We start from the raw sequence: 52,643 nt of genomic DNA on the forward strand, positions 1-52,643 counted from the left end.
CCTCACCCCCTGTGGTCGCCGAGATCTTCTGCAAAGGAAACAAAACACCTTTTCCTGCATCTCCCTAACTTATCATAGTTGGGACTCTTTAATCAAAAGCCTTATCCTAATTATGTTCTTGACTTATAGACTTGTATTTATATATATTCTTCAACGTTACTCATCATTTTACCACTCTCTTAAAACGCTGACACTAACTTCATTTTAAAACCTCACATTTCCTATGTTATAACCTGTTTTTGATATAGCCTTTTTATTTCATTTTGCTCCTTTTAATGTAACAATACCTTATAATTCTAGTTTATCAGACTTAATCAAAACCTATGCTTTCCTTCCTTTGGTCCTTCTTTAAATCAGAACATTTTGTCTTCTGAAAGTTTTATTTCTGCTTCTGCCAACATGTTTAGTTAACGAGCTCGACTGGACAGAAACAATCACAACTGCTGAACCTGCACTGTGCTCATGGTTAAAGCTCCCACAACATTTTGTCTTCTGAATATTGTATTTTTGCTTCAAAACTGCTTCTAGCACAACAAGAGTCAGCGGAGGCTGGAATGACAACAACAACAACAATCTTGTGCTTAACATAAAACAAAAAATAACACAAGTAACAAAAATAACACAAGTAACTTAAAAAAGCTTCAGTCCACATTTCAGTTTGTTGAGCTCGCTGTTGCTCCAGAGGAGGCCCTCAGCTGGCCGGGCTGGAGCCGAGGCCCCGGGGATGCTGCTACGTGTCGCGCTGCTCTCCAGCTCCACTGGCTGGTCAAACACAGTCATTATCGAATAATTGTCCACCATGAGGCACGACGGGTCGTCCGACTGTCCAGGAACTTTACCAAGGTCATAGTTCTTCCATGTGACATTATCAGTGCACACCTGCCACGGAGAACCTCTGAGGGCAAGTGCTCTTTCAGCCTGCACGTCTGCCCATTTGCGCTCCTCACTTCTCTCCGAGTCCATCGGTGAGGAGTGTTGCATCTGGTCCAGCAGCATACTCACAGTATATATGGGCTGCTGCTGCTGCAGAGGTGTGCTGGCCTCTGAGCGCTCTGTCTGTGTGTAGATGGAGCAGAGCTGGAACAGCTTCTCTCTGGTTTCCTGAGGGGGGGGATGCTCCATGTCATCCAGGACTAGCTGGATCAGGTGAGGTGTGCTGATGCAGGGGGCATCCAGACATGCAGAGAGAAGCTGCTGCCACCTCAGCTTGATGCGGTCGATGAAAATCCTGTCCTTCATTCTGGCTTTCTTCTGCAACTTTGTCTCAAAATGATATTCAAATTTGTTGTTGTTGCAGAGGAAGACTTCTGAAATCCATGCAGAAATATAGAAACACCTGTGACCGTTGGGCTCTTTGCTGAGCAGCTTCAGTTCCACAAAGAGCTTCTCCAGGAAGAGGTGAATGAAAGACGAAGAGTTAAGCATCTTTAGCAGGGGCAGCCAAAAGCGCAGGAAGGTTTGTGGGACTCTGGGCTCAGTGGGACTGGCACTGTCAGATGTTGCACAGCCTAATGCTTCCAGCTGCTCCATGGTAGGAACAAGAAAACCGTCTTCCAGCAGCACATCAATCAACAGCTCCCTGGACCCCAGTGCAAACTGCTTGATCTCACCCAGCAAACAACTCATGTCTGCTAAGGGGGCCTGCCACAAGCTCTTCCCCTTGTCTTCAGGAGACCCATCATCAAAAGCTTGGTACTGGTCCTTCTGAAAAGAGATCAGCAGCTCCCGAGCGTTTCTGCAGGCATCCACTTCTTTCTGCCTGGCAACGAGCTGCTCATCGGGGCCTCCTCCCAGCTGTCTGGACCAAAACTCCTGCTGGAGCCACTCCAGGGCCACCTTACATCCCTTTCGGCACCATTTCAAAGAAGGAAGAGTCCCATGCATGATTTCGTGCCTCAGATCCACCACCCACTCGGGGATGTTCAAGTTTCCAGCCAGTTGCCTCAGCGGCCGGGCCTTTCTCCCCTGCTGGCGATCCGTGATAAGATTAACAAATCTTACCAGGGCCGCTGTTCCAGATCAACTGGCGTTTAGATCAACTGGCGTTGGTCGAACAGATGTGTGGCAGTCTTGCCTTTCAGTAGCTCCTACCGACAAACCAGCAAAAAAAACGGCAAATGTGTCACCTGTGACACTTGTGAGGTTATCTCAAACACACTCCGTCAGTCTTGATGCTGTTGAACAACAAAATGTTTAAAATGTGGCGAGTTTACCTGGTGATATCCTCATGCGCGACGCGATCGCGAAAACAGCAAACAATTAACACCACGCCGATGTTGTTCACAGGACAGCAAGAGTAAACGATCGGGAGACTCTTGTCGTCGTTATCGTTCCCCTCGCACGGTTTATTTCTCCGGTTTCAGCGTTTTTGCTTCACAACTACAGCGAGCAGTTTACTTTGTGCACTAACATGGACTCGAGTCAACCAGCGCCACCTCTGGCCAAGTGCCACAGCCTACAGCCAGATCAACCTGTGACACACATCTGCAGCACGTTTGATTTCGTTTCTTGCACAACACATTTGTACCTTTCAGTTGTGTCTGTTTGTGCGTCATGCAAATGAACCTTTGAAAAGAATGAAATGACACCAATATTTCACTAGTGTTGTAACATCACATGTCGTTAGCGTAGTCTGTCTGTGTCTTTTCTCTGAGAAAAAACATTTTAGAGTTGGTTGTTATATACAGTCTGTATAAGTGTGGTCAATCTAATGAACATTTGTAAGGAGATGGCAGTTACTGTGAATGTACAGCAGGTGATCAGTAATAAACAGTCAGACAATGACTCTGACAATCTCATTCAATCTTGCAGACTGAATGCACCTTCTGTGGAAAGTGGTACCACACAGTGTGTGTGGACTTTCCCTGTGCAGAAGGCGACTACAAATGTTGTGGGTGCTAAATAAACAGTAAAAAGTGATCCCTGTTGTCTTTGCTTACTGATTGTTTTTAGTGTTGACAATCCACATTGCTGCCATTGCATCTTTCAACATGTTTGTGGGTAGATTTGAATGTACCAGGGGTAAGTGCAGCCACTCAGCCTCTACTCAATGTCATCATAGCAGCAGGTGAAGATGTGTCACAAGTTAATCTAGTAGTGGGCTATGGTATTTGGCCACAGGTGGTAGCAGTGGACTGACCTCCATTTGAAACTGCTCTAGCTGCTGTGTGATAGCAGCTGGATCTGCTACAAATTGAAGATCATAGGCAAGTTTTGGAAATGAACCCTTGTATTATGTTGAAGAACAAAAAAATGACATTGATTTTGTTGCGGGTCATTTAGATCCGTACTGTGTAAATCCACTCAGAATTGTTCAAAAACTGCAATGAAATAATAGCAACTTTATTTCCCATCAGATAAACATGTAGAACACAGACATACAACAGTTAGACTTTCCATAACTATTTTAGGAACAATTTGGTTTTTCGTTCTTACAAACACATTTCTTTTGAACTTGCCCAACGTTCTCAGTTTTTCAATGCTCAACATTTTCAATTTTGTCCACATGATGGACAGAATGTAACTGTGTACTTTCTGCAGATGTACTTCTTGCATTTCTCACAATACGTGCTTGTTTTAAAACAGGAATCTTCCTAACTAAGATTTAAAACACAAGATTGCGTCTCCTCCAGTCTCACAAACAGATGACAAACCAAGCGACACACCTGAGTCACTGACTTTATATATAACTACCAACTCTCCAGCCATGTTGATGGATTGCCTATATTGGCTGGAAATATTAATTTCCAGGGAAAGGACACAGGCAGATGATGCTTACAGGATGTGATGTGACGACACTAATGAAATATCGATGTGTCATATTTGTCCAAGGTGTATTTCATTGTTATGGGAAAAGAGAATATCAAAATCATGATGACCAATTGGAGTGGTGATTTCTATGACTTTGTGTATATAATTTGGAATTTTGTACAAATGTAGGCTGATAATAAATACATGATATCATTTCATTCTTTCCAAAGGTTTATTTGCATGACGCACAAACAGACACAATTGAAAGGTACAAATGTGCATGACACGAATTCAAACGTGGTGCAGATGTGTGTCACAGGTTGATCTGGCTGTAGGCTGTGGCACTTGGCCAGAGGTGGCGCTGGTTGACTCGACTCCATGTTAGTGCACAAAGTAAACAGCACGCTGTAGTTGTGAAGCAAAAACGCTGAATTCGGAGAAATAAACCGTGCGAGGGGAACGATAACGACGACAAGAGTCTCCCGATCGTTTACTCTTGCTGTCCTGTGAACAACATCGGCGTGGTGTTACTTGTTTGCTGTTTTCGTGATCGCGCCGCGCATGAGGATATCACCAGGTAAACTCGCCACATTTTTAAACATTTTGTTGTTCAACAGCATCAAGACTGACGGAGTGTGTTTGAGATAACCTCACAAGTGTCACAGATGACACATTTGGCGTTTTTTTTGCTGGTTTGTCGGTAGGAGCTACTGAAACGCAAGACTGCCACACATCTGTTCGACCAACGCCAGTTGATCTAAACGCCAGTAGATCTGGAACACCGCCAGTCCGAGTGTCAGGTGAACTGAACTTCAGGTAAGAAGTTATGACCTGCAGTCTATCTGGGTCAGATATGAACTAAGTTTAGGTGGAGTTTATTTTCGTTGTGCTGACTTTTTACTGTCAGTTGCAATAACTCATACTGCGTTCTAGCCAGCTTGGAGTTTTTATACAGCTGTTCGGTTGCTATGATGTTACTGATAGTGAACTTTATTTTATTCATAAGGTTAGTTAGTAGAGTTGCCAACGGCTCCTTAAAAAAATGGAATGGTCCCTCAATCAGAGAAAATATTACACGTTTCGTATTGAGCTGAGAAGAGACGCAGTTTGTCCCGAACTTCAGCTAGAATGGAAAAAGACACAAAGCTGGATTTATTCTGTCTTTACGCTGCACAGCTGCCTCTTCTCTCATCCTCCCTCTCCTGTTGCTACTTCAATCATGAAACTGATCGATGATCAGCTGATCGGCTTTTCTCTCTTGTTTGTTTATCGCCCACTTTGCGCCAGAAAGACGAAACCAGCAGATGTCGCGCTAAACAACAGCAGCACGTTTAAGCTTGATCGGCTGTTGTTAGAATTTATTTAATATTAATTTCTAGTATCAGCTGATGTTTGCTGGAGCCACAGCTGTAAAGCTGCTGGTCATGATGTCGTTTGGATATCTGGTGAGAGGGAAACGTGAAGACCACCCACCAGGATCCTTTTTTATGTAGCTGACAGCTGGTAACTGTGCAGGGGCGGGTCTAGCAAAGTTTTGCCAGGGGGCCAGGTAGGGCATTAACAGGGAAAGGGGGCACAAAGAAATACTTTTCTTTCCTATTCTCATTTAAAATATCTAGATTTTATTAAATAATTATCTAAATCTTACAACCAAAGTTTTTATCTGACGTAAAATGTATAGAAATCATACATATACCAAAAAGACTGTACATCACTGTCACAACAGGGTTTGTTTTCATTCAAAGGCTTTATGGCTTTAATACCTGGTGGGTCGGTCTGTAGTCAAAATGCCCGATTTTCTGTCCCAGTCCAGCCCTGCAGGTTATACTGGCAGTGTCACCATGCCAGCTGAATGTATTTCATCATCAGCCAGTGTTGTTCTTTATCAATATTACCAAAGTTTACCATAAGGCAGCATAGAAAGTATTTACTTGCTTTCAGGTTTTATTCAAATATTAGTCTTTTCAGTTGTTTCTCCACTTTTTTCCTGTTTCAAAATCAAACACCAGTTTGTGAGAAGATTATCTTCTTTTTTTAACAGGCAGAGAAAGTTTTGCATTGGAATGGCTAATTTGTCAATTGTTTGCTACAAATGTTCGTATTTTAATATTCAAAAATGTTTTTGCCCAAAACATATGTGCAGTATATGTCAGTAAAAATACTATGCAAATATTGCTGTCCTTGAATGCTGAGTAAACACTGACAAAGCACTGATTGTATCTCTTGTACTTTATCAACGCAGTATCTAAAAACTTTGCACCGTAGTGGTTAAAATCTCATTCTAATAAGAGTTAAAAGTGCATTTGGTTATTAGGTTTATAGGATTATTGAATTATGGTTAAGGGTTGGTAGAATTTTTTTTTAAAACATTATCTGCCAATTAAATCTGCCACCCTTCTCCAAATCTGTGCCCCTACCTGGCCCCCCCAACAAAAATTTTCTAGACACGCCACTGCTCCTGTGCAGTACAGAATCGCTGATTCATTGATTCATTAATGATTCATTGATGTTGAATTATCTCTCAGCTGCTCTGTTCTCATGTGCTGGACCTGAAAACACGGTTTGATCTTTGGTTTCTGTAATACTGGACTTATTTGTCTACGAAGGTTTGAGCTTTGAGAGCTTAAACAGGAGAGAAACGTGTGAAAATGTTCATGTCGGTCTGAGTGTATAAAGTGTGTAGTGACGGGTTTTACAGCCTTAAAACATTGATAATAACTGTGAAAAATAAAGTTGGCTACTTCAGATTTCACCAATCGCAGGTTATTTTTAGAACGTAACTCCCGCGATAAACGAGGGAGCGCTGTTTACAGATACTGAGAAGTATAAAATCTGAATCCTTTCTCTCGTTTGCTCTGAGGCGCGGGGGGGAAATATCGACAAGTCGATCAACATCATCTACAGATACATTCGACATCTCGAAAAATGTAAATTGCCACTTGATTCGTCCATTTGGTTGAAAAACCCGACCGTGAACAAGGAGCGAATATCACACCGGAAACTAAGCGCTATGCGCCGGAAGTAGCATATGCTAAGGCGCACACAGGTCTAAGTTATAGGTCTAAGTTCCCCATAATGCACTGGGTGTTTCTTCTTCACTCAACATGTGTTAGTAGACCTCTCTGCATTCAGCCCGTCTGCCCCTCATCTATCGATGGATGTTTGTTAGAGGCTTTGGTTCCCACTGTCGCTCACAGACGGTCACCTAATGTTTCCCTGTGTAACTGCAGGGTCTTTGCCTTATAACATAGAAGTAGCTTGAGGTAACTGTTGTTATGATTTGATGCTGTGTGTGTGTGTAATAAAGCTCCCTTACTGACAGTGGGTCACCACAGCTTGTAGCTCCATGTATTTGATGTGGCACGTTTGCCCTCGCTGACACAACCCTAAAGGGATTTGTGTGTATGAATAAAGTTTATTGTTCATACAGTTCATTGCCGTATGTCTATGAAAGGCTGAATGAGGGTTGTAGCTCCCTCAGCAGCTGTGGAGCGATGGCTCGTGGTCACCTGATTCAGCCCTGGAGATGTGGTTGGTTAGACACGCTGCTTTAGTTGGACACTACAAACCACACTCACCTGTTTACACAAACACATACACACCTTTTGTGTTACAACCACCTTGTTACACTCAAACACCAGATGATGCATCTGAGCCAACTAAGGATTCACTGAGACTGAAGCTCGAGATCATAAGAATTTGAGGCTCAGCTGATACAGTATCATAGGACAATCCAACCATTGTATGTCAAGAGACTATAGGCAGTAAAAGCTCCATCTGGAGGAGGAACGACGTGGTTCAGAGCGTTGCCTCCTGCAGCTGGTGACATGTTCAGATTTCAGCTCTGTCGGTTAGAAAGTCTGTTTTTGTTTTTCATCTGTGTGTTGCTCTTTCATCCTTTTGTTCTTCCTCTTTCTTGCATCAAGCTGGCTGACTTCACCACTGATGAGGTAACCATGAGCAGTAAGCCTCGTGTCGCTCACAGTTACATTTAACATAGTGCGATAAACACACTCAGTCTTTATAAGGTACATCCTCTAAAGCTTCACATAACAGACAAACAGGATAATAAAAATAATCTGGTTCTCTGCTGCGTCCTCAGATGAACAACACACAACATTATTAGACGTCTCAGTATTTGTTACACTGAACACAAATATAAACACAACACTTTTGTTTCCATGAGCTGAACCGGATCCTGACTGGTTTTGCGACATGTGTGTCATTGTGCTACACATGTACGGCATATTTCAGAGTGGCCTTTTATTGTGGGCAGTCTCAGACACACCTGTGCAATATTCATGCTGTCTAATCAGCACCTTGACATGCCACACCTCACAGGTGTGGCATGTTAGACTACTTTTAATTAACTGCTTCAGCCCACTTACAATGAAAATGTAACAAAAAATCTTGTTCCTGACCTGTGCAGTATGTTAACACTATTGGAAGTAAAAATAACTCTAATTTTGAAAACACAACTTTCTTTCTTTCTTTTTTTTTTAATAAAGCTCTGACTTGTATTATGAGTCTGTGGTCTGGGAGAGAGTCTGTAACTCTGTCTGCAAAATACAGGATATAATGACCAATGTTGGGCAATTAATTATATAGTTACTTCTTCAAAAAAGTAACCGAGTTATGCAAACAAAGTTTTTTGCAGCTGTTTACCTAAAAATGTAGCCAAGGCGTTTTTTAATTAAACATTTCAAACTATTTACAGAACAATCAGCTGTTCTGCATCAAATCTGATGCCACACAAATTATTTGTGCCACTCCAAAAAATAATTTGTGTCCACTATGAGATGAAGGAGAACAACAGCCTGATACCTGCAGGACAACAGCAGATGTATCACTGCTGTAACACCTGTAACATTCAGCAGTCGCCTCATTGTTCTGACACACACAACAAAACTGCTGACTACACTACACACTCACTACATAAGATTTGCGCTAAACGTCGCAAATCTCTCACATCTCCAAGCACCGCCGTCACTCCTAAAACTTCCTCCCGTTTCTAACCCTTGCCATATAATTTTTGATTGGTCCACATGGTACATTTTTCCACCAATAGGAAAGGGTGGTGGGGTGTTGTTTTTGCTCACAGGCTTTCGAGCGTTTTCCTTATAAAACGGCGTTTTCACCGTTTCTTCCCGCAGTAAATATAAACAACGACAGTATTCAGGAAGAAAACCAAACATTGCAGATATTTTTATCATAACTCTGGTTGTACGCGGCCGATCAACACAATTTAAAAACTGGTATAAAGTCCACACTTTTCCCGTCAGTTGTTCCGTCGGTCCTGCTCACATCTCCAATGGTTGTACACGTTGTCATTAACGTGGCTTCACTCCACATCAGCCGCTTTGCTAAAACACCGGTGTCGGCGCATAAGGACGCGTCAGAGCCTGACAGCGACGTTGATTAGCTGCGTATATACGAATGTGAATCGCGTGATTGGCTGGACTACGGGATAAGGTGGCCTCGTTCTAATCCTATACGGGAGCAGCCAGTCACTGACTAACACTGCAAAACAGGATTGTTAAAGTTTTCATTTTAATTTCAATTCAGGTGAATTTTTTTTTTTTTTTTTTTGTGCGCGCAACGCAGATTTTCTGTGCAGAGACCGTGCCAGCAGTGCGCAATTGTGTACGCGCGCAGCTTAGAGGGAGTGTCGGGTCTTTTGTGTTTGTAGAAAATGTTTCATATCTCTGAGTTCAGCTCATGGAAAACAGGAGCAAAAGCAAAAGTGTTGCGTTTATATTTTTGTTCAGTGTAAATGATAAAACATCAGGTTTGACCCAGAATACAGTTTGGTCCACATGGTGGCGCTGTGAAAAGTGCGCGCTGTACTGGTGGCACCAGTGTCCCCAGCCCACAGACCAGTGCTGCCACTAATCGAGTTTCATTAGCAGCATCTAAATGCTGTTTAAAGGTGGACTTCATCTGTCACACAGGAGCAGTTTGGCTTCGCTTTGCTTAAATAATGACCTGGTGTATTTCTGTATACACACCTGCTAAGGATCAGGTGACTTTTATAATAAAAGGTTAATACGTGAAACCTTAAAAATAAAAAGAGCTGTTTTTAGCAGTATTTAGGCTGCAGTCTGTGTATTATGTCCATGATATTCTACATTACAGTAAAAACAGTAATTATATAAAGAACAGATGGATCAGGATCCTGTCTGTGTCTTTACTATGATCTCAGCTGATAATGAGGCTTGAAAGAGACATGTTTGAACTTTTGCATTGATCAGACAAATAAGCCTGCATGTTTGCATGAGCTTTACCTTTAACTGTAAAACATGAAGCCTTTATTATTAAAAAAACAAAACCCTTTTGGTGTCATACAGGTAAGAAAGCAGCGAAGCGTTTTTCTCTCTAACAGACCTTTCATCTGTTTTCTCTGCCGTTGCTCTGATGGGACCTGCAGGGTGTTTTTGGTGACGTGGAGGTTTGCACAGTTGCTGCCTGTGGTGTGTGTAGAAATGTTCATGTTCTAGTCCCACTGTGAAGCACATAGACGTGTCCTGACTTCCTGTCTGTCCCACACTCTGTTGTCTCTGTTTGTTGCTGCCAACAGTACAAGTCATCTTTGCAGATTTTACTGAATTAACAAAAACATTTTTACTGAAAGACTTATTCAGTAAACACGTTTGTTACACTGAGACTGAAAAAGAGATCCCTGTTTACGCTCATAGAAAACGAGCCTCTGTTTTACTTTATTGAAATCATTTCTAATCACAGACAGGATCAACAGCGTGCAGCTGCAGTGAGGTGTTAGTAGAGGAGCTGTGTTTGTGAGCTGTAGTCTGGATCAGGTCTCTGTGGGAGACTCGGGTTACAGTACTTCTGAATATCACACAGCACATTTCTTCAGAATCGGTTGCTGTTTGCTAACATTTGACCTTTGCCCTTTTAGGCTGCCCTTCTGGCGCCCGTCGATGAGGACTTGGGATCTGACAAGAAGCAAACTGGGGGAAGCAGCAGAGTACCAGACTTCCCTCCTCCAGCAGGCCGGGAGATCTTGTTGCGCACCTGTGTGCCGCGACCAGCAGCGTACTCCAAGGCGCTGCCTCAGCGGCTCTTCTGTGTCCTGATGAGGGAGGAGTTTAGGTTGGCCGGAGCCTTTTCCACAGACACGTCCTTCTTTTAAGTCCTGTGAACAATTCACACCTGGGATAAAGATAAGTGAAGGACACAGGATGGAGACTTTCACATAAAACAATAAAGCTGAATTGAACTAAAGTGAATAATTTGAAAATGACTCAGTGTTTTATCAGCGACACGTTACCGCAGCCTTTTAAGATCACTGAACCTGTTACTTCAAAAAACAACATGTAATGTTGAAGGGGACAAAGAGTTAGTTCATGTTTGACACTGATGTTAATCAAAACTTCCAAGATCCAGGTTGAATAAAACAGCATTAGGTGTGTGATTTCACTCTGCTCCACACACCTGCGTGCTCCAATCAGAGACACCAGAGGAACAGGTGATGAATGTGATGGGGAAGCATACGCAGGTGTGACATACAGAGCCGTGGGAATTACAGGACATTATTACTGTTGATATATTCTCAGCGATCAGCTGTTAGTGAAGAGCATGAAAACCTTACTGCACGTCGGTCAGCTCAACTTAGCTCGCTGGATAATTTACTTGTCAGCTTGAAAACATTTAACTTTAACAAAATGTTCACCAACACGGGTCAGTGTAGGTCACTGAGTCATCCTGCACACTAGCCCTGCCCCGCCCACCTGTGTTTATACACCTCTGCAGCCCCTCCTCCTTCAGCCGGGACATTTGTTCTAGCCTTCATTCATAAACTCGGCTTTCTAACATGCAGCTAAAGTTCAGTCTGCATGCTCGACCCACATACTCCTGGTAGCTGAAGTGAAATACTGCTGTGCGTAAGGGTCGGGCGGGTGACCACGTCACCTGGTCATGGGGTAAATGCTGCGGCCGGGTTCAACTCTGACCTGAGGCCCTTTATTTCTCCCTCCCTGCTTTGCTGTCTGGTCTTCATTGTGCTATTAAATACAGACAAAAAAGTTTGTTCTCCTCCTTCCATCACCACCTTTGTTGCATGTAGAAAAGTGTCATATAGAACCAGTCGTTACTTTAATGGTCTGAACTAAACGGTCGGGTGGCGCCAACAGCGACTAAGAATTTTCTGGGCCAACAGGATTTGTGTTTCAGTCCCTGATAAACTGACCCATCCTCTAAAAAACAAAACCCAAAAACTATATTTACAAGATAAATGATCAGAAATAGTAACGACAACAAAAGCACAGGAATCATAGATCCAACGGGACAGGCTCGTTACAATGAAGGAAAACACTGAGCGACTGTTGAGGCCCTTATTAGTCCTACAAAACATAACAGAAATGTTACAATAAAACACAGAGGCCTTTATTGTCACGTCCATCGTACTGTGACTCCTCAGCACATTCATCTCCAATCAGCAGCTTCCTTCACTGACCCAATCACAGGTCTCAGGCCAGCTGTTGTACTCAGGTTTGGATTATTTGCTGAGGTTTTAGATCTCTGGACCAAAGCCTTTAAAAGGAAACAGTTTCTCAGAGGTTACATCAGTAAATATGATCTCACTGTTACAGTGATCATTCACATCTCTGATTAACCTCTGAAGAGACACATTTGGTCCTTAGCGACGCCTCTGTCACAGGCGTCTGTCAGAACAACAGCGTGTGTTTGACACAGTCCATCATGAAGAGAAGCAGTTTTTCTTCTGAATTAGTGAAATAACTGGTCTGTAAATTACAGTAACACGAGTGTCATTGTTAAAACACAGTTTATGAAACACTTAATTTGTTGTTAACTTATTGACAACGTAAACATTTGCTGGTTGCCACTGTAACTGATGACTGTGTGGTCACATGACTGAAAAGTAAACAAATATCACAAAATAAAGAAATGCCTCCAACTTGTGTTACGAGTAGTTAGTGTGCAGAAACACGGCTGCAGGGTCAGCCCTCCCTCCACAGTCGCTCATCAGGCTGGTCGCAGCGCGTTTGCCTGTCTACTGATGTCTGCATGAGCAGAAACACCAATTTGAGTGATGTTATGTAATTCAGGATTCAATCAATGTGTCAGTGTTTGTTACTTTGTTACATTCATTTTTTAACCACGTTATTTTGTTGTGGGATGAACTTCTGCAAACAACAACATATGGCAACAAAAAACAAAACTTGCAGTTGGAATCGATGGAGCTGTGAGATGATGGGATGTCGACTGGTTCACTAACCATTAACATTTGGGATATTAGGATAACAGTAGCGTGTAAACATAAGCAGTGCAAACACTTCCTATAACGACACATTTACAGTCTAGTTTGGGGAAAGCTGAGGAATTAGGGTGAAGAGATGGTGGATGTTTAACCCTCCCTTGGTTTGACAGCTCGCTCAGCCAGCGAGTTATGAATGATGTTCTTGATAGACTCCGCCCCCGCGCCTTCTAGGAAAGTGTGGTGATCTCCCTTGATGACGTGGACCGACACCTCGCCATCACAGACCTGAAGAAAGACGCAGTACACAGTTTGAACATTGGAAGGCTCAGACAGAGTTTATAGAAACACACACAAGCGCACACACGCACAGTGAAGATAAGTACTACAGACTGATGTAAATGTGCATCGGTACCTCGCTGAGCTTATAGTCAGCTCCCAGGTTTTGCTCATATTCGCTGCTGGTTTCGGCGCGCAGCAGCTTCACGCTGCCGTGGTATTTTGCAGTAGGTACATATGCATCAGCAGCCTTTAGCTTGTAGTAGAAGGCGGAGGCTGCAAAGTGCAGTGAGTCTCGGTCGATGTCCTTGTGAGCGGAGGTGATTAGGTCCACGGCCACACTGACGCGTGCATTCAGGTCTGACAGCGGGAGCAGAGTCTCCAAAAGCTGTAGGATGTAACCATGGAGACGACTGTAAGTTCATAGCAAACGTTACCGCGTGCTCGCGGAGATATTGTTGTTTTCAGAAAAGTAAGTGACACATAATTAATGAACATCACAGATCTTATGTATATGAAAATGCAAAATGAAGATGTTTTGATATTCAGGAGTTACAAATGTCAGCTTTCAGTGAGAAACTGTACGAAGGTTTGATTTAACCGCATGTTTTACTTTAGTCTCCATAACAGCTCCAAACATCACATCATTGTTGAGTCAAACCTGCACCACACACAGACTGTGCTGGAACAGCAGCTCCAGACTGTGTTACAGTCACCATCTTTACCTTACAGGCGCCGTGAGGCAAAAGCTCAGGTTGTGTGGCCTTTAACGCTGATGCCACATAAAGGAATACTTGTGTGTGAACCTGTGGGTCAGAGACAGTATACCTTGTTGTATTCAATGCCAGTGAACTGCTGGATGAAGGCACACAAGGCTTCAGTCTCAGCCTCAGACTCGTTGCCGGGTGTTAGCTTGGCTCTGTAGCTCTGCAAATCAAAAACACAGTTAAACCTGTTCACATGCAGATCATGTGACCAGAGCTCATCCTTCAAAACCAACATCACACACGCTATACAGCATATACATGAAATAAAGATGCGCGAGTGTTTCTCTGACCTGTGTGTACGCTGCCACATATGAATGTGAGCCATCAAAGAGAAACAGGAACTCCACAGGCTGATTCTGGGTCTGCAGCTGAGAGCACATTTCAAATGCTACACAGGCACCAGAAGAATATCCAGCGACTCTGTACGGGCCGTCCGGCTGCACCTGCCTGACGCAGCTCACGTAGTAGGCAGCCAGGGACTCAATGCTATCCAGAGGAGCAGCTGCAAAGGAAACACATGAGGGGAGTTAGTTTGGCTGCACAGTGACATAAACAGCTGATGCACAACATGTGAGTGACAAAGGTCTGAGAACAGAACCACAAACTTTTAAACTGTGAAACAAAGAAAACATGAAATCACATCAGGTCTTTGGTTTTCCTCAGGCCATTATGGAGGGAGCTGTATATGTACAAGTGTTTGTAGTTTCACCTTTGAACAGTCAGACTTTCAGCTTTAACACATTTTGCTGTTTAACAGTTACACACGTTTTGATACACATGATTGTGACACCTGGTGAGGACGCACACTCATCATTTGATGACAAGTAAGGACACGTAGTTTCCACGATGGTTCAAAGTGTTGATTTTGTGTTTTAAAGTTTTTCTCTGTGACTGTAAAGTCATTTTAATATGAGCCCCATTATGCTGACAAACCCACGCAGACGATGCACACAGCTCAGCAACACCAACAAACCTGAAACTCAAATGACATGAAAAGTTATCCATGAGGCGCCAAAACACAACAACAGCTGCAGCAAAGGCTCTTTGTACTGTAAGATGAAGATCCTACAAAAGTAGAAGCCTCACAAACCACATGTAGACTGGTTGTGCAAACTCCCACAGACCCTGCAGTCGAGAGGATAACAAGCTGCTCCAGTGATCATGACCAGGACACAAACTGCTTCCTCCTGAATCAGAGGCCTGACTGACAGACACACCCTGGCATAGAGGAGGCTGAGGAGTGTGACAGTTGGAGCACACGCTCAGGTCTAGGTCTTTAAACAGGGGAACCACCACCCCAGTGTGCCAGTCCAGAGGCAGCATCCCAGAGCTTCACGCAGCGCCGTGTCAGCCAGGACGGCCCTGCAACACCCAGATCCTTCTCATCAGCCTCAGGTCTGTCCTAAATCCTAGCAGGAGCTACCACGACGCGTACCACAAAATGCATCGCACTGGTTCTTCCCAGTAGTTGGAACTGGTTGTCTGCTTGCCAATGAATCCTGCTTATTGGTTCCACTTGTGCTACAATCAGGACGAATTGTAGTGGGTTAGGGTTAGCTGGATATGTGCTGGATATGTGGTGGAGGGTAACTGCAGGAGAAGAAGCTAGTGGGGGAGTAGAGCAGGGGAGGATGTGGGTCCCCGCGGCCTGCTGGAGGGCAAGGGCCATGCCCGATGTGAGTAGCAGCAGGGCCAGTGCGCCCAGGAGCACATCTTTTTCGACCGTAAGGGAGACAGGAGGCCGACTCACTGCCTCGGCTAAATGGAGAGGGAATTTCAGAAGGGCCAGGGCACAAGCATGGACCTTTTTCAGCTGTAAGGGAGACAAGAGCAAGGTGTGACGTAGGTCCCCGGGGCCTGCTGGAGGTCCAGGTCCACGCTCGATTTGAGTAGCAGCAATGGCCAGTGCACCAGGAGCACATCTTTTTCGACTATAAAGGAGACAGGAGGCCGAACAGGTCTCTGACCCTTCAGCATAGACAGGTGGCTGAATGGGCCCCTTGGGCCCTCCAGCCGAGACAGACAGCTCAAACGGGTTCCTCTGACCCTTCAGCGGAGACAGACACCGAACCAGCATGTGTGGAGACCTCTGGCAGTGTGGACACTGGCTGGAGCTTAGTGGCACATTGGCTTGGCTCAGGCAGTGGTATGCAGTCCTCAGAGGGCTGAAAGTGTTCTCCAACACATCCAGCAGAGGACAGAGGACTCTACTAAAAAATCCGACTCTACTAACCTATCAGAGGCTGCTTAAGATCAGAATGCAATCATCTGCAGTTTTCTTCTTAATTAACAATAAACTTAGTGTATATGTACTCCTAAATTTGATGAAAGTGATAAATAATAGACAGCTCTCTCTCTATATATATTCTGACATTTAACTAATTCAAAAGATATTTCAATATTTATTTATCTAAAACAAAACAAGTTAGAATAGCCTTTATTGTCATTGTACAGAGTACAACGAAATTGGAGTGCCACTCCCTTGGTGCAAGTTTCAATAATAAATATAAATGTAAAATATAAAAAGTACAAAAAAACAATCGTAAGTACTCAAACAATAGTTTGTACAATATATACAGGATAGCAGCATTAATATAATGACAGTATGAATAGCAGCATAATATAATGACAGTGACGGTATGGAATAGGTTCAATTGTTTTTGTTCTTATTTACTACGGTGATAGCTCTGGGAAAGAAGCTATCCCTGAATCTGTTTGTCCTGGTTTTATGTGACCTGTACCGTCGGCCTGACGGTAATAGTTCAAACAGTTGGTTGCTGGGGTGAGAGTAGTCCTTGATGATATTGCCAGCTCTGCTGAGGTACCGAGAGTTTGCAGTGACCTCCATGCTGGGCAGAGAGCAGCCAGTGATCTTCTAGTTGCAAGTTCACTCTAAATTGATGTTTAACAGAAAAAAAAAATGTTTTTATGTTTTTTCCCTAAAGTGTATGTAAATATCTGGTTTCAGCTGTGAATATACTGCTGTGTATTGAAATTCCTCTTGTTTTGCATAGAAATATACTGAACAACATACAAAGCATAATATATAAAATAAAATCTACCTGAGTTTTTTCTTTGAAAGAAGCCACTTATGTCAATTGTTGTGTTCATCAGTACATAACTGAAACCGATTACAGTGCTTTGTTTAGCCGTGGAGGGAAACAACTGAAAATATGAAATAAACACACATGTAAGCTAAGACTCTCTAAAAAAACATCATTGTTGTTGTTCGGATTTTCATTTCCCCATTTGTTGATTCACTCCAAGAGCAAGTAACGTAATATGGGTCAAGTGATCAGTTTGATATCAATCTTTTGTGATACACCGTCATATTTACATTATTTGTACAGTATGAATGATTTGCTTTGGTACCTGGTCAAACTTAAGCTCTCCTCTGTCTGCCTGTCTACGCTTCTCCTGCAGCAGTTTCTCCCCCCTCGCTCACATGCGTAAGTGCTATGCTCAGTCACCCAGTGCCTGAGCTCAGATCATACCAAAATTAGGGTGAATTTACGACTGTGCGCTATGTGCTTCGAATATTGTGTGTAGTTTTTTGTTTTATACAGTTGGCAGTCAGGCATCAGTAACAAAATCACCAGGCTCACAGTAGACAGATTCACAAGAAATTCATTTGGGCTTAGAAGGAATAAAACAAACAGAATCCTTAATTAAGCTTGCGTTAGATTGCAAAATGGTCCCAGATGAAACAGTCTTAACAACACGAAATGCACAGTTCTTTTGTAAAGGTTCTTTTTATTTGGAAGGAAAAATAAGCACAGACAGAGTCCCCAGAAGTGTCCAAAAAGTGATTTATTAAACACACACAGTTATACAGTGTGGGAAGCCGGTCTTCGATCTTCTCTGCTCGTTACAGAAAGCTTTATAGCCTAATATGACGTCAGAACATTTCCTAGAACTCAGCTTCTCAGAAACCTAACACTTTCTCAGGCTTTATGTTCCCAGATATGGATGAGGGAAAACATCTGGTCTAAACAATTGTGTGTCCGAGTGTGCAGTTTGTGAGATTGTCTGTCCAGGCCAACAAAAGGTCGCTGTCCTCATCTGACTTTACTTTGGGCCGCCTGGAGCCACAGAGATGCTGGTGGTTTTTGCATAATAGAATATTACAGAGGAATGTGTCTTATTCTGCGTGCTCTGGAATACAAGATTAAGCAGATTTACTAAATGATAAATGATACATGATAATGGTGATGATCAACTGATACTAAGTGATGCAGACTAATGAAATAATAATGAAATAATGGCAGTGAAATTACATGTTTTTCTTGACAACTCCTCCTCTTACACCAGGATTTGTCTCACTCCTCCGTCCAGCCTACAATCTCCCTCAAAGGCATCATGGACTCCGGCGCAGCTGAACCTGCTGAGCCTGAGCTCAGGGCTCTCTCCAGCATCTTTACTAAAAGCCGCCGGACCAGAGGGATGAGACAACATCCAATCATCAATATGACAAGAAAAACAACAAAAGAAAACATGGCAGACATAACAACACTCTTCCATTGCCCAAAGACAGACGTGAACCAGTCTCCCGGTCCAGTGTTCACACCTGATTGCTCATGCATGGTTTTAGATAACATTTTCAGACTCTCAAGCGCCCTAGTAACCGTACCGTCTGGTGCAGTATTGTTGGGTATGAACGTGCAACACATGTCCCCAAACATGGCACAGACACCACCTTTCTCAGCCAACAACATGTCCAGGGCCATTCGATTCTGGATTCCCATTAACGACGTCGGGCCTAATTGTTCCGCAAGGCCTTCTACCGCGTCCCTAGTGAGATTAGAGAGTCTCAACACATTATAATGGACATAGTTAATGCGATCGACATTTTTATTCGGAGTTATCCATAGAAACACACTTTCAAAGCCGGCCGCTATCTGATTAACTAACTTATACTCATCTGGAACTCCCCTGGGAACTCCTATTGAGTCAATCCAGGTTGGCGAGTCCCATCTTGGGTCATATTTGTGCATACTGTTGCGAAATCGATCAACTTCAGACCAGACAAAAAACAACGGAGGCTCCGGAAAAGTGCAATCAAACGATGAGTTTTATTATCACAGGAGAACAACCAACCGTCAGCATACAGAATGGGTTGCTCTGACAAAAATACACTGGGTTCTGGTTTTATAGGATAACATATCACACCTACGTCAATACAGTTCAAAAATACAGGGTGACAGATGGACAAAAGTTCAATTCGTGCAAACAAGGGTACATCACATTATATTATATTATATTATAATATGTTATATTATATCCCCTTTCACATTAGAGCCACAACAGGACCCACTAGAACATGGGAACAAGTAAAAGTGAAATATAAGAATATTCTAGAGATTGGTAGTATTTATCACTTATATTGCTTGTCGTCTCTTGGAAAGAGACCCTGGAATACTCTGTTTGTTTGTTCATAACAGCAACCAAGAAAAGGGCAGAGCAAAAAAAGACAGGTGGTGGTCCTGCACCCCCTCGTCAACAAGTTGGTTAAGTAAATAATACCCTCACGGGAAAATCGATATCTCTCTATGAGCACACTGTCACGCTGAGCTAAAGGATCCTGTCTGTCCCGCAATATACGCTGAATTCTGAGGACTCTCCTTATCAATCTTGCACCTTCCGCAATGGGTTGCTCGCGTAAACGGACAGGATATGACTGCGACAGACTTCCCAAATCCACCTTCGCTTTTATAGCCGTGGTCTCTCATCTTGATTACACGAAGTAATTTACAATTACTACTCTGAAATATGAATTACATCTGTAATAATCACATACATGTAATAGAATGTTAATAGTACATTTCCCTTTTTTAGGGAATGACCTGTATGTATCTGTGTGAAATCAATAAAAGGATCAAGTGCTGCATTATCTTTAGTTACATTGATGTTATTTATTTATGGTGAAACAGTGGTGGAATATCGCTGTTGCTTTCGTATGAATGACGCGGACATACCTGCGTGGCCGCGATCTAATCCTGTTTACATAAAGTAAACCTGCTCCCCAGCAGGTTTACGCTTACGGCTCTGTTGCTATGACAGCAAGTCCCGGATGGGCTTCGGGGAACCGAACGATCCAGGATCACGCGAAATCGTCAACAATCTCATCCAGCTAACTCACTTAGCGCGGTACGAAGAACAGGCCCCTGAGTGCTCATGCATGGTTTTAGACAAAGTTTTCAGGCCCTGCAGAGCTCGGGTTACTGAGCCACCTGGGGCAGTATTATTGGGGATATACGTGCAGCACATATCTCCAAACATCGAGCACACACCTCCCCTCTCTGCCAATAACATGTCAAGCGCCATCCTATTTTGAACTCCCATCAGAGAACTTGGACCCAATTGTTCTGCGAACCCCATCATGGCGTCCCTGGTTAGGTTAGAAAGTCTCAGCAGATTGTAATGAACATAGTTAATGCGGTCAACATTCTTATTAGGTGTTACCCAAAGGAATATACTCTCAAATCCTGCAGCTATCGGATTCACCAGCTTATATTCGTCTGGAACTCCCCTAGGCGAGTTCAGGCGAGGATCATAAGCATGTGTACCTTGGGTCCCTCTTTTGACCAAAACATGTCTCAGACGTCTGGCGGCCCCGTCTCTGGGCTGGGGCCCGGGCCGGGCCTCGGGGGCTTGGGTCCTGGTTGGTGTGCTGCCGGGGTTGTGGGCGGGTGGGTGCATGGGGGCCCGGCCCTGGAGCAGGGTGCCGCCGGTGCGTCGAGCCGCCTGGGGGGCTCTTCGACTGGTGGGGGGGATGGTCACATCTTGCAGGAGCTTTCTTCTCTTCAGGAACTCTCTGCAGGAGGGGGAGATACAGGAGAGGTGGAGGAAGATCTCAGCCTGGGCGTTTACCGTCTTATGTAGTCTGGAAGATGTGTGGATGGTGGGGTGGGTGCAGTTTTCTCTGTGGTGGGGTTGGGTGGACTGTCCAGGGCTCTGTGGAGCCGGAGGGCGCTACTGCACTGGGCCCCGGTCTGATGGGCCTGGGCCCCCCTTCCCTGGCGGGTCGCGGAGGGTGGGAGTGCCTACTGGGGTCAGCGGGGGAGCTGGCCCCAGGGAGGGGTTACCTGCCCCTCCCTTCCTTCCCTCCCCATCTCCAGCTGCCTCCCTCTTCCCGCTCCTCCACAACCACCCACACATGCAGGGCCTTGGAGTAGGGGTATGTCACCAGGGTGCAGAGGAGGCTACCCCCCCCGTCCCCTTCTGGCTGCCTCTGCCTCAATTTTATCCCACAACTTAGACATTCACATTATTCACACTCTCATTACACATACATATAGGATCTTGGGGGTGGGCACAATCACGGAGTCCAAATTACCATCAGGGTGTATACCTCACCCCTGACGTCGTTGCCCACCTCTCAATTTTAAATACACTTAGTCATTGAGGGCTAGCAGGAGGGACCATGCGCTTACCTGCTGCTCCTTGGCAGGTAGCTCCATGCCCTCCTGGGTTTTAATTACACCTTAGAACACACATGCATCAACACTACAATGAGCGGGTGGAGGGAGGTTTGGAGTCTTCTCTCACCCCCATTCTCTGCGGCCTGCTGGAGCGGGAGGGCTAGGTGGAGTTGGCCGTCCGACTGCGGTCTGGGGTGTGGGGCCTCCCTGCTGCTGCGGAGTCGGGGCGGTCTGCCTCTCCCCACCGCAGGGAAAAGGGTAACACCACCTGGGTCTGGGTGCAATTCCCCCCTCCAGGGGCAAGGGTACCTAGACCCGGTTTGTAGAGTACGCTTGGGGAGTGTGATTGTGTATACAGCGTCTCTTTATGTCTGTCTCCACGTTGGTTGAGTGTGGAGTGAGTGCATATGAGAGCATGAGGGTGGGAATGGATGTTTGTGTCTGTGGGTGCCTGTATGTCTGTGTCTATATGTCAGGTTGGGTATCAGACGCCACCTCTCTGGGGACACCTCAGGCCCTCCAAGGTTTGGAGGCCTATCTCCACCCACCACCACTTCCCCTGCCGGTGGCGGACTCCCTCAGGTGTCGGTGTGTTGGTGGTTCTTTGTGTCTGGGGGTGGGCGTCCGGGTACACACCGGCTCACTCCTTGGCGGCCGCTTGTCGGGGCCTGGGGCTCGCTCGGGCCCCTTTGGAGGTGGGGTGCCCCCGGCCTCTCGGCCTGGGGCTCGGTCACTCAGGCACAGCTGGGGGCCGGCGGAGCTCACGGGCGCGTCACTGCAACTCCCCCTGACTTCTGCTCCGCGGCTGCTGAGTGAACCCTCATCTGGGACTCTCCTCAGCTCTTACTGGAACAGTGGCGCGGCTGCCCCTCTGTTGGTCTTCCATGGTCTCTTGTGTTCTGGGGGCCTCTGGATGTCTGGAGTTTTGATCTCCTCCATACCCGCTTCACACCCTGGAGGACGGGGCTGTGGCCCCCCCACACTCCCTAGCAGATCATTACATGGAGAAACCTTTGGAATGCAAGCATGCTGATCCACACAGGTATGCACACATGGGTATTCACAGACGCGGACTAAAGCTTTCTTGGCTGCTGCCTCAAAGCACACTGTGCGCTGTCTATCTTGCGTGCTGCACAATATCGTTTATTATTTAGTAAATATTGATATCTATGACTAGCTAGTTTATTGTGATGGTGCTTTGTTTTCTCTATTATTATGTTGCTCTTTGTTGTTTGCTGTCTCCTCTGTTTGTTTTTTTTGTTTGGTTTTTTTTTTTTTCTCCATACAGGTGACCCAGGAGTTCTTTTTTTTTTTTTTCTCTCTCTCTCTTCCCCCCCCCTCTCACCGTCTCTTCTCCCCTTTGGTTTTCTTTCTTTCTCTCCCCCTCTTTCTCTCATTCATTCCCCCTGTCCTATTTATAAAAAAAAAAAAAAAAAAAAAGACAAAGGATGAACTGAAGCTCTGCCATCACGTAATGTCACTTACTGCTGTTTCTGATGTCATTTATAAAAATAAAAAATAAAAAAAAAAATAAAAAAAAAAGACGTCTGGCGGCTAGAGTACGTGTGTTGCGTTGTGGAATAGCCTTTACCTGATTCCCAATCAGCATGAGTGGAGCTCCTAATCGCACCATCGCACATGTCCCTACGCTTCCTATAGGAACATGAACCAACAGAGTATTTTCCCCACAATAATAATAGAGCCCACTTCCTGCCCAGGTTCCAATTACCGTGCTAGGGCCGCTTACATTGTTGGTGGTTCGTCCCTGAAGTGTGACGGCACACCAAGTTGGATCGATCTCTCCCACCTTGTACTTTTCATTATCAGTAGAGAACTTAAAACATGCATAGTTATCTTGTTTTGGCATAAATGGTCCCACTGTTGTCTGACACTTTCCATCTACTACTGGCTCCTGTACATTTAATGACGTCACACAAATCTAACATGAATGAGCTGGTAGACCCTTTAACATAGTTCAACTCTATGCCATTATTTCTGCTGAGACATTCATCACCTTTACCTGACCCCTCGCGCTTTTGTCTTTCTAGCGATCCTGTTTTAGGACCTACAGTCTCAGGAACTGCTGGGCTGGACTGGCCTCCGTGTTCAGACAAGGGGTCCGGAGTGCCTTGCAAAATACAGACAAAAGACAACAGAGCCATGGTTACTATTATCGCATATAATACACATGTAGTTGTAAGGAACATTTTAATACGTTTCTTCCCATTACGTGTCTCTGATTCGGTTGTTTGCATCATGTTATATAAACTTTGTATTCTAGACTTGTTATATAGATTTTAGATTCTGGACTGAAACCCCCCTCTTTGTGGAGCCTTTAACTTATCACTGCCCCTTTCTGATGGCGTGACGACCTTCTCCGCTGCTGCTCTTCTTTCTTCAGCCTTCCAGGTGGACTACTGAATGGCCTGTTGCACAGGTGAGAGGGTTTATTCTGCCTCTGTTTGTTGACACCTGTGTTGGTTGAAGCCTCTTCCTCAACCAAGCTCTCATGTGCTGGTGCACACTGCGACCAGTGATACCAGGTGTCGCCCTTCCCTTTCAGTTGGACTGCTGTAGTTGTCCTGGCAACGACCTCGTATGGACCAGTCCAGCGTGGCTCCTTCCACTTGCGTTTGAGCACCTTCAGCCACACCACCTTTGCCTCCGGGGTCGCCCTGTCCACAGCGTGTAATCCAGATGTGACTTGTTTGCGAAACTGGAGATTCTTGCCACCCCTGTGGTCGCTGTGTTACTGGAATGTTCTCCTGTAAAGGATAGAAAACAAAAAGCCTCTCTCTGGTACACCTCACTAATCTACTGTGTTCATCTAATGTTCCCTTAATTATTCAAAGTTGGTTCAAGATATCATGTTCTGGGCTCTATCCTTTATATTAACTTTACTTAATCTAAATGCTCTTTATGTGTGTAAAGAGTTTATCTTCTAACCAGGATTCAGTTCATTTTAATCCTTCAACTTAAACATGAAAATAACAATGTCTGCCTCAGTTTTACCATATCTAAATCATCAAACACCCCAAAAGTCCTAAAATGATCCTAAACCCATTTCAACTTAAACCTTAAATCCCCCCTTTATTTTGACACATTTCATGTGTCAAAATAATGTACAAAACTAAAAATGCTCAGTTTTCCCCACTCATGATCCAATCTATGTCATGAAAATGAACTTAAAACAGAACAGTCATCAGTCATGTGCTTAGCCTTAGTCCAGTCTTTACCTCAGTGTCCAGTTGGTCCAACCTTAGTTCAGTTCGTCCGTCCAGTCACCGTCCATTCATACGTATTCACACCAGGTATTTCCTCTTTCTTGCCGAGACAACAAGAAACTGTTCCTCTTTCACAGTTGCGAGTAAACATAACTAACCTCTCACCTATAAATGATTCTCTCTAACTAAGTGTGTGTGTGTATATGTCGTCCTCAAATGCTCTCTCATCTCACCCGTTGCACTTCTGACCTTCCACCAGACCAGAGGCTCATCAAATAGCCTCGTCTAACCTGCTCCTCAGAATAACTTAGACTCTGCTTTCATTAATGCAAACTTTCTGCAACTTAGTCTTTCTGAAAGACACACACTGTTTAAACCTCTGAATGCAATATCAATGCTGCAGATTATATTATTAATGCAATGGTGACGATGACGATTATTTAACAATAGCAGTAAAATAATTTCCCTGCTCCACACTCCCTCTCTCGACCTCTGGTACACCAGAGGTCGCAATACATTGTGTCCTCGCTCTGACCCTCTCTTGTGGTCCATCCGGCCTCGGGCCTCCAGGATCCTCACCCCCTGTGGTCGCCGAGATCTTCTGCAAAGGAAACAAAACACCTTTTCCTGCATCTCCCTAACTTATCATAGTTGGGACTCTTTAATCAAAAGCCTTATCCTAATTATGTTCTTGACTTATAGACTTGTATTTATATATATTCTTCAACGTTACTCATCATTTTACCACTCTCTTAAAACGCTGACACTAACTTCATTTTAAAACCTCACATTTCCTATGTTATAACCTGTTTTTGATATAGCCTTTTTATTTCATTTTGCTCCTTTTAATGTAACAATACCTTATAATTCTAGTTTATCAGACTTAATCAAAACCTATGCTTTCCTTCCTTTGGTCCTTCTTTAAATCAGAACATTTTGTCTTCTGAAAGTTTTATTTCTGCTTCTGCCAACATGTTTAGTTAACGAGCTCGACTGGACAGAAACAATCACAACTGCTGAACCTGCACTGTGCTCATGGTTAAAATTCCACAACATTTTGTCTTCTGAATATTGTATTTTTGCTTCAAAACTGCTTCTAGCACAACAAGAGTCAGCGGAGGCTGGAATGACAACAACAACAACAATCTTGTGCTTAACATAAAACATTTACCATTTAACATAAAACAAAAAATAACACAAGTAACAAAAATAACACAAGTAACTTAAAAAAGCTTCAGTCCACATTTCAGTTTGTTGAGCTCGCTGTTGCTCCAGAGGAGGCCCTCAGCTGGCCGGGCTGGAGCCGAGGCCCCGGGGATGCTGCTACGTGTCGCGCTGCTCTCCAGCTCCACTGGCTGGTCAAACACAGTCATTATCGAATAATTGTCCACCATGAGGCACGACGGGTCGTCCGACTGTCCAGGAACTTTACCAAGGTCATAGTTCTTCCATGTGACATTATCAGTGCACACCTGCCACGGAGAACCTCTGAGGGCAAGTGCTCTTTCAGCCTGCACGTCTGCCCATTTGCGCTCCTCACTTCTCTCCGAGTCCATCGGTGAGGAGTGTTGCATCTGGTCCAGCAGCATACTCACAGTATATATGGGCTGCTGCTGCTGCAGAGGTGTGCTGGCCTCTGAGCGCTCTGTCTGTGTGTAGATGGAGCAGAGCTGGAACAGCTTCTCTCTGGTTTCCTGAGGGGGGGGATGCTCCATGTCATCCAGGACTAGCTGGATCAGGTGAGGTGTGCTGATGCAGGGGGCATCCAGACATGCAGAGAGAAGCTGCTGCCACCTCAGCTTGATGCGGTTGATGAAAATCCTGTCCTTCATTCTGGCTTTCTTCTGCAACTTTGTCTCAAAATGATATTCAAATTTGTTGTTGTTGCAGAGGAAGACTTCTGAAATCCATGCAGAAATATAGAAACACCTGTGACCGTTGGGCTCTTTGCTGAGCAGCTTCAGTTCCACAAAGAGCTTCTCCAGGAAGAGGTGAATGAAAGACGAAGAGTTAAGCATCTTTAGCAGGGGCAGCCAAAAGCGCAGGAAGGTTTGTGGGACTCTGGGCTCAGTGGGACTGGCACTGTCAGATGTTGCACAGCCTAATGCTTCCAGCTGCTCCATGGTAGGAACAAGAAAACCGTCTTCCAGCAGCACATCAATCAACAGCTCCCTGGACCCCAGTGCAAACTGCTTGATCTCACCCAGCAACCAACTCATGTCTGCTAAGGGGGCCTGCCACAAGCTCTTCCCCTTGTCTTCAGGAGACCCATCATCAAAAGCTTGGTACTGGTCCTTCTGAAAAGAGATCAGCAGCTCCCGAGCGTTTCTGCAGGCATCCACTTCTTTCTGCCTGGCAACGAGCTGCTCATCGGGGCCTCCTCCCAGCTGTCTGGACCAAAACTCCTGCTGGAGCCACTCCAGGGCCACCTTACATCCCTTTCGGCACCATTTCAAAGAAGGAAGAGTCCCATGCGTGATTTCGTGCCTCAGATCCACCACCCACTCGGGGATGTTCAAGTTTCCAGCCAGTTGCCTCAGCGGCCGGGCCTTTCTCCCCTGCTGGCGATCCGTGATAAGATTAACAAATCTTACCAGGGCCGTCCCGTACATCAGGGTCAAGTCATCTCCGGTAAGCTGTCCGGACCGGTCCCGCACCTGGCAGCGCACGAGGTCTGCTGTGCAGTCCACGGCCACGGGAAAACTATTAGCGCACCTGGCCCTCCAAGCCGATATCCTCTCTAACGCAAACCTCTGCAGAGAGGAGTCCATCGAGTAAAGGTAGTCCCGAACCTGATCCCACTCCGCTTTGTTAAGCCAGGCTACCACATGGCGTGTTTTCTCAGAGCCCTTTTTATTCATTGTGCGCGCTCCGGACCTCACGCTCAATCTCTCACTCACCGGGAAAAGCCGCTCGCCTCACGCAGAGACCACTCGCAGATTTATATGACAGAGGACCGTGTTCAGAGCTTCGAGTTTTACAGTTGCTTGTCGCACAGCAACCAGGAAATGAGCTTAACGTTTTCTTCGGCTTCGTTTGTGGCTGACGTTCACCCTGCGGGCACGCTGACGCCACCTGCTGGATTGGAGGATGGAGCGATGGTTCTACAGAGCGCTTATTTACATGATGCTGGTCATAAACGAGCTTTCTTTGGCTATGGTCAATGGCGTGTCCAGCGGGGTGGCCACCCCCCCAACCAGACTGGCCACCCCAGGTGCCACCCCAAAGGCAAAACAATAAAATTCAATCAAATATCAAATGTCCGATTATGTTTTCACGGTGACGCTCAGATATCCGAGTGTAAGTGAATGCAGCATCGCTATGTGCATCACGTTAGCAAAGGTAGGAGAGCCAAGCACGAAAGACGTCACTGCAGGAAACAATTTTTCGGTGAAAGAAAATGAGGACAGAATAAATGTCCCGGTAAGTAATATTAAGTTTGTTGAGTTTAGTAAACTTCGGCGAAATTAGAATACCAAGGAAAAAATAACACTTAAAGAATTATTGCAGCCGTGGAATATTTCAGACAGTATGCTACAGAGGGGAGCTAACATAAGAGTTATGAGTTATAAGATGTAATCTAAGTCGTAACATTGCTGTATGGAGCTGCAGATTTGGTTGCAGGTTAACATAGCTGGACTGGCCATCGGGCTTATTTGACTTATTTTTTATTTTTTTTGTAAGGGCATGAACAATGAGAGGTGGTGGATTGGCCAGATGCAGGTCGATGTGTAGAAATAACTCCGTTGTTTGGTGGTGGCTATGGCGGGGCTTCCACAGAGGCAGCAGGTGGATGAGGGAAGGGGAGGCAGGAGGAGAGCCCCGAGGCAGCCGCCAGTCCGAGTGTCAGGTGAACTGAACTTCAGGTAAGAAGTTATGACCTGCAGTCTATCTGGGTCAGATATGAACTAAGTTTAGGTGGAGTTTATTTTCGTTGTGCTGACTTTTTACTGTCAGTTGCAATAACTCATACTGCGTTCTAGCCAGCTTGATGGAGTTTTTATACAGCTGTTCGGTTGCTATGATGTTACTGATAGTGAACTTTATTTTATTCATAAGGTTAGTTAGTAGAGTTGCCAACGGCTCCTTAAAAAAATGGAATGGTCCCTCAATCAGAGAAAATATTACACGTTTCGTGTTGAGCTGAGAAGAGACGCAGTTTGTCCCGAACTTCAGCTAGAATGGAAAAAGACACAAAGCTGGATTTATTCTGTCTTTACGCTGCACAGCTGCCTCTTCTCTCATCCTCCCTCTCCTGTTGCTACTTCAATCATGAAACTGATCGATGATCAGCTGATCGGCTTTTCTCTCTTGTTTGTTTATCGCCCACTTTGCGCCAGAAAGACGAAACCAGCAGATGTCGCGCTAAACAACAGCAGCACGTTTAAGCTTGATCGGCTGTTGTTAGAATTTATTTAATATTAATTTCTAGTATCAGCTGATGTTTGCTGGAGCCACAGCTGTAAAGCTGCTGGTCATGATGTCGGTTTGGATATCTGGTGAGAGGGAAACGTGAAGACCACCCACCAGGATCCTTTTTTATGTAGCTGACAGCTGGTAACTGTGCAGGGGCGGGTCTAGCAAAGTTTTGCCAGGGGGCCAGGTAGGGCATTAACAGGGAAAGGGGGCACAAAGAAATACTTTTCTTTCCTATTCTCATTTAAAATATCTAGCTTTTATTAAATAATTATCTAAATCTTACAACCAAAGTTTTTATCTGACGTAAAATGTATAGAAATCATACATATACCAAAAAGACTGTACATCACTGTCACAACAGGGTTTGTTTTCATTCAAAGGCTTTATGGCTTTAATACCTGGTGGGTCGGTCTGTAGTCAAAATGCCCGATTTTCTGTCCCAGTCCAGCCCTGCAGGTTATACTGGCAGTGTCACCATGCCAGCTGAATGTATTTCATCATCAGCCAGTGTTGTTCTTTATCAATATTACCAAAGTTTACCATAAGGCAGCATAGAAAGTATTTACTTGCTTTCAGGTTTTATTCAAATATTAGTCTTTTCAGTTGTTTCTCCACTTTTTTCCTGTTTCAAAATCAAACACCAGTTTGTGAGAAGATTATCTTCTTTTTTTAACAGGCAGAGAAAGTTTTGCATTGGAATGGCTAATTTGTCAATTGTTTGCTACAAATGTTCGTATTTTAATATTCAAAAATGTTTTTGCCCAAAACATATGTGCAGTATATGTCAGTAAAAATACTATGCAAATATTGCTGTCCTTGAATGCTGAGTAAACACTGACAAAGCACTGATTGTATCTCTTGTACTTTATCAACGCAGTATCTAAAAACTTTGCACCGTAGTGGTTAAAATCTCATTCTAATAAGAGTTAAAAGTGCATTTGGTTATTAGGTTTATAGGATTATTGAATTATGGTTAAGGGTTGGTAGAATTTTTTTTTAAAACATTATCTGCCAATTAAATCTGCCACCCTTCTCCAAATCTGTGCCCCTACCTGGCCCCCCCAACAAAAATTTTCTAGACACGCCACTGCGCCTATCAGTGCCCACACAGCGGAAATATGTGCGCAACACATAGCTGTGCTGTCTGGGGAATCATCAACAAGCGGTAAACTTTCAGAGGAAGTGAACTACTGACGGTTACGCAGAGAAGAAAACAGCGATGTCTGAGTCAGACGAGGAGCGTGGTACTTTCCGCACCAGCAAGAACACTGAGGGGGCAAATACGACTCCTAATAGCCCCAAGGGGGTTATGGTGACACTACCTTGCTTCTCTTGGTGTCCCAAAATATGCAGCCCAAACGGTCACGCCATCTTCTGGATTTGTTTTTTTTTTTTTTGGTTGTGCAATAGTTGGTGGTATTTGGTTAGGGGTATGGTTGCCCCTAAAGTAAAGGTCAGGTTGCCCCGTCGGACGACGAGGACCCTAATTGCCGTTTCTCAAAAGCTGCAGTGGCCGCAGACTCCGAGAATTGTTCGGAGATTGGAAAGTGAGTAACATTTGAAACTTCTGATACATTTTTTTTTCACATTACACATACGATTATGCACTGATCCAAATGCAAACGCTAAAAAATCTCCAAGAATTGCGAACATATGGGCTCAAATTGTGGTCATAAATATTTTGTACTTGTAAATCAGGATTTGTATGTGTAAAAAGAATTTGTGTGTGCCTTAGTGATGTGTCAGTTGTGAACGAAATGGCTCTTAGAGCCGGGTCTTTGACGTGAACGACGCAAGCCGGCTCCTTATCACGAGCCTCCCAGTCCTACTGCCAGTTTCTGGAAGACACCTTCTTCAAGCAGTGGTACAGGAAGAAGTCTGCATCCTTCAAGAAAAACATGATTTTCATGCAGGACAATGCTCCATCACACGAGTCCAAGTACTCCACAGCGTGGCTGGCAAGAAAGGGTATAAAAGAAGAAAAACTAATGACATAATGACATGGCCACCTTTTTCTTTCTCTCACCCTCTCTCCCTCTTGCACTTTTTTTTTGCTTCATTCCGCATTTGAGCTTTGCGCTGGGATGAGGGGGGAGGGGCGGTAGTTACACTGCACACACTACACAGGAACAGAGCAGGAGGGAGAGAGAGAGAAAGAGAGCCAGGGACAACAACGTCAGATTAGAAAGGTATAGTAATCATCCACAACTATTTTCAGTTGCGGATGATAAAGGATTCAGAAAGTTTATTCATGCAGGTCCATATGACAGAGAGTATGCATGTTCTTTTTGTTCTGTCATGACAATTTAATTGTGGGACATTACAATTTTGATGAAGATTAAAATTAAATTAATTGTGCACACATGATAACAATAACACTAAAGTGATAACGATGAACTCTTTCAGGGACATTCTTCGGAAAAATGGCTCTGCAGTAGATGCTGCCATTGCTGCGCTGCTGTGCACCTCCATCATGAACCCACAGTGCATGGGGATTGGAGGCGGGGTCATATTCACTGTGATGGACAGCTCCGGTAACAAGACACCCTCGCTACTCTTTGCTCAGCTCTGCTGTGGATTAATGTAGTAATATGTCATCTTTTCAAAGGTAAAGTGAAAATCATCACCTCCAGAGAGACTGTCCCCAGCAACGTGACCTCTGACCTGCTTAAGTCGTGTCCTAACACCACAGAGTGGACCGTGGAGTGGCCGCAAGGTGGGCTGTTTATCTGGCATAATGCTAATATTTATAAGGTTTTAGTCTAATCTGCTCTTGGACTCACCTTTATGACACAGCTAATTTATTCTGTACAGGTCACTGCTAATGCACACTGTGAGTCATTCCTCATTCAGCTTTCCTCAAAAAAGCAAAACTGGGATACTATAAAAAGAAAAGAAAAAAGATAAAGCAAACCACTACAGAGGGTTTGGCTGTCAGCAGATATTAAAGACAATGAGTCGGTGTCGTATATGACACTATCAGAATAATCTAGCATAAACACCATGAAATACATGCTCCTTAGTTTCAGAAACAACCAGAGAGATTGAAGTAGTCAGGTTTTTCTCCAAACTGGTCTTAACAGGTCTTTCTCCAAATGATACACAAGATGTAACACAAAGGTTTTAAAGGTGTAGTCAGTTATCTGTAGAGATATATTTTAAATTCTGCACCTTAATCTGCAAGTCAAACTCAAGATATGAAGGATCATACCTTTGTTTTATCACCTGAGAGGGTTCTTGTCATCAAAGAAGCGGAGGAAAGAGACAGCATGATTGGTGTCTTGTTAAAATGTCATCCTCCTCCTCACCTCTAACCTCATCTACTGAATTAAAGTCAAGACTCTAATACACTAAAGAGTGCACAACTATTCTTATTTAATTATTGAAAATAATAATTATTGGAAAAAAATAATAATAATAAAGTCAGCAACAAAAACCTAAATGATCTTATACCTCTTCAAAGAAATATATAACAAGACCAGAGAAATTCAAATACTGGGTCAAAAAACCCACATTTTTGTTTGCCAAAGGATAGCTGCTCCACAGTCCTGGGTCCTTTTTGTCATATCTGTCATTTCATGATGCACTCGATGTGTTTTTTCTTGGTCAAAGGTTTGAACTGCAGGCAGGCCATTTTAACACCCAGGTACTTCTTCTGTGAAGCCATGCTATTGTAATAGATGCAGCATGCGGTTTAGCGTGGTCTTGCTGAAATAGATGTCAACTCGATGGGAGCACAAGTTGCCTGTGTACACCTTTCAGCACTGGTGCATTGCCAGATGTGCAAGCAGCCAATTCTATAGGCAGTAAAATAATTACATACCTTCAGAGGTTTTGAATTGAGTGTTGATAACAAGCTGCAAAAACAGCAGCACTTAACAACGTTAAAGCCCTTTACTCTTTAGCCCAGAATGCAGGATCCACATTTTCTAAAAAAAAATTTCACTACATATCGTACTGTGTATGACTGTGTACGTGACAAATAAAAATTTGAATTTGAATTTGGTCCATGTGAATCTGAAGAAGAAACACTCAGTGCATCATGGGAATCCCTTAGCAGCCTACACCTATTGCAGCATAACTAAGGGAGGATTCAGGGTCACCTGATCCAGCTCTAACTATATGCTTCAGAAAGGAAAGTTTTAAGACTAATCTTAAAATAGAGATAGTGTCTGTCTCCCAAATCCAAACTGGAAGCTGGTTCCATGGAAGAGGGGCCTGAAAACTGAAGAACTCTCCCTCCCATTCTACTTTTAAATACTCTAGGAACAAAAAGTAAGCTTGCAATGCGAGAGGGAAGTGTTCTAATGGGGTGATTCGGTACTATAAGGTCATTAAGATAAGATGGGGCCTTATTATTTAAGACCTTGTATGCAAAAAGCAGGATTTTGAATTCAATTCTGGATTTAACAGGGAGTCAATGGAGGGAAGCCAATATCGGAGAAATTTGCTCTCTCTTTCTAGTCCCTGCCAGTACTCTTGCTGCAGCATTTTGGATTAACTGAAGGCTTGTCAGGGAGTTTTAGGACATCCTGATAATAATGAATTACAGTCGTCCAGCCTAGAAGTAATAAATGCATGAACTATGTAACCCACCTAAAATTGCATCATGAAATTAACTGTAGTTCCCAAAGAGTGTCAGTAGGTGGCACTCTGAGATTGTGTAGTGCTTGTGAACTTGAATCGTTATCGCGAAGGAGAACAACGTTAAGGCTACAAATGCTGGTCGGAGCAACTCACCAGGAATTTTTCCCTATTTCTTGTAAAAAAAAAAGGATTTTACTCTTCCGCTTGTTGGGAAATGCGGACATTTTTGGTTGATGCCGATGTACCTCTTTTATGATCCCTGTTCATTGACTCACTACGTTAGCATAGCAAGCTAATCGTTAGTTAAGTGTAGTGTAAATTCTATGTGTTTTTTAAGTGCTGTATTATCTTTGATACTCTAAGCCAATCGGAGATGTTTTTTTCTGAAAGCTAGGAAGTAAGTTTTATTTCCTGTAAGGAGATGATAATCAATCAATGATAATCAATGATATAAGTGACCATTTACCAGTCTTTGCATCTTATAATTGCCATTATAAAATTAACAGAGATGAACACAAGATTATTTACAAAAGAATTCGAACAGAGAAGACATTTAACTGTCTTAAAAATTAACTTTTAAAGCAAGAAACTTCTTCATGTTCATGTTTATGAACACGAAGAAGTTAATAAACCTTATGAAGCATTTTTAAGAACACATTAAACACACATTAGTAACACATTACTTGGTAAAAACTGCCAGGTGATTGAAATCAACAGGAAACACAACTATGCAGGAAGACCATGGATGACTAAAGGACTGCAAAATGCCAGGAAAAAAAGAACACCCTATATCTTATATATATATATAATATTTTATTAAAAGGTTAGAACACAATAAAGAAAACACAAAAGGTATATGGAATGTCATAAACAGTACAATCAAAAATGAATCAAGGAACAATGATTACCCTGGGTACTTTATAGAAGGGACAAAAAGCATTAACAAAATGAAAGAGAAAGCAAATGGTTTTAATGAATTCTTCGTAAATATGGGGCCAAAACTGGCAGAGGAAATAAAGGCCGATGGAATAGAAAGGAACACTGGTGAAAATATTGAAAGGAATAGAAGCTCAGTGTTTCTAAGAGCAGTGGAAGAGAATGAAATATATGACATCGTTAGAGGACTTAAGAACAAAACCAGTACAGATTGGAATGACATTGATGTTGTAACAGTAAGAGAGTTGCTGATTATTTATGGTATTGGAAAACCGTTAAAATACGTTTTCAACTTGTCTTTTCAAAAAGGTTTTTTTCCTGAAAAAATGAAAGTTGTTCAAGTTATTCCAATTTACAAAACAGGTAAAAAGCATCACTTTGCAAATTATAGACCAGTGACTATTTATAAAAAGTTTATAAAAATTTATAAAAAGATTTGACAGTTTTGTGGACAAATGTGAATTGCCTACATAATAAGAAGTACACACTTGGAGTTTTTTTAAATTAAAAAAACTGTTCAATACCAGGGCTGCCACGATTAGTCGACTAGTCACGATTACATCGATTATCAAAATCGTCGAAGACTAATTTAATAGTCGACGCGTCGTTTGAAGCTGTGTAAGATCCCAAAAGACACAGGAATAAGTAGTAGGATTTAAGAGTGTAATAACGGATTGAAACAGAAGATTCCAAAAATGGCAGCAGCTAGTTAGTTTTAATATTACTCTTATTATTCTTTCTGGGTCACAAAATAAATGTTTAACATATTTCAGGAGAGAATGTAGCTGTGTAAACTTCAAATATGTGCTCAGTTTATCAAGACACCACATATTTTCAAAAGCGCCCCGACATTTTCGGAGACGTCTGTTACCCACTAGCTCGATAGCTAGCCGGGGTTCAAGGCTCGCTAGAGCCGGTGAGAACACCAGACTCCTGGCAAACCATTTTCAAACCCACCGCCGTCTTTCGCTACTCAGGTTAAACATGATATCCAAGTCACTTAGATAACTTAAAAATGTTATTGTTTGGCTTTTTTCAGTATTTTATTTGTTCCTGAGTAAATTGGTTTGGCTGAGATTAAAGTTATAGTTTTTACACAGCTGAATAAACGTCAAGCAGACAGCTGATCATCAGAAGTGTGAGATGCTTGAGAATTTACTCCGGTGCCCTGTTATATTTTAGATAGCAAGGAGCAGACGGCTGAGTTTATTAAACTTCACCGAAACAATCTGCAAATTTAATTAAAATTTAATAAACTATCATCTTGTCTTTATTTTTTAGTTAGCACATACACTTAAAGCTGTAAGCTAATGATAGTTATATTAGAGCAGATGCATGCTGGTGCAGTAAGCTCTGTGTTGCATGATCTGATTAGTGGACTAATCGCAAAAATAATCGGTGACTAGTCGACTATCAAAATAAACGTTTGTGGCAGCCCTATTCGATACTGTCAGTCATGAAATTCTAATAAAAAAAATGGAAAGTATGGGTTTAGGGGAGTGGTTTTGGACTGATAAAAAGCTATGTAGTGAATATGCAACAATATGTACAAATAAATGAGTAGGAATCTAAATTGATGGATGTTGCTTGTGACATACCTCAAAGATCAGTATTAGGTCCAAAAGAATTCATGGATTCTTTATTGTCATTCGCATCACATGTTTACATGAGGTGTAACGAAAATTACGTGCACGTGGTCCCGGAGCGAAAGAAACAGAGTAACGAAGAAACAGAATAAAAAGAAAACAGAATAACAAGTAATAAGTATTTCAAATAAATTAAGTGCAGCAACCTGAGTATTATAAATGCAAGTATTAAAATAATACAAATAAAATAAATAGAGTGCAACAACCTGAGTACCAGTATGGAGTATAGATATAGAAATGTAGGTATAAATACTTTAGCAGCAAATGGCATGATGTCTAGCATTGATAAAGTGACGATGTCAGTAGTGATTAGGTGCTACAATAACAGTTCTTGTCCATTATTGACTGAGAAGTCTCACAGTTTCTGGAATGAAGCTGTTTCTCTGTCTGGTGGTTTTGCATTTAATGCTCCTGAGCCTCCTGCCTGGGGGGCAGAAGGTTTATTATGTATAAAAATTATATTTGCCAAGTATCGAAGATTCTAAAGTTTGTAATATTTGCAGATGACACAAATATATTTTGTTCAGGTGTGGAATTGCCACAGGTTTTGGAGGTGATCACACAGGGATTAAAGATATTAAAGAAGTGGTTTGATATAAATAAATTATCATTAAATCTAGATAAAAGCAAATTTATGTTATTTGGAAACCATAAGAAAAATATCGAAGTAGAAATATGTGTTGACAATGTATATTTAGAAAGAGTAAATGAAATAAAATTTCTTGGTGTGATCATTGACCACCATCATTGTTAGGGGGAAATTGGAAAGGAGGCATTGCCGTTCTGGGGAAAACAAAGCAAATCTTGGATCAGAAAGCACTTCACATATTATACTGTGCTTCACTACTACCATATATGAGCTATTGTGTAGAGGTCTGGGGAAACACATGCAGAAGTAATACACAAACAATAACTATAATGCAGAAAAGGGCCATTAGAATAATAAATAATGCAGGGTACAGGGAACATACAAATGCACTCTTTATCAAAATGCATGAAATTCCAAGACTTGGTGAAGTTTGAAACAACGCAAATAATATATAAAGCAAGAAATAAAATGCTTCCAAAAGACATCTGTAAATTGTTTATAGAAAGAGAAGGGGGGTATAACTTAAGAGGAAAATGGAATTTAAAAATACAAAGTCCTAGAACGACAAAGTATGTCTATCTCAATAGCGGGAGTTAAATTACGGAACAGTCAGAACAGAACAAATAAAAGAAAGTAACAACATAAACTAGGGCTGGGCGATATGGCCTAAAATTCATATCGCGATATAATTTGAAGCATGTGCAGTAACGATATATATCGCGATATATTCTTTTCTTCTGTATAACGTATTTTCCGCACTATAAGGCACTTAAAATCCTTTAATTTTCTCAAAAATCGAGAGTGTGCCTTATGTATGAATTCTGGTTGTGCTTACGGACCTTGAACCGATTTTGGCGTGCAGAAATCTGTTAAAAAATGTTTTAGTACAACTTTGTTAAGCCGCACTGCTTGATGGATTGTCAGAGCATTACAGCTGCCGTAGTGAGGAGCCTCGCGGAGTAATCTGGGTCCAAAACTCCGTCTGCTTCAGGTCCCAAAGTCAAAGGAACACTGAGAGTTAAAAACGGTCTAAATTCTTTCATCTTTAATAAAATTATCAGCGTTGCTGCTTTATCAGGTGTAACAATTAAGTTTAACATCCATGCGTCCATGAAAACAGAAGTTATTACATTTAACGGAGTTAGAAGTTAACAGGAAGTTAGCTCGCTAGTTTACACCTAAACATGACATACCATGTTCTGACTGAGAGATTTTTGAAACTAATTCAAACGTACAGCTCTGCTACCACTTCCAACATAAATGAAAACAGGAAACTAAACAGCAGTGGCGTTTGTAGGGTTACTGAAGTTGGACTACCTGGTATATAATGTTGTGCTACGTGATTGCTAGCGACACAGCTATTTAAGCATAACATTAGCACAGTGAAGGATGAACGCCAACTTTTTTTTATCACTCATTAAAACTTAACGTGAGGGATTCTGGTGGTCAGGGACAAATGCAATCGCATAGCAGGATGCTATACACGGGCCAAACTTCAGTCAGGAGAACAACTAAGATTATTCATCCACAATACGAGGTTAGTTATTAATATACTGCAACAACATGAGAATAGAACAGCTGCGAGAGAATTCAACATTAATGAATCAATGTTACGGAAGTGGAGGAAGCGCAGTTTTTGGCTTTCCCCATATTTCAAAAGTGCTTCAACTCTTTGCTATGACTGTCGCCCAGCATAATTTGCAGATGATAATGGTTGTAGCCGCTGCGATGCTTTCAACCAAAACAGGCGCAGTTTGATGACATCATCAACATGCGCCATCGCGATAGAGTGATATAGTCAAAATCTCTATCGTTGGCCAAAATTATATCGTTTATCGTTTATATCACCCACCCCTAACATAAACCAGTTTAAAATAAAATATAAAAAACAAATCTTAAACAAATATAAGAATGAAGAAAACGGGGTAAACCCAGGACTGTAATTGAAGTGATGTTTTGGTTTGTTTGTTTCATTATTTGTGAATCTAATTTACATATTCTGTCTTTATTTATATGAAAGAAATGATATTGTCATTTTTTTTGTTTGTTTTGCTGTTGTTTCATTTGTTTGTTTGTTTAATTTAAGACTAAAAGAAAATTAAATGAATGAGATGTAAAATTTGAGGGGGTAGGGGCAAATAAGTGTATACTTCTGCCTACTCCTTTTCAAACAAAAGAATTGAATGATATTATGTAATGATGGTGAATGTACATGTTTGAAATAAAAATGAACTGAAGTGAAATAAATATGACCAGTCTTTGAATAAATAGTACTGCGACCACGTTTTGTACTTCTCTCGTGCATCGATGAGGTGCATTCTCACAATTCAGTAAGCGCTGGATTATTGTTACTGCTGTTCACAAAAGAGGAGATGTGAGTTAATTTTGTGTGATAAGTGCCTATGGAAACCGTTTTAAGGTTCTTTAATTCTGTTATTATCGATTGCATTAAGTTGTCATTTACGAAAATGAGAGGTGTATGGTCACTAGTGTTGATTAAGTTGTTTTATAATATTAATGCAAAATGTGTTCACTGCCCTGTGCAGGTTGGTCTTTTTGTTGGAGTGTGAAATTGTGCGAGTGAGACCAGTAAATTCACCTGCAGCGAGCCAGGATTCAGGATCCCAGCTGCGATGGAGGAAGGTTTGCAGCCTACTTAGAAGTGACAGACGCGTTACTTCCTGACAGATAAGCTTATGAGATCTCAAAACAATACACTGCCTGGGTAGTACTACTAACATTAACACTATCCACACACACTTCACACACCTGAACAGAAAAGACTGAAAAGAACTCTGAACTGAGTACACAGGCTGACAAACATGGACTATTGGAATTTTCTCATTGTGAATTGTTGAATGACTATTTATGGTTTTGTTTAAATAAATGTTAACTGTTCTTTTAGCTGTGTGTCACGTGCTCCTTAGTCGATTTCTAGAGAACATAAACCCAAGATCCTAACTTCCTCTACGTTCTGTAGTGGTAAAGTATCATGTGTTACAACTAGGTTTTTAGCGTCACGTTGAGACAGGATATTCCTCATTTCAGAGATATTGCACAAATGGAAGAAAGCAGTCCTACATATTTGTTTAATATGTGCATTGAAGGACATATCCTGGTCAAAAATTACTCCAAAATTACTTTCCTGCAACCAGGAAAGAAATTACTAGCCAGGGAGACGTGGCTAGTCGTTGCTCCATTATTTATTCCAATTCAAGCTCATGCAGTCTTTTGTTACTTTATAGTAGTACAACTGTGTATTTACTTTTTCCAAAAATAGCTCACATTATGATGATGATGATGAAGCTTTATTTGTCACTTGCAGTTGCCTGCAGCAAAATTGGACCCCTTCTGACCATACATACATTACACAAACATCACATTGGGGAGACAGGTCAGAACAGGGAGCTTACAGAAAAACAGTGAAATGTACAACACAATAGGGGAGTGGAGGAGGAAAAAAGAGAACTCTACTCAGACTGAGCTCCTGGTAGGGGATCAGTATGAGAACAGAAAACAAAAATTCCTCAGCACAAAAAGCACATGAATCTTCACACTGTAACACCATGAAAACACATGACAAGCAACAGGGATGGGTAAATGGGGTGAGAGGTTGCCAGTGTAGACAGCAGCATGATTCCAAGCTGGCCCGGTCAATCGCCGTCTGCATCGGGTGGGTGCAACCATTGGAGGCGTTTGGAGGGGGGAGAGGGGTGAGTGTACATCTGCGTCAGTGTACGTGTGTGTGTCCTGTTCAACTTGAGAGAGAGTGTCCTTTTACCTGGTTAAGCAAAGTCAACAGTCCTGATCCGACGCAGGTGTCCTTGAAGGATACGATCAGAGAGAATTTCTTGTTCAGGAGCCAAATGAGTGAAGGAGATGATTGTTTGGGTTAATGTGAACAACTGCATGCAATTTCACAGTTGGTCTAATGTCCATCACTGGTCACTTGATCTGTCAATTTCCCATTGCAGAGCCGTGAGCTTCTCTAAGATCTTATCCATATTGCGTTCAATAAACGCAGTGTGAGTACTCAGAGATTGCCCATCGTCAATCACGTCGGCCAGCCTTGTGGGACCGCTTTCTTTGTTTTCGATAAGCCAGGTTCAAGCCAGCTCCGATCAGCCAGAACTCTGTTATCATGGTTCCAAATGGGTAGATCTCGTTCAACGTCCTCTATTGAGAGTGTCGCCAGACACACGACGCAACCGACCATCAAGTATCCAGCAGCAAGGGGCTCTGCAGGACAATCAGGCTCTCCCGAGCCCAGGCTTCTCATCAAAAATAGGGTGTCAATTTCGTTAAGGGACCAGTTGATCAAATTCATAATTCTTTAGGTCTTAGAGAACAAGACTGAGAGACTCTCTGAGGGTTAGAAAGTTACACGAGAATACACAAGGACATGAGAAGCCAAGCAGGAAAGATAAGGGAAGGGAGAGGGAAAAGATGCAACTGCTTCCGTCAAGAGCGAGATAGGATTTCACATATTCTCAATACGTGTTCTGTTATCAGATAGACAAAGAGAATGAACATATTCCACTGTCATAGACAAAGCCGATTTTCTTATGAAACTCGCTTCAAAATGAATGCTAAAAAGATAATCCATGAATTTCGAAAGATTCCGAAAGAATGGTGTAATCACTACCATCTTGATATGTGCACTGAATTTAAGTAAATACTTTATGGCAGAAAACAAACAACTAAAACAACACACTATAAAGGTGGAGCCGATCAGTAACATTACAGAACGTTGAATTTACTAGACTAAACAATGTTTCTGTGCTTTCAGTTTCTGACCTTAATAACTAATCTATGCAATATATCGGGTGTGACTGCTTTTATTTTCTATTTCTGGTACAATACTAGCCTGCAAGCAGGAAAGAAATGATAAGGCAGGGAGTACATGTAACATTATGAGAAAACAGTGCTGAGCATGCTTCTGACTACTAACAACAGGCCAAACCATGGTCTCACACTGCCACCTACTGGTACAAAAATGGAGCATCAGCTACAAATATCCCAGACTAGTTACCAGGTCTATAGTTAAAACTAGTTAATTTAGAGGATTTTCAAAAGAAAATATCACTTACATTTAAAGTAAAATAGCTGAAATATAAGTTAATTCACATAAGTGTGATTAGACGTTAGTGGCTATCACACACACACATTCATACTGTTGCTCTTTGATTAGATAACTCTATGGCTGCTGTCAATATACAGGCGAAGCTTACGGGTTATGCAGCCAACTTTGTAAGTTGGAACATTAAGTCTATGAATCACCCTGTTAAGCACAAAAAGGTGCTTACACAACTGAAAAAATCTGCTATGTCTTTTCCACAGGGGACTCACCTTTGTATAGCAGACCGATATAGATTGAAGACTGGTTGGGTTGGCCAAATAGTCCATTCCAACTTTAACTCTAAGACAGAGGGGTGGCCATCCTTATGGGTAAAAACGTCCCATTTCCTGTATCAACCATTTTATCTGATCCTATGGGTCCTTATTATGGGTCCGTATTACTGTGGTTGGCCAACATTATGGACTTTATGGACAACTTTATGAACTGATTTAAGCCAACATTTATGCCCCCAAATGGGATGATGAAACCTTAATTGTCTATTAATTCTCGTGAATTCTGGATATGACAACACACAATCTCATTTTAGCTGGAGGTACAAGCTGTGTGCTCTCTAACCTAGAAAGAAGCTCTAATAAGGATACTCATCCAGGACATGCTCCGACTATATTCCTGTCCACAAAATGTTCTATTGGATAAATTCATTTGTCACTGATAAATGTCCTCTTCCACTTATTGAAACTTGCAATTATCAATCTATTGTTATTTCAGATCATACCCCCCTATTGATGAGATGGGGGTTGGATGCCTCACAGCCCTCCGCCTCTGGCAGTGGCCCTTTCTACTAAGGAGGCAAGAGTTCTGCATGTCCTGGTGACCCTCCACCTGTTTCACAGGTGGGTGCAGCCTGATCTATCTAGTGAAAGTCTAGACAGACCAGACCAGCTCAACCACACAGACACTTCCTACCCGATTTGAGGACAAAAGCAGAGTATGCAATATGTGGGACAAACAAACACACACACACACAAATGGCAAATGTGAGATCATGGGAATCTAAGCAGCTTGAACCGAAAGTGACTAAAAATTGTCAAGGCTGAGCAGGACTCAAGCGCAGACTACGAATCACAATAAACATTTTTTTTATTTACATGACACAGAGTGCACTATATACAAGTGGGGAGAAGGGGTCCAGCGAATCCAGAGGTCCATGGAGGGTGGGGGGGCTCCACAGGCTCACTGCAACTGCCACACTCACGAACAGGGTCTCAAGGCGGGGCACGGAAAATCTATATACAAGGACAAAATGTTAAATGCCAAGCAAAGCACAAAGAGAAATCAAAATATTTCCAAAGCTAGAATTGCACTAACGAATGTTACACAGTAGTCCAGCGACAAAGGGCTCCAAGCAACTGCCTTCAGAAGTGGCTGGTAAACAGGATGATGAACCTCAGGTGAGAAATTGCTTGCAGGTGTGAGGACAGCAACCGGGAGCCCATGATTAGGTCCGCCCAGGCATCGCGTTGTGAGCAGGGAAGCAAGAAAGAAAGTGAGAGAAACAAAAACAAATACATATACATGTAGCGTAACTGGACCATGACAGTAATATTTCAGTTTGATCAACCATCTCAACAAGTTCAATTACTTTATTTTCAAGCTGCTTACACTACATTGACTTATGTTTTTACACAATCTCAGAAGAGGAGAGCCACTGAGGGAACGCCTTCCGCCCTCCACACACACACTCACAGATCAGTTGAAAGGGACAGAAGAAATGGCAAAAGTGAGAATATCTCACACACACACAACAGAGGGGGAAGAGATAGAGAAATTGGCAAATGTGAGATCATGCTAAGCAGCTTGAACTGAAAGTGACTGGAAATGTTTACGTTAGATCAGCCACCCATCCATTCTCTGCTGTGTTTCTTTTCCAGTGTCACAGGGCAGCTCGAGCCTATCCCAGCTATCTTAGGGCGAGAAGCAGGGTGCACCCTCGACAGGTCACCAGTCTGTTACAGGGCTAACACATAGACGCAGAAAACCATTCGCACCTATCGCCAATTTACACTCTTCGATTACCTATTGCCACTAACTGCAGGTCGTTGGACTGTGGCAGGAAGCCGAAGTACTAGGAAAGAACCCACGCAAACACAGGAAGAACATGCAAACTCCACACAGAGCGACGGTAGAGCTGAACTCAAGACCTTCTTCCTGTGCGGTAACGGTGCTAACCACTGTGCCGCCCGCGTGTGAGCAACCATCTCCCAGAAATTTTAAAAAGTTCAGTTACTTTCATTTCAAGCTGCTTACACTACATTGACTTATGTTTTTACATAATCTCAGAAGAGGAGAGCCACTGAGGGAACGCCTTCCGCCCTCCGACGCCTCCACCGTGACCTCCACTTCTGAGAGGAATTGCCCACAGATCAAGCATGGAGTGTGCCTGAATGGACATACAGAACTCCAAGGTTCGGCCCAGTGTTGAGGGTTTTCCCAAAGGAGAGGGCCCGGCGGGCGGTGCCTCACAGCCCTCTGCCTCTGGGAGTGGCCCCTTTCTACTAAGGAGGCAAGAGGTGGCCAGGAGTCTGTCAGCGAGTTCTGCATGTCCTGGTGACCCTCCACCTGTTTCACAGGTGGGTGCAGCCTGATCTATCTAGTGAAAGTCTAGACAGACCAGACCAGCTCAACCACACAGACACTTCCTACCTGATTTGAGGACAAAAGCAGAGTATGCAATATGTGGGACAAACACACACACACACACACACACACACACACACTCTCACTCACTCACAGATCAGTTGAAAGGGACAGAAGAAATGGCAAAAGTGAGAATATCTCACACACACACAACAGAGGGGGAAGAGATAGAGAAATTGGCAAATGTGAGATCATGCTAAGCAGCTTGAACTGAAAGTGACTGGAAATGTTTACGTTAGATCAGCCACCCATCCATTCTCTGCTGTGTTTCTTTTCCAGTGTCACAGGGCAGCTCGAGCCTATCCCAGCTATCTTAGGGCGAGAAGCAGGGTGCACCCTCGACAGGTCACCAGTCTGTTACAAGGCTAACACATAGACGCAGAAAACCATTCGCACCTATCGCCAATTTACACTCTTCGATTACCTATTGCCACTAACTGCAGGTCGTTGGACTGTGGCAGGAAGCCGAAATACTAGGAAAGAACCCACGCAAACACAGGAAGAACATTCAAACTCCACACAGAGCGACGGTAGAGCTGAACTCAAGACCTTCTTCCTGTGCGGTAACGGTGCTAACCACTGTGCCGCCCGCATTTGAGCAACCGTCTCCCAGAAATTTAAAAAAGTTCAGTTACTTTCTTTCAAGCTGCTTACACTACATTAACTTTTGTTTTTACATAATCTCAGAAGAGGAGAGCCACTGAGGGAACGCCTTCCGCCCTCCGACGCCTCCACCGTGACCTCCACTTCTGAGAGGAATTGCCCACAGATCAAGCATGGAGTGTGCCTGAATGGACATACAGAACTCCAAGGTTCGGCCCAGTGTTGAGGGTTTTCCCAAAGGAGAGGGCCCGGCGGGCAGTGCTTCACAGCCCTCTGCCTCTGGGAGTGGCCCCTTTCTACTAAGGAGGCAAGAGGTGGCCAGGAGTCTGTCAGCGAGTTCTGCATGTCCTGGTGACCCTCCACCTGTTTCACAGGTGGGTGCAGCCTGATCTATCTAGTGAAAGTCTAGACAGACCAGACCAGCTCAACCACACAGACACTTCCTACCTGATTTGAGGACAAAAGCAGAGTATGCAATATGTGGGACACACACACACACACACACACACACACACACACACACACAGATCAGTTGAAAGGGACAGAAGAAATGGCAAAAGTGAGAATATCTCACACACACACACAACAGAGGGGGAAGAGATAGAGAAATTGGCAAATGTGAGATCATGCTAAGCAGCTTGAACTGAAAGTGACTGGAAATGTTTACGTTTGATCAGCCACCCATCCATTCTCTGCTGTGTTTCTTTTCCAGTGTCACAGGGCAGCTCGAGCCTATCCCAGCTATCTTAGGGCGAGAAGCAGGGTGCACCCTCGACAGGTCACCAGTCTGTTACAGGGCTAACACATAGAAGCAGAAAACCATTCGCACCTATCGCCAATTTACACTCTTCGATTACCTATTGCCACTAACTGCAGGTCGTTGGACTGTGGCAGGAAGCCGAAGTACTAGGAAAGAACCCACGCAAAAACAGGAAGAACATGCAAACTCCACACAGAGCGACGGTAGAGCTGAACTCAAGACCTTCTTCCTGTGCGGTAACGGTGCTAACCACTGTGCCGCCCGCGTGTGAGCAACCGTCTCCCAGAAATTTAAAAAAGTTCAGTTACTTTCTTTCAAGCTGCTTACACTACATTGACTTTTGTTTTTACACAATCTCAGAAGAGGAGAGCCACTGAGGGAACGCCTTCCGCCCTCCGACGCCTCCACCGTGACCTCCACTTCTGAGAGGAATTGCCCACAGATCAAGCATGGAGTGTGCCTGAATGGACATACAGAACTCCAAGGTTCGGCCCAGTGTTGAGGGTTTTCCCAAAGGAGAGGGCCCGGCGGGCGGTGCCTCACAGCCCTCTGCCTCTGGGAGTGGCCCCTTTCTAATAAGGAGGCAAGAGGTGGCCAGGAGTCTGTCAGCAAGTTCTGCATGTCCTGGTGACCCTCCACCTGTTTCACAGGTGGGTGCAGCCTGATCTATCTAGTGAAAGTCTAGACAGACCAGACCAGCTCAACCACACAGACACTTCCTACCTGATTTGAGGACAAAAGCAGAGTATGCAATATGTGGGACACACACACACACACACTCACTCACAGATCAGTTGAAAGGGACAGAAGAAATGGCAAAAGTGAGAATATCTCACACACACACAACAGAGGGGGAAGAGATAGAGAAATTGGCAAATGTGAGATCATGCTAAGCAGCTTGAACTGAAAGTGACTGGAAATGTTTACGTTTGATCAGCCACCCATCCATTCTCTGCTGTGTTTCTTTTCCAGTGTCACAGGGCAGCTCGAGCCTATCCCAGCTATCTTAGGGCGAGAAGCAGGGTGCACCCTCGACAGGTCACCAGTCTGTTACAGGGCTAACACATAGACGCAGAAAACCATTCGCACCTATCACCAATTTACACTCTTTGAGTACCTATTGCCACTAACTGCAGGTCGTTGGACTGTGGCAGGAAGCCGAAGTACAAGGAAAGAACCCACGCAAAAACAGGAAGAACATTCAAACTCCACACAGAGCGACGGTAGAGCTGAACTCAAGACCTTCTTCCTGTGCGGTAACGGTGCTAACCACTGTGCCGCCCGCGTGTGAGCAACCGTCTCCCAGAAATTTAAAAAAGTTCAGTTACTTTCTTTCAAGCTGCTTACACTACATTGACTTTTGTTTTTACACAATCTCAGAAGAGGAGAGCCACTGAGGGAACGCCTTCCGCCCTCCGACGCCTCCACCGTGACCTCCACTTCTGAGAGGAATTGCCCACAGATCAAGCATGGAGTGTGCCTGAATGGACATACAGAACTCCAAGGTTCGGCCCAGTGTTGAGGGTTTTCCCAAAGGAGAGGGCCCGGCGGGCGGTGCCTCACAGCCCTCTGCCTCTGGGAGTGGCCCCTTTCTACTAAGGAGGCAAGAGGTGGCCAGGAGTCTGTCAGCGAGTTCTGCATGTCCTGGTGACCCTCCACCTGTTTCACAGGTGGGTGCAGCCTGATCTATCTAGTGAAAGTCTAGACAGACCAGACCAGCTCAACCACACAGACACTTCCTACCTGATTTGAGGACAAAAGCAGAGTATGCAATATGTGGGACAAACACACACACACACACACACACACACACACACACACACACACACACACACACACACACACACACTCACTCACAGATCAGTTGAAAGGGACAGAAGAAATGGCAAAAGTGAGAATATCTCACACACACACAACAGAGGGGGAAGAGATAGAGAAATTGGCAAATGTGAGATCATGCTAAGCAGCTTGAACTGAAAGTGACTGGAAATGTTTACGTTTGATCAGCCACCCATCCATTCTCTGCTGTGTTTCTTTTCCAGTATCACAGGGCAGCTCGAGCCTATCCCAGCTATCTTAGGGCGAGAAGCAGGGTGCACCCTCGACAGGTCACCAGTCTGTTACAGGGCTAACACAGATACAGACAACCCTAGACACTTAAGAGCATTTCAGAGTTTCTCCACAAACTAGGATTTTGGAAAGAGGCCGGAGCACGTGGAGTGAACCCCCACAAACACTTTGAGAACATGAGAAATCCATACAGAAAGACCTCAGCCTGATAGTGGAGTTGAACTCAGGACCTTCTTGCTGTGCGGGCAACTATATTAACCACTGTGCCACCGTGTTGCCCTTGTTTGTTCACCCGTCAATGAATTCATTTACTTCATTACTAAGCTTCTTACCTTTACACATGCACCCACACACAGGGGAAAGAGCTAGAGGAAATGGCAAATGTTAGATGATAATCTCTCTCTCACTCACACACACAAGACAAGGGGAGAGAGAAAGAAGAAATGACAAATGTGAGATCATCGCACACACACACACACACACACACACACACACACACACACACACAGACACACACAGGGGATAGAGATAGAGGAAACGGCAAATGTGAGATCAAGCTAAGCAGGTTGAATCAAAAGTGACTGGACATATTTACGTTTGATCAACGGTCTCCAAAATGTGAGTGAAGTTGGCCCCCCCACCTTCTTCAAATCCAACAAAAGTGGTATCAAACGTTTGTGCTACGTTTGTGCTGCAAAAATTTTCGTTTGTGCTGCTATCATTTTAAAGATATTAATAAAAATTTATAGAGGTCATCAGAGGTCAACCAGCCCCCTCATATTAATGGAATCAAACAAAATTGGTGTCAATCAGTTGTGCTATGTTTGTGCTGGTTTGTGCTCCTAAAATTGTTGTTTGAGCCGCTATCATTTTAAAAATATTAATAAAACAACGTCTTGATGCGTGCTTAATCATCCGGGTAAGTAAATTCCAAAAGGTTGATTCTGTTCATCCGGACACTTTCAGTGGGAGAAACGTTTCGTCACTCATCCAAGTGACTTCTTCAGTCTCAGCTGACTGCAGTTTTCCCCAATCTTATAAACAGTACATTTGACCTTTACATTTTCATTAATGTCTTTGAAAACAGAAGCAGCACAAACGACAACTTTAGCAGCACAAACCAGCACAAACATAGCACAACTGATTGACACCAATTTTGCTTGATTCCATTATTATGAGGGGGCTGGTTGACCTCTGATGACCTCTAGAAATTTTTATTAATATCTTTAAAATGATAGCAGCACAAACGAAAATTTTTGCAGCACAAACGTAGCACAAACGTTTGATACCACTTTTGTTGGATTTGAAGAGTGAGTGAAGTTGGCCCCCCCGCTCACGTCTCCAAAACATTTAAATGGATGTGCTGCAGGGATTGTCATAACATAACCTGATTAACATGTTATCTGCTGACTGTTAGGGGTCGACAAGCAAAACGAGCTCCTGGTACAAAATGCCTTACTGTTTCCCATTACCACAAATGATGCAAAGGTTGCTCTCCACAAATGTGGGCATAGTGTGCTATGAGTGCGACATAAAACTGTAGAGATAGAGCTTATGTGAGATGTTTGTGTGATGCTATAACAGAGCCGCAACAAATTTTTTGAAGTGATCAGCAATAGCTGTGAAGCTATTCATTACTGAGTTCATGTTTGGAACTTTGATTTCTGTTTATTTTTCTGTTTGTTTTCAATAAATTGGATGCTCAAAAAATGCTTTTGTCCAATTTCTGCTTGTTGCATGTTGAAGCTCTACTTGGAACCTTGTTAAGATCCAACCATGCAAAATATGACTTTTTTATTTTTTTGTTGCAATTTTTCAAGAGGTCTTAAACTTTTGATCGGGACTGTATCTCTATTCAGACCAGCTTGATTGTGACATCACAGAACAGAACCTCCCTGCAGTCTGTTGTTTTTATTGTGTGTGTGTTTTTTTTTAAATCTGCCATTGCTTTAGATATTTCAACCTTTTTGAAAATTATTTTCTTTTGCAGTTAGGATCCTTATTTGCTTTAAATCCATCACAGTACAGCAAACTAACCTTTTTAAACACAACCGAGTATTTTCCTGCAGCCTTTAAGTAACACAGTCTACCTAAGTTTGATTTGTAGCACGTTTCACACTATGTAAAAAACATAATGTTACCTGTACAGACCCAGTATGTGATTTAAAAACACGAGGACTTACACGTGATCTTTAAATGAGGAGTCCTTACCTTTAAATGTAACGTCTCTTCTTCCTCTCCTGTCTTGTCTTTCTAAACCTTCTTCTTGTCTCAGCTTGATTTCTTGTTTCTTCGTGTCAAACACCGCAGCCGGCGATTTGGCTACCAACGCACTGTGCTACACACTACACACAGTTTGTGTGTGCTGACATTTGTTGAGCTGATAGAAACGCTGCATTTGAAATTATCTGCCAATTAAAAAAAAAAAAAGTCACTCCCTTTATGCGTCTTCCTCTTCGGATAGGTAGATCCCAACGTACCGAAGCCGCAACTTAGGGACACATGCCGTTTTTCCGGTCTTGTGGCAAAAAGAAAAAGAAAAAAAGAAGAAAAAACCCCAAGTGTCCCACTCTTAACTCCTGACCTTTTCAAATGTCCACAAAGTCCGCATTGACTCTACAACTTCCTTTATCTTCGTTCCCATGGTAACGAAGGGATACACATATTTATAAAGGAGAATGCGCTTCTATCTGATTCTATCTGAAAAACCGTTGAGAAGTGCTGTGGTTTTTAGCCCCACTTATTTGCGCTCTTCCTCTCCTTCATCGGGTGCAGCTTCACCTAGGGATGGATGGACACACACACACACACATCCACTGCTCCACCCCTCCCCTGATGCTGCTCAGCCACAAACCACACCCCGCCACAGGCACGTGCAGAGGGGGGGCTAGAGGGGCTTGAGCACCCGCCCCTTTCCTGATGGGTGCCCAAAGTGCCCTTTTGTTGAGGCAACTTTTTAAAAAAAAATTATTATTTTTTTTATGTGTGTGTGTGTGCGTGCGGAGTCTTTTCTGTGCCCATCAACAATAATATTTAACTATAACATTAAAGTGAGCATGTGCTACACACCTCCTGCATGAATCAATAAATTCAGATATATTTAATCAGTGATGCAAAATCTTACAAAACATGCTTTGGTTTTGTCGAGTGGACTCTTGCTGCCTTTAGCAGAGAGTGCTAATTCTGGGACTGGTGGATGCTTACAGCACACAGTATATTAAGAAAACTATAAAGATGTTTACATACAGCCTATAAACATGGAGTGATGGTAATACAACCACAAATTTGTTTCACAGCTGAAATTAATCAGATAAAAATAAAAACTGCATTATTTTTTAATGCTGTGCCACTGGTATTCTATTTGTACTTGTCTAGATTTATACTCCTCTACACCTCTTTAGATGCTGTATTGCTTTAAAACATTGATGTGAAGATACCAGTGCCCATTCTGCTGGTTAAAAAAATAAGAAGGTAATCTTTAAATACACCAAATGTTCAGGTACATCCTGAAGGGTGCAATATTCCACACAGGCAGGAGGGGTCACTGTTTGAAAACAGTTGCAGGTCAGCTAAAGTACATACAATGGCATAACACTGCAAACCAGGGATACTGGTTAAATGACCATAGGGAGATTTTAAATGGAAAAAACTAACAAAAGATCAAAATACATATGTACATATTACTCACAAATCATATCAAGTTTGAACTCTTTTTTTTTAGGGAACAGAAGTCAAATTAACCATGGGTTCAATCTGGTTACAAAAAGCTTTCTTCACATTAATAAATACATTACTCATACGTCACCTGCATGTGGGTAAATCCTAGAGTCATACAGGAAGCAGCGGAGCCAGCTTCCTAGGCCTATACTGATATGTGTGTGAGCACATGGCTCCTGACAGTTATTTTGTATCCGTAATCATAATGCAACAATCAAAAAGAGAGGTGTTTGGATAAACTGTTATTTATTTTCAGGCTGTTTTTTCAAGATCCAGTGCATTTAACAGTGCATTGAAACATTTGATGCTGTGACGCAAAATTACCTAAACACCAATGAAAGGGTAATCAGAAACTTACAAAGTAGCCAGTAATCCTGGTGATGACTCGTGTGAACTTAAATCTTCTAGAAAAATATATGTGACCCTATGACTTGTCATAGGATGCCAATTTAGCCTGCAGCCTGAAAATAGAGCATAAAATGTAAATCATGGATGGAAGGTTACATCGGACACCAAAAAGCATGTATTCATGCACCGCAGACGAGCTTTTCTACACTTCACCCAGACAAGCTGTATTTAAAACCACTAATGTCAGAACCAGTCATAACGTACTGCATGTAATGTGCCAAACACAGATCATCTCCTGTCTTTTGCCATGTGTGTGAAAGGGCCACAATGTCTAGCGTTCATGACAGAAAATGGCATCACACCAATCTTATATTTACCAAATTACATTCAAGCTATAATTTTTGAGAAGGTTCATGACATGTAGGTAAAATATTTTCCTCTACAAAACTCTAAATGTCCTTTGGCATCTTTGCTTTTTTTTAAAAAAATTAGCATACATCTTTAAATTAAATCAA

At 43.1% G+C, this 52,643-nt stretch overlaps 4 protein-coding genes and 1 long non-coding RNA gene across 7 annotated transcripts; 2 read left to right on the forward strand and 3 right to left on the reverse strand.

The window, feature by feature from the left end:
- Nucleotides 1-483: 483 nt before the first annotated feature.
- LOC146561951 (ribosomal biogenesis protein LAS1L-like) lies at nt 484-1,986 on the reverse strand. The gene has a single exon (XM_085293407.1). It carries the CDS (start codon nt 1,882-1,884, stop codon nt 631-633), a length of 1,254 nt encoding a protein of 417 aa, XP_085149533.1. The 5' UTR covers nt 1,885-1,986; the 3' UTR covers nt 484-630.
- A 5,073-nt stretch (nt 1,987-7,059) lies between these two features.
- Nucleotides 7,060-12,685, forward strand: LOC146561952 (uncharacterized). Of its 2 annotated transcripts, none has more exons than XR_014894590.1 (2): nt 7,060-7,700; nt 10,667-12,685. It is a non-coding gene; the product is annotated as an uncharacterized LOC146561952 (long non-coding RNA). The 2 variants fall into 2 exon arrangements; XR_014894589.1 differs by lacking the exon at nt 7,060-7,700 and adding an exon at nt 7,913-10,198.
- Nucleotides 12,686-13,135: 450 nt separating this feature from the next.
- On the reverse strand, nt 13,136-14,698 carry LOC146561953 (fatty acid synthase-like). The gene is made up of 4 exons (XM_085293073.1): nt 14,322-14,698; nt 14,093-14,191; nt 13,401-13,652; nt 13,136-13,273 (listed from the first exon to the last, which is right to left on the reverse strand). The coding sequence occupies exons 1-4, from the start codon at nt 14,409-14,411 to the stop codon at nt 13,136-13,138; spliced, it is 579 nt and encodes a 192-aa protein (XP_085149199.1). The 5' UTR covers nt 14,412-14,698.
- Nucleotides 14,699-25,731: 11,033 nt separating this feature from the next.
- On the reverse strand, nt 25,732-27,709 carry LOC146561954 (ribosomal biogenesis protein LAS1L-like). The gene has a single exon (XM_085293409.1). It carries the CDS (start codon nt 27,535-27,537, stop codon nt 25,900-25,902), a length of 1,638 nt encoding a protein of 545 aa, XP_085149535.1. The 5' UTR covers nt 27,538-27,709; the 3' UTR covers nt 25,732-25,899.
- A 294-nt stretch (nt 27,710-28,003) lies between these two features.
- Nucleotides 28,004-39,549, forward strand: LOC146561955 (glutathione hydrolase 5 proenzyme-like). 2 transcript variants are annotated; one of them, XM_085293411.1, is made up of 4 exons: nt 28,004-28,099; nt 28,361-28,542; nt 31,502-31,629; nt 31,704-31,908. In XM_085293411.1, exons 2-4 carry the CDS (start codon nt 28,439-28,441, stop codon nt 31,859-31,861), a joined length of 390 nt encoding a protein of 129 aa, XP_085149537.1. In that variant the 5' UTR covers nt 28,004-28,099; nt 28,361-28,438; the 3' UTR covers nt 31,862-31,908. The 2 variants fall into 2 exon arrangements, with proteins under 2 accessions (XP_085149537.1, XP_085149538.1); XM_085293412.1 differs by lacking the exon at nt 28,004-28,099 and adding an exon at nt 39,400-39,549 and having other exon boundaries at nt 28,110-28,542; nt 31,704-31,811.
- The last annotated feature ends 13,094 nt before the right edge of the window (nt 39,550-52,643 follow it).

Source organism: Mchenga conophoros, linkage group LG12, assembly GCF_057382185.1.
Source record: "Mchenga conophoros isolate Kocher_MC1m ecotype Shallow Benthic linkage group LG12, M_conophoros_male_GT1.1, whole genome shotgun sequence".
Classification (NCBI taxonomy): Eukaryota; Metazoa; Chordata; class Actinopteri; order Cichliformes; family Cichlidae; genus Mchenga; species Mchenga conophoros.

Coding starts and splice junctions, on each gene's coding strand:
- LOC146561951 (XM_085293407.1), bottom strand. CDS start 1,884: ATGCATGGGACTCTTCCTTCTTTGAAATGGTGCCGAAAGGGATGTAAG.
- LOC146561953 (XM_085293073.1), bottom strand. CDS start 14,411: ATGTGCTCTCAGCTGCAGACCCAGAATCAGCCTGTGGAGTTCCTGTTT. Junction 14,192..14,321: donor ATGTGGCAGCGTACACACAG/GTCAGAGAAACA, acceptor TTTGATTTGCAG/AGCTACAGAGCCAAGCTAAC. Junction 13,274..13,400: donor CTGACTATAAGCTCAGCGAG/GTACCGATGCAC, acceptor GTCTTTCTTCAG/GTCTGTGATGGCGAGGTGTC.
- LOC146561954 (XM_085293409.1), bottom strand. CDS start 27,537: ATGAATAAAAAGGGCTCTGAGAAAACACGCCATGTGGTAGCCTGGCTT.
- LOC146561955 (XM_085293411.1), top strand. CDS start 28,439: ATGGCGGGGCTTCCACAGAGGCAGCAGGTGGATGAGGGAAGGGGAGGC. Junction 28,543..31,501: donor TCAGGTGAACTGAACTTCAG/GTAAGAAGTTAT, acceptor GAACTCTTTCAG/GGACATTCTTCGGAAAAATG. Junction 31,630..31,703: donor CACTGTGATGGACAGCTCCG/GTAACAAGACAC, acceptor ATCTTTTCAAAG/GTAAAGTGAAAATCATCACC.